At 41.4% G+C, this 72089-nt stretch overlaps 1 protein-coding gene across 1 annotated transcript; it reads right to left on the bottom strand.

Moving 5' to 3' along the window:
• Window positions 1–32893: 32893 nt before the first annotated feature.
• Window positions 32894–58125, bottom strand: LOC147616423 (RNA-binding (RRM/RBD/RNP motifs) family protein). The gene is made up of 8 exons (XM_086777506.1): window positions 57965–58125; window positions 57683–57857; window positions 56991–57046; window positions 33923–33970; window positions 33742–33839; window positions 33555–33624; window positions 33355–33465; window positions 32894–33153 (listed from the first exon to the last, which is right to left on the bottom strand). The coding sequence occupies exons 1-8, from the start codon at window positions 57986–57988 to the stop codon at window positions 33094–33096; spliced, it is 642 nt and encodes a 213-aa protein (XP_086633632.1). The 5' UTR covers window positions 57989–58125; the 3' UTR covers window positions 32894–33093.
• Between the last annotated feature and the right edge of the window lie 13964 nt (window positions 58126–72089).

Below are 72089 nucleotides of genomic sequence, written 5' to 3'. Positions count from 1 at the left end.
AGACTATATGGTGCTTTTGGTCATTTAAGCTATGAATCCTCTTTTGGAGAGTAATTAGTGGTAGATATGCTTTCTTTCTGGGCTTTAGTGGTAGCACCTTCACCCCTTAAAAAGGGAGGTCCAAGGTTTCAATCTACCCTTGTGGCATGTTGAATCAATGTTTTCTCTCTCAAAATAGAGGTCCAAGGTTCGAATCTACCCTTGTGGCATGCTTAATTCAATAATCTTTGTTGCATATAAAGACTAAAATTTTAAAAAATAAGTGTTAGATATATATTTTACTCATTTTTCATAATGGTTCTTCAGGTGACTAGAATACCAGCTTGATTAATCACTCCAAACACCACATTACACTCATTTTCCATAATGATTCTTTAGGTAATTGGTAGACCAGCTTGACTGCAAACACCACATTACTCGATAAATAGAAGACCAAATTGTTTAATTAGTTGAACAAAAAGAAACCATTAGGGGTGGTTTTTTTAGTAGTAGATCCTTCTGTAAGTTATTACATGAGCCAACATGAGAATGGTTTAGGAGTCTACCTAAAAGCAGTGTAGGGTGCCTCTAAGGAATGCCAAATGGTGCTTAAACTCGAGACAACCATTGACAAGCTTATTTAATTAGTACAAAAATGAAACCATTAGTAGTTATTTTTTTTTAAATTTTGGGTAGCAGCTTCTTCATTAAGTGAGTACACCAGCTAGCCTAGTGACAGGTAAGAGCTCACCCAAAAGCAATGTGTAAGGGATCACTAAGTGGAGATCAAACTCAGGACCCCCCCCATTGACAGTTGAGCACTTCCATCATTGGGCTACAACACCTTGGGCTACTTATTAGAAGCATGTTATTTTTAGTTAATAATGAGGGTTAATAATGAGGGAGTCTTGATCTGAGAAATGATTAGGGGAAATCTAAATTGGTTGCTCAGTTTAAGCTATAACATGGAGCATGTTTTGCTATCTATTGTGATGAAGAGTACATAGTGTTATCTTTTGCTATGTATTGTGATGAAACATAGTGCTACCTTTTGCTATGTATTGTGATGAAGAGTACATAGTGCTATGTTTTGCTATGTATTGTGATGAAGAGTACTTAGTGTTATATTTTGCTATGTATTGTGATGAAGAGTACTTAGAGTTATATTTTGCTATGCTTAGTGTTATGTTTTGCTATGTATTGTGAGATGAAGAGTACTTAGTGTTATGTTTTCTTATGTACTATGATGTAAGAGTACTTAGTGTTATATTTTGCTATGTATTGTGATGAAGAGTACTTAGTGTTATATTTTCCTAGGTACTATGATGTAAGAGTACTTAGTGTTATATTTTTCTATGTATTGTTATGAAGAGTACTTAGTGTTATGTTTTGCTATGTATTATGATGACGAAGAGTACCTAGTGTTATGTTTGCATTAAACTTTCGCTAGTTTAAAAGAAAAATAGGTGTTATGTTATGAACAAAGAAAAATATGAATTATGACGAAAAGTACCTAGTGTTATGTTTGCATTAAACTTTCTCCAATTTGTTAAAAGGAAAATAGGTGGTTTTCTACTTTAAAGAATGGTGTCATCAGGTTAAACATGGTAGAAACCATAAGCCTTTGTATTCATATGAACTTTTCACTTTTAAACAAATAGGTATTTCTTATAAGTACTTTATGGTGGAAGACTTTTGTTGCCAAAGTATACATGCCATTTAACTTGCAATGTTAACAAGTCACCCTTCAAAGTCTAGGGCTACATTACACATTAAGCTTGATTTTTCATGGCTTTTTACACATTTTTATTATTTCATGTCCATTTTATTATTTAGTAACCACCATTAACAAACATAATTTTTTTTTGATGGATGAGGGTCTAGCAAAAATAACACCTATTATGTTACATTTAACCTTATTTCTTAATAGCTCTCGAGAACCATTGCTATATTTAAACCCAAAAATGGCTATACAACATGTTTCTATTAATTTACATGCATCACAAAACCCTAGCAGTACATAATGCAGATCATCACCTTGTTTGAAGACCTTCATTCACACATGGAGTCCCTTTTTATGAGTCACTACTTTTAGGGACTTCACACACATGAATGTGCTCATGCTATTGTCACTCCCAACTTCATGTGTGAAACAAGACTTTAATTGAGATCAATTCAAGTGATGTCATTATGTGTGTGTGTGTGTGTGTGTGTGTGTGTGAGAGAGAGAGAGAGAGAGAGAGAGAGAGAGAGAGAGAGAGAGAGAGAGAGAGAGAGAGAGAGAGAGAGAGAGAGAGAGATTATAGAAGCTAATACCATTCTAGATTTTACAATGATTTTACATATTTATTTTAGAGGGATGTATACTTGTGGGTGCAACAATAGTGGGCAACGGTTCATACAAGGTGGTGGTGCCCTCCCTAAAGGGGTGTAGGACCAAATCACGACGCTATGTGAAAAGACCACCTTCTTCATTCTCATTTCATTACGCGTGTTTTTGTTGGGCACCCTCATGTGTCGCAAGTACTTGCCAGGTGGGAACCCGCTCCTAAGTGTTGTCCAAGCATTCGTTTGTGTGCCATAAGCATATTTTTCAACCAACCAAAATAAGTTAAACACTTAAGGATTTTGTTTCCAAATGCAGGGTTTATAACTAAAATATATGAAAAATCATCCTTTAAAATAAGGGGTACTTAAATATGCAAGAAAAATCTTTTTTGCATTTAATTAAATAAAAACACAGCACAAGATGTTACCAATTCTAAGGTTTTTTTGTGTAATTTTTAATGAGTTTGAGAGAGGATAAGCATGATGATGTTGGCTGCCCATGCCCTTCTAATTTTGGGAAATTCGAGAGGATAAGCATAAAGATTCTTCTTTGTTGCAGTGCACAGAGAGAGAGAGAGAGAGAGAGAGAGAGAGAGAGAGAGAGAGAGAGAGAGAGAGAGAGAGAGAGAGAGAGAGAGAGAGAGAGAGAGAGAGAGAGAGAGAGAGAACATTAGTTATTCCCATTAATTAATGCCCGCTAGTGTATTAATTATTGGGGATACATGGGGTACTTAATATCTCAGTTGGATATCTCAATTGGTTTTTCTTAATTTTGGCCAGTACAAATACACTAAAATGCCTTTTTTTTAAAAGCACTCTCCTTTAGTCGTTGAGAAAGTGTCCTACTGTGCCATAAACATGTTGAGAAGCATTATCTCCCCTATAGAAGTTGAGAAAGTTGCCTACCCTCCCAAACATCGAATCGCCCATTGCCCCACATCTTATATGTACACACATCTAGCTATAAAAAGTGCTATTGTCTCTCAATCTAACACAAAGGGATGTTTTGATATATAAAATGTCTACATAAGTCATGTGGGTGGTTCGATATTTATCACAACCTCTCACATGATGCAAGGCTCTTTTTTCTTTTCTTTTGTCCTTACATACACATACACACACACACACACACACTCTCTAAAGGCATTTTTATGTGGTGGTGTTGTATGTGGCTAGACAGAGCTAGAGAAAACCAATCCATGGTTACTATGCATAGTAATACAAGTAGAGGAAGTGAAATGCATCATAAGAATAATAAGCTTCTTGATAGCAGGGGTCCTTTTTAACACAATCATAGCTTTTGATATAACATCATATGATCTATTATTCTTATGAACAAAGATCTATTTGTTCTTTGTAGGGTGTTATTATTTATAGGGTGCATAGATCTATGAGTATACACAGAGCTCTTGCAGGAGATCTTACATGCATGGAGATCTACAAATTCATCCATAGTCTTGTATTAATGCATAAACTTGGCACCACAACCTATGCTCCTAGTGCCAAAGCAACCACCACTAGCCCTATCGTCCATACCAAATACTTCTTAACTCACGCATAATCCAACACCCATTCATCAGAAATGTGAGGTCCCCCGCCCGCTCTGGGGCTCTTGCCGGCGACGGCCTCCCACGCGAGGTGGGGTCCACACACTCGGGGCCTTGCCTGCGGATGTCTGCGGATGAGAGGCTCCTGTCGACGGCGGCCTCCCGCGCAGGGCGGGGTCCACACACTCGAGGCCTTGCCTGTGGATGTCCGCGGACAAGAGGCTAGCTCGAGCGGCCCGAGATCGGGCCTGGAAGACTCCTCGCTCGGAAGGCACGGGCGATTCTGCCAATTGGGAAAAATCTTCTAACGGGGAAATTACTCTAACAAGTCAAGTCTTAACTAGAAAAATTGATCTGACCAAACCTGAAGTCACATGGTCAGATCAAGAAGAGATTTGCACTTGGTCCATGGAATCACCGCTTTTTTCCTCATTTACGAGGCACAGTCGATGATCCCCTCCCACAGAACAAGGTCATCTCAGGATTTAAAACTAAATAACGTAACTAATTGTATCTAGTTGTTTCTCAGGAATCCTCCGATCCAGCCTAACCCTATCCGGTGCATGGGTTAGCCAACCACCCGACCACTGAATTGGTGGGATTTCTTTATAAAGATTTGGTTGGGTTTTTGCCCGGGTACCGAGGAAAAGAGTTCCCAAGCCCCCTAGCCGGCGATGCATGCAAAAATCAAGGTAGGAAAACCACGTACACACCCAATATGAACTTGCCATTTATAACATATTCGACTGGCTTTAAAAACAATCCTTCAATAGAAATCATAATATTTCTGATCATCATCATTTTCCAAAATTTCGAGTCCATTGTATTACAAAAATGTATCCTCTGAACTCTCCGTTGAAGACTAGCTGGCCAACCAACGAGATCCAGTATCAAAATTTGGTTCTCAAAAATCTTTCCTTTTTGTCCATCCGAAATCTTCCTTGATGTATGCATGGGTGTCCTAGCAACCGCGAGCCCATGCATCGCATAGTCAGAATCCTCTAGGATCCTCCTTAGGTGTCCTAGCACTTCACTCAGGGACTGCTTCGTCAGTCCTTGCCCATCGCACCGAAAGCGCACCATTTTAACCGTTACCGAGGCTGGTCAAGACCTCGGCATGTTTTGCCGTGAGCAACGTCCCTTGACGACTCCCCGCCAGCTGTTCCAATGAACCTCCTCTTAGAAAAACAAAATCCAAATGCTTCCTCTAGCATTTTGGCATAAAACAGTCCTTTGAATGAAAAAAAACAGAGGTTCCAATGCAAGTAAAATTCCAGCTTGAGATTGGTTCCGAAAACCCTTTTTCCATAATTTTCAGTTTCAATAATGAGGATCCTTGATCTCTCATGAGGGTAATCTACCCATCATTTTGTCCATTTGTCCAACTAGATTCTTGGTGAGTTTGGTCAAGGAAAAACTAGATTAATTTCGGTAGTCCATTCTTTGGATTTAGTAAAATTGGAATCGGTCACGAAGTTTTTGTCTGATTTAGATCGAGAGAAGGACAATTAGGTTTACTATCCGTCCCTCAAGTAGTCTAACCAAATTCATTCGGTTTAGTTCTACAAGAATTCCCTTCAAATAAACATCTAGTTTTGGGTAAATATACATTTAGTGATTTTACCAATTAAAATATCCAAAGATATTCTTTATGCCACATAATTTCTCAGCCTTAATTCATTAGGTAGAATTATGGTGGAAATTCATCTTTTGACACTAAAATTTAATTCAAATCCATCTTTTCTTAAATATCATAAAAATTCTTCTTTTAACTAAAATATCAATACCTATTTTTTTAATAAACTTGAAATCCTTCTTTTTCTCATTTCAAGGAGTGCAATCTAATTATCGTGGGAATTCCTCTTTTACCATAAATTAAGTCTACTTAAAATTCTTCTTAAAAATTACATAAAATATCCATTAATTCCATTAAGCTAAAAATTCCACTTTTCTCATTTAAACATTTGAATTCCAATATGGTGGGAATTCCTCTTTCATCATTTAAACTTATCTATACAAAAAGATAAATTTAACTAAAATCCTTCTTTAAATTTTAAATAAAATATACATTATTTTAGCATCACAATTTTTCTCTTACTTCATTTGAATACATGGATTTTCATTGTCATGGGAATTACTCTTTTAACATAAAAATGGATTACTAGAAATTCCTCTTTTTTCTAATTAACTATTTGTGCATAAACATAAAAATTAAATTTTCATGATTATAATGAGAATCATTCAATTAATCTAGGATGATTAATCCTAGAATATGGTAGGAAGTCCTCTTTTCATAATATAAATGAAAATAATTTATGTGTTTATTTTTCAAAAATTTTACTGTAGCTCCACTGCTATTACTGATAATTCTCAATAAATTTGAAAGAATAAAGTTTAGTATTATTCATATGATTAGAACAACCACTAATTGGATCATTATCCAATTATGGATTGATTCCTAATTTTACCATAAGTTAAATAACATGAAAGTATTAAAAAGCCATTATTTTGGCCTCCAATTAGACAAGCATAGAAATTATTTTTAGATTAGAGAAATGCTTCATGAGAAGCTTCATTCGAATTGAGAATAGGTCATAGGAATGACCATTCTTTGGAGGAGAGAGAGAAATGCTTAAAAACCATTATAAATTAAGCATAAATAAAAATTTATGTATTTCTTCATTACAATACATTAAAGAACTTCAATAGTATTCAAAAGCCATTCAAATTAATGCTTCAAAATCTTGAGAGGGGTTGAGAAGAGAAACATTTGGAGATTTAAGAAAAAGAAGACAATAATCCACACTTTACCTTGTAAAAAATTACTTGATTCTTTGATCACAGTAGAGGCCCCCAACCAATCAATTGGTTTGGTATGTTGTTGGAGTCTCCAAGGAAGATTGAAGAGAGAGAGAAGCTCCAATCTCTTCAATTTGTAGAGGGTTTTTAGAGGATAATAGAAAATAAGCTTAACTTAGAGTAATACTGGCATAGTTTAGTTCACAGATGAGAATACAAAGGAATGAGGGTCTATTTATAAGTGAGGGAGGCCACTAACTGAGTCCAACTGAGTTCTAGAATTTTCCAGCTTCAGTTTGGCTGAATTTGGACAAGATTTGGATCAGTTTGGCTCCCTTTTTTATTTGGTTTGATCCAGGAGAGAGGAGAGATAAAAATATCCTATTATTTTTTAGTCAAAAACTCATCCACACATGCGAAATAGGCACCTCCTTGAAGGGCCCCCTTTTCCTTACCCATGTGTCAAAAATGAATGATTACTCCAAAATATCTCATTTTTTTATTAATACTTCATAATTTTTAACTAATAAACCTAGTCCTTAGTCAACTCTTCATCTTATGTGAGCATTTACTCAGTTTTGGGTATTTTCTTTTATTCTTTGAATTTATCTTGTTTCCCTTTATTGACTTCTTAAAATTTTCCAAACTAATGGAAACATAAAAATACAAATAGACACCAATATTAGAGCAATATCACCAATCACACATAGGTACAGTGAATTTTAAGTAGTCGATAAAGGGAAGAAGGTATTCACTGTAGCCTTTTCTCACCATTAAATTAAGTGAGAAAAGGCTACAGTGAATACCTTCTTCCCTTTATCGACTACTTAAAATTTGCCAAACTTTGGCAAGAATAATCTTAACATATGTGGTGGTGACAAAACCAATCCACAACATGAATAAAATAAATAAGGTTACAAATAGTCTCGTATTAGTTGCCTTCTCACTCTCATTTTATGAATGCATGATAGGATAACACAAAAAGTAGAGTCCAACCCAAAAACCAATACAAAGATAATAAAATTCTCTATCATCTGACACATAATAAAGTCAAATAGAGTGACAAAAATAAGTAGATAAAAATCCCCATGTAGAACCATCATTATTGACCTACACATAAATTGGCTCATAAGTTAAGGAACCACACAATTTACTTCTCTTTATTTCACTAACAAAATTGATGTGGCAAACCTTTAAAACAATCTTCAGGCAACCAGATTATCTCTCCTTGGAAGCCTATACTCCTTGCCTCCATCTATCCAAAAAATATTTATAAGATAATAACATTAGCTATTGTTGCAAGAAACATTTTTCTTAGAAAACAAATGCAGCAATGATAGAAACTTACAAAACTCATTTGGTGGATCAATTTTTGAGAAGAATGGCATTGAATAGGCTTGTAAACAACAAATCAAAAAATTATGTATTGTCCGGCACCTATGTACCAAAAATCTAACTTATCAAGATTTTCATAGTTTACAAACATTACATGTACATGTACATGAAGTTGATCCGCAAGCATTCGTAATCTTAGATTGTGAATTCCAAGGAGCCCAAAACTCTCACTATAAGTATATGGACCATGCAATCCTAGCAATAATCTAGGTTTAAAAAAATAAAAATATTCCCTGTTTGAAAAATATATATATATCAATTTGTAATTAAACATAATAAATACATAAAAAGTAAGTTTTTATACAGTTATACACGTACACTCTAACAATTTGATAATTAGGGATGCGGTTGCCTGTCCTTCGTAAGATAGAGAGTCTACAATTAAGCAATGAAGATTAAATAGATTATGGTTAACAATGATGACCATATTATAGAAAACATTGAGACAAATATCTTTGATATTATAGCATATTATGGTAAACATTGAGACAAATACCTTTGATATTATAGCATATTATAGCAAACATTGAGATAAATACCTTTGATATTATACCATATTATAGCAAACATTGAGACAAATACCTTTGATATCTTGTCCATCGTCATAAATAAATGTAAATGATATCCTTGCCACAGACATCCTAAGCAATGTAATCCGTTACATCAAATATAGTACTACACTTCTCTAATCAATTACGCAAGATTTGGAGGTCTCTCTCTCTCTCTCTCTCTCTCTCTCTCTCTCTCTCTCTCTCTCTCTCTCTCTCTCTCTCTCTCTCTCTCTCTCTCTCTCTCTCTCTCTCTCTCTCTCTCTCTCTCTCTCTCTCTCTCTCTCGACGTTGAGTATTTCAAAATGAAAACAAAATAATAATGACACTCTAAATCAATCAAGTAAAACGTAAAACATTTGCTTATCCTAAAATTAATAAATTTACATTTCCTTTGGAGAATAAATATTACCCCGTACATAACAACACTAAACCCATCAAATATCATTCATCTTTAGATGTATTATCGCTCCTTGAGGTGTTTACTGGAACACTAAACAATTTGTATGCACACGATATCTTCACACTTTTCATCGAACTACATTATTACTCACCATTCAAAAAAAAACATATCATGACTCGGGTAAATGGAATAATAAAGCCTCATAATAGCTTCTATTTTGTAATGACAAAAAAGCTAATGTACCGTTTCATTTTTTGACATTACTTCTCAACAACGATGGCCTTGTAGTTTTAAGAAGGTAAATCGAATATACTCATAAACTCCACGGCCCACCACCACTTGCCATCCAAGAGGAGAGAGACCTAAGTACGTCACATGAAAATGAAATTATTGTTGTCATCTATGAATCCTCATAGAATTAATCAAATAATACCCAAGGCAATTAAGTAGCGGGTCGTCGTCATCGATTCTAGGCTCAAAGAGAGCCACAGTAAAAACTAAATAATTATTTCAATGTTATAAAGACAGTTGAACTCACCATGCCCCTAAATTCATCTCAAGAATTAGAACCACCCCTTCTTGAGCAGGAACTGGGGCACTCCATACTTGTGGATCTACATGGTGATTTTACCTCAATGTCAACCATGTTATCCGCACAATTTAAGAACATTTATATATATATCGATTCAATATTGCGGGTCATAGAAACGAAAACACATAAATTGTGCGAAAAGTTGCTTCGGTTAAAATTCCACCACCCACGATAGGCTTTGCTCCCTCTAGGGGCCGGTCCTCACTTGCTAGTGGTTATGAATGCTTTGCTAATCAATCTACAGTTTGATTTAGTGGCAAGAACAAAGTGTGGGAGTTAAATTGAAAGAAGTTTTCCATCTGAGTCTTGTTTAACTTCATCTCTTCACATCACCACAACATAATAGTTATTCTAAAAGAAGTTTTCCATCTGAGCCTTATTTAACTTCATCTCTTCACATCACCATAACATAATAGTTATTCTAAAATAAGCATCAATCAACTTAAAAGCATGCACAACTTACTCAAAGACCACATAGATTGCACGTCACATCTTTGTAAACGTTCTTCTTCTAAATGCTTACTTGATTAATACAAAGATATCTATGAATCTATTGCATTTGTAGGTTGTTGTATCAATAGCTTGTTCTCTATCTTTTGGGCATAGTTTATATTTACATTCATCTAGATGCCATTTGCAATACCTCTTTGTAGACAACATTGGTTATGTAAACTTTGTTTGTACTTTCAATGCTACTTTCATGGTCCATAATATCTTTTACACACACTTTTCACTGCATCTAATGATCTAACACATGACATAGCAACATACAATTATCCCCAACACACTCAATGTTTTCCTTGGGACTTATTTATTGACATACCAAAAGCTAGCCTCAAAGAAAATTATCTCCTTCTCATGTTAAAAGGAAATTGAAGCAAAGATAGTATGAATGTTATCCTAAGAATAAAGGTCGTGTCTCCAATGTTTGTACCTGTAATAATTTATGTGTCTATGACTTTTGAGAGAAATTGCTCGCATATTAGCCTGGTACCATCACAAAGTCCCTACCAAGGGCCCAAATTGTGGAGCAAAATGATAGGAGTATTCATAGAAGCAAGCAATGAGGAGGGTAACCCCCACCTAAGTTCAAACTATTTAAGTACTCAATTTCATACAATATACTGTCATGTGCAAAAGAAACAACAAATCTACATTGAGGTATTCCTTTTTTGGAGACCAAGTAATGTAGTCAAGGCTAGTTCATTGATCTCATCGACCTCTTGATTTCCTAGTACAAGAACACCACGGTCTTTGAAGAAGCATGCATTAGTCCTCCACTCTTTGAAGATCTTTGTACACCCATTCTACCAAACTCTATAGAGAGTTCCCATGGATGAACATTTGCTCTTGAATTACCACTTTACCTTCATTATTTGGAATTTCTATAGAGCCATCTCCAATTTATAAAAGATCAATAGAGTCTCTGGTGGCATTACTAAATGTAGGATAGTTCTACTATCTACATATACTAGGGGGGCCTCAATATATGCATCAATTGCATCAGGATTCAATGGCAATCTTCAAGAAGATGGATAAACCTGACCTCTTTATTACCTTTACTTGCAATCTTAAGTGGGATGAAATAAGTAATGCTTTACTACCTGGTTAGGTTGCCCCCCAAGATCGACCCAACTTGACTACACAGGCCTTTGATAACAAACATAGGATATGCTGCACTTATTGGTGAAAAAAACGTTATTTGGGAGGGTAGTGAGATTTGTTTCCATTATTAAATTTCAAAAAAGAGGTTTCCACATGCATATATATTATTGATATTGAAAAATGGATGTAAACCAACTGAGATTGCTCACTAATGATAAGTTGGTATGTGCTAAACTTATTGATAAGGTGATGTTTCCTGAGTTGCACAACATAATCAGTCATTATAATGTCCATAGACCATGTGGGACTCTAAATATGCACTCTTCTTGCATGTTTAATGGGAGTTACAAACTTCATTAACCTTAAAATTTTTCTCAAGACCCTATCTCGTTGATGACAGCGGGTATCCAACTTACATGTGGTGAGACAACAATAGTTTCATACAAGTAAAGGATCATAGGGTGGATAGTTGATAGGTTGTTCCATATAACCATTTTATCTCTATAAGATACAAAGCTCATATTAACATAGAAGTATGCTCTACCATTACAGCTATGAAATATTTGTATAAGTATGTATACAAAGGAAATGATAGAGCTACTATAGAGTTGCAAGTATAGAGTTGCAAGATACAAATGGCATTATTGATGAGGTTAGTCAATATCTAGATGCACGATATGTGTCTGCATCAAAGGCATGTGGCACTTATACCAATATGATTTTCATGATAAAAGGCTAGATATACAAAGGTTGCATGTTCATCTTCCGATGCAAAATCATGTTATCTTCAATGACCATGATGATTTGTGTGATGTAATTAGTCCGAAAGGTCTACTCTCACTGAATGTTTAGAGCTAATCAATTGCATGCGGATGCAAATAGCTAGCTATATGTTGATTTCCCTTGCAAGTGGGTGTGGACTAAAAGAAAAAGATGAAAATATTATTAGATGTATGTATAGTGTTAGCCCGACTATAGGTGATAAGCAATACTACTTACGCATGTTACTCACAGTGTGCAAAGGCTACAAATCTTTTAAAGATGTACGAATAGTGAATGGACATTTGTATCCCTATTTAAGTTTGCATGTAAAGTTAGAGGAATGCTGGAGAGTGATGATGAGTGGTATATGTATCTCCAAGAAGTTGCATTTCAAAAAACTACATTAACTTTTTTCATTATTCTGATTTTTTGTGAGCCTATATCTCCCGGATAGCTGTGGAGTAAATTATCTACCAAAGTTTCAGATGATTTTTTTCATGGCTTGCAAAGAGAAGGTGTGGTGACACTGGTGTTTGTCATTCTATAGCTAAGAATCAAGCTTTGTTACACATGCACACATGATTTTGAAGGGTTGTGTTTCCTAATAGATCAAGTGTTTGCTACAGTTAACAATGGTTTGTTGTGTTGATAGAAGAGATGATGTTTGATTCTCTTCACAATAGACTGATTTAGTACTTTCAATGAAAAGGAGACTTAATAGTTGTCAATCAAGAGAATTTGGTACCATCCTCGAGGCCGTTTATTTGTACAGTGGTGGTGTTTTTTCCTTGATGGACCAGGTAGATCAAGTAAAACACATCTTTATAATGCCTTGTTATCTTAATTACGTGGAGAGAATCAAGTTTCTTTGGCATGTGCATCTTCTGGAATAGCTACATTGTTACCTTCAAATGTACGTACCGCACACTCACGTTTTGAAACCCCATTCGTTCTCAATGGTTCTAGCACATGCAGTATTAAAGCGAATAGCCCATTAGCCGAGGTGTTGAAGCTTGCAAGATTGGTCATTTGGGATGAGGCTCCAATGATGCATCGGTATGCATATGAATCATTAAATAGGACATTAAAAGTCATCATGCAAAGTGATAGAGTGTTTGGAGAAAAAATTATGCTCTGGTGGTGGTGACTTTAGGTAAATCTTACTTATTGTGGCAATCATGTGAGGATATTGTTGATACAACGTTGTGCCAGTCATATATGTGAATATTTTAAAGCTTACCCAAAACATGCGGGTCATTCAAAGTGGTTATGATGGTGGTACATAACACAAATTTAGTAACCATATCCGTAAGTCCTTGATATACTTTTGCACACAACGCTTTTTGATTATTATGTATCCATAGTAATGTTGATTCTTCCATGCTGTTATACGCATCAGCAATGTACTATTGTAAAAGTCAGCCATCACATAGAAGACATGCATTTGTATTTCCCTTATTTGTAATCTATATGCATGATATTGCTATTGAGTTACTGTCTTTGTCTCCTCATTTGAACCTTGTCTATTTTTACCATGGAGAGGAATTCCAACATGCCAACCATCCTCTTCTCGAGGAAACAAAAAAACATATAGTAGAGACATATATGAATGATGAAATTTAGATATTCTTTTTATAGTGCCTGTGAGAGACATCATCTGGATATCTCTATGACCAACATGAGAATCATCCCCTTGACCCAACATGATAGCAGCTACCTCACTTACCATCGTATAGGAACCAAGTATTGTCTTGATGTTGTCAGTGATAACCATTCTCAAATTTGCATGTGGATTGGATTGTAACATTTCTCTCATTGTATGAAATGCACATGCATATGGATTGTGTTCATACATCATTTCTTGTACCCTTTTAAGCACATTGGGATTTGAAGAAGGCATCCCCTAAAGTCTATTCTCCAATTCATGCTTCATATCATTACACATATAAAATGGCAAATTGAGGAGCCGTATCTTGTGTTCCATCAGGTATTACTAACATGATGATATGATGTACCATGTATTCAAAAACTAAATACATCTCCCTAGTGAACTGATTATCTAAATGAGCACCTAATGAAACGAATGCTAAAGTAGTATTATATGAGCATATTCTTCCCATATTCCTTACTTGCGTTATCATCACTAAGTAACAAGTCAACCAATGTTGGAGGAGGATTTTCCAAAGGCAATAAAGAGATGTTTCCAAAGGGAGGACTATTGCCTCGCAATTATAGTGGATGGTTGTGAAGCTACTAGGGGTATACTCAATGTGGAAAATGAACATAAAGAGGGAGTTTCTAAAGTTGGACATTGAGGTGACATATAACTTCATTGAAGCCCCTAGAGCCATATCATTGTGCTTTGACAAAGCCAAGGAGACTAAATCTTCTCTTCCCACAAAGCTAGAATTTCATAGTCTTTAACAGGAGTTGGGAATTATTGAAATGGGAAGAGAGCCCTTGCCTGCCCTTGATCAAGGAAATGAAGAAGGCTCCATCAACCTTTGGGATGCATCCAAGTTGGAAGAGGATGTGAACCAGAAGGTAATTTATTTTTTCTTGAGTGAGTTTATGGTATTGACTGAATTTATGTGAAAGCCAAATTCTTTGTTTAATGCAGATTGAGCTTGATGATGCCGATGGTTTCCTTGGACGTGGAGGTGCTGCCCATGTAAGAGTTAGCCAAGATGCTGCTCTTTCACACTACATCCCATCTATTGACAAAGAAATATTTATCGTCTACCACAGCAAATATTCTAGTGATGCTGAAATTTCACTTCTCACAATCAAGGCACTATCTAGATATACAGGCTATTCTTTTATCCCTTACAATACACATAAAGTCATGCTTATAGAGAAGTGTGCAACTATCCGTATCTTTGGATACAGTACAGGATTTTGGCCTTCCAAAATTGGATACTTCCTCTGTTATGCTAGCTATGCACTAGGTGCCGGACTAGAAGATGTAAATGCACTCAAGGGTTATAATCACAAGAAGTTTTTGTGTTATAGAGGAAAAATGCCTAGTGTGAAGAGGAAGAGCAAGTAGAGAAGAGACTCGAGAGCAATTAATTATATTGTCATTGTAAATATTTTGTTATATCTTTTATGTAATGAAATGATGCCATTGAGTTTTAATTACAAGTCTGTATTAAGCAAAAATGTTTACAACGCTCTTCAAAATGTTGTAAATTTTATATACAAAATTTTGTTACACTAAATCCAAATTCTTCCTTCTTCTCGTCTTCTTAATGATCACCATGCCGCATGAGGTGTTGGTCTTGTGCCAGCTTTCCACTTCAATGATCTTCTCATTTTGGCTTCATTTCATGCTGCCTTTGCTAAATCACTCGTACGGGCCTTTTCCATTGATAGTTTTTGCTCAAAAATATATCTGTAGAAACCAATTGAACATTTCTTTGAGGTAATTTGTACAAGTCTTTCCTCCTCCATGCGGGTGTTTTTGAAATATACTCCTCTAGCTCGATAGTGAGATTTTTCCATCCCTTGGATGCTCCACATGTCAAGAAAACCATATTCATTCATGAACTATGCACCATGAGCATACAAAATGTGATGCAAAAGAAAACAAGACCAATTCAGAAGCTATTATTCATAATCATTTCAAATTGATGAGTAGAAAGAAACTCGTGTTTACCATGTAATGCATATTGTTGGTATCACCCCATGTATCGACCATAGATTTTATAAAATTTTGATGCTCTTCTTGAAATTTTTGGTACTCCTCTACAGTCATCTTGCTTTTAGTCATTCATTAATTTAACCTATTGAAGTCTGACCGAACCTTCTCATGTAGAGCTACAAGGCTTGGATTGGTGCAGTCAAACGTTGTACATTTACACAAATCCTTCCACAAGTTTGAGAACTTTGAGTTCTTTACTTTTTCTGGCCTCTCTAGAAAATGTGTTGCCTTATATCCACTCATAACACCTATTAGGCCACTTCACGATCTATGCCAGAGGTCTTCTTGTTTTAACAGTAATCTGCACATTACCACCTTGGCACCTAATTGAGTTGAGTCGCTCCTCTACTTTTTGAAGAGCTTCATGTTGTCTTTCCTTGCCTTGCATAGTAAATGCGTAATCAACGTGACACTTGAGCAAACGATCAAACACATGCATGAATGCATGCAAAGTACAAAAGTGGACATTCTTGAGTTCGAATGGAATAACAGGATTTCATTCGGGGTCTCTCAAATGTCTGTTTGGCTCAGCCTAGCATGTTAGCAGACAAGACACCACCAACCCAATTGCCAGCATTATCATCCACTATGTCAGTCTCATCATCTTGATTCTCTAGCTTCCTCTTCCTTCCTGCCTTCTTTTGTTTCTTTTCTCTCACCATTCTCATGCACATGTTAGCAGACAAGACACCAACCCAATTGCCAACATTATCATCCACTATGTCATTCTCATCATCTTGATTCTCTAGCTTCCTCTTCCTTCCTGCCTTCTTCTGTTTCTTTTCTCTTACCATTCTCATGCACCATGGACAAGGATTTGGGGTGTAAACACCTGGTGGACACCCAAAGAAGGTACTTTATTGTCTTCAAGTCACCTCCTAAATGCCAGTCTATTGTATAAAAGCCCTTACCCTCTACTTCCAATTTTTTTCCCTGAATCTCTGCTTTAACGACATTGGTTATCTATGGTATTCTATCAAACATCCAAGCCAGCACTTCACGTGTCTCCTTCGGTACTTTAAATGCCCCAAGCCACCATATCTCTCTCTCAAATTATTGGACACTAAAAGAGGGAAAACTTGACTTGCAAACCCTCCCGCTATTGCTCATCAGATTGTCTGGGTTTTCATTAGAACCTTCCAAAGGTAACTCAATCTCCTCAGTCATGTTGATCTCACTCTTTGCATATGTATATGCCATTGCCTCATTCATAAGTGTGATAGTCATTCGTTCTAACCTCTTACCTTTCACAATCTGACACTCATCCACTTTCAACACAAAACTTACCTTGTCACCTTGCATGACAAACAAAAGTAGATAAGTTTTAGTACTTAAAAGATTTTTCTATTAGCTCACAAAAAGAATGTAAAAAATTACTTACATTGTTTAGGCAGTCCATAGAATAAGATCATAGCTCTTTGAAGATGTAGATCAACAAATATATTGTTGAACTCATTGTAGGAATACATTATCTTACCATTTTTGCCTCGCTTTCTTTCCCAAGCTCCAATGGTTAATGTATCATTGATGCAATAGTACTCTCCAATTTTGTATTGCACATCATCATTGCATGTCCTCTTTGCAAATCTTATCTTTCTGGGGACAAGAAAAATATTCCTTATGATGCCTTGTTTGCAGAGTGTATCTTTTAGCAGTTGATGGAGGACTTGATATCCTTTTGTGCTAATGCCCCACCTCATCACATGCAATTTGAACCTTATCAAATGCTTAGAATATTGGTAATGTTATCCATTACCTCCTTTGGGAGTACCTAACATATCTTCTTGTGGTGTGGATCTTGAATGATGGAATGTCACACCTCCTCCAAAATCTTAAGGACCATTATCACCACATGCTTCTTTCAAAAAGTTCCTATCACAAACCAATAAAGATTACCAAAAACACCTTAATCTATTACTTATAATAACCACAACAACCAAAAATACCTTAATCAAAATTACTTGCAAATAATAGACAAAGAACAAAAAACAAACCTTGCTGCATGGATTCTTTGCTTGGCGAGCACCACCACCAACGAGTTTTTGAATGTTATTTATTGTCCTCTTTTTCTCTCTTGCTCCCACAAGGGTCCTCTTCATGCGAGAGATTGTGTCTTGTAGCTTCATAACGCGAGCCTCTTTCTCTTTGTCTCTTTTCTCTAGCTTTACAATATTATTTTGTGCATTTTGTAATGCACGTTGCACACTACTCAAAGTGATTTTTAAGCTGTGTTGTTTGTGAGTGGAGGAATTGGACTCTCCATGCATCGCTCATGCTTAACCTTCTGTAGTACCCAAGTAGTAGCGCATTCTCACCCTCTCCAACAAACTGAATAAATGAAGGGAGATCAGTGAAGGGTAGAGGACAATGCGAAGAAGGATCATTAGGATATAAATATCCATCAACCCAAAGATCCACATTAGTCCAAAATTGTTGTCTTCTTTCATGCTTCTCTTGTGCATTCAAATGTTCTTTCTTGATTGGTGCATATTCATTCAATTTGCGAATATACAAGTCCACCTTCTGTGCTCTTGTTGAATCTGAAATTTTTGCCATATTCAAAAAATGGAAGAGACTATTCTGAAGGGACTCAAGGCTATCCTATTGTATGCACAATAGGGCTATTTTATTGTGAAGAGGGAGAGAGAGAGAGAGAGAGAGGGAGATAGACCTATTGTATTTGCAATAGGAGAAGAGAGCTTGGGAAAAAGAGAGAGAGAGAGAGAGAGAGAGAGAGAGAGAGAGAGAGAGAGAGAATCTTATTGCAGAGGTTGGTAGAAAACATGATGAATAATAGTAATGATTGAAAGAAACGAAATGTGGGGGAAATTTCAAATACGATTATTAAAGTGGAGTAAATAAGATTGAAAGCGTAGATATCAATGATCCTAGTAGGGGGCTTTAATAGCTAGAAAGAGAATCCTAGAGAGAAAATTAGAGAGATCCCCTACTTTTAGGCCCAAAAGTAGGTGTGCCATTTTGAGCTTTGTCTTCTTAAGCCTCAATAAAAATTAGTCTTAATTCCTTAAAATTAAGGATCCTTACAGGGTACTTTTTATGCTCAAATGCCTCCTAGTGAATGTAAGAGTTAATTTTAAACTTCTTGTACTTAAGTCCATATAAAAGGAAAGAAAGGTGGAAATCTTGAACATGTAAATGATTCTTTTTACTTTTTTCTTTCTTTCTTAATATGTATAATCTATTTTTTTTATTTAATAATGTAACATACACACCTTTCAATGGCTTAGATTTTTGTCACAATGATATTTCTTTCTAGGATGATAGTTGGAAAAATGTATCCTCTCTTGAATAAAGATTTAATAATTTTTGATAGCTTAATACACATACTCCCTGCAAGTTTAAATTAACTCTCTTTAATTTACTTATTAGATTTCATATTATTAGTGATCTTTGTTGAATTTTCAATACCTCCTCTTAAGTTGCACACTCAGACTGTCATGAGTATACCTTTGGTTAAGTTTGACCTACGAAATTCCAATCACAATATTTGAGCTTGTAGGAATGTGTGTAAACATCATTTAATGTACTATTTGAGCATATAGGAAATGTGTATAAACACCATTTAATGTAATATTTGAGCTTATAGGAAATGTGTGCAAACACCATTTAATGCAAGATTTTAGCCCTTTTTTGAATCATAACATGGTATTTGAGCTTCTTATCTTACTTATACTTAATATATAAAGAGAGAAGACATGTTGACTTCTACATCTGCCACGTGTCAAATTATTTTTTTTATATTTTAAAAAAAAAATTTTCCCCCTGAGCCGTGACCTAGAAGGCGATACACCTTACATTAGTAATGCCAAAATGAAGAAATTAATCACAGAGCCGCCACCGCCGCCGTCTCCATATGTAGACTTGCAGATGCAGAGCCACACTCACTCCCTGCATACATGCAGACAGAATTCAAATTTCTCTCCCTCTCTCTCTCTCTCTCTCTCTTTTGCTATTCTGATATTATTCTTTGTGTTTGTGTAGGCCTATTGTACATAGGAAGCAGGCTGCTGGTATGGGTGAGCCCTCTCTCTCTCTCTCTCTCTCTCTGTCTCTCTGTTTGTTTGCATCCTCTTCGTTGCGCCATGATTAATCATGGAGTAGAATCTCACATCTCGAGAGAGAGATAAATCACATCTAATTCTTGTAATTCCGGATGAACGGGAGGGGGAGAGAGAGAGAGAGAGAGAGAGAGAGAGAAGATGACGCAAGTCTTAAAGACCTTGAAGAGTAGAATCTAGATCTATAATTTTTGACAAATTTAGAGTTAAATTTTTTAAGATATATTCAAAATTAAATGGAGTGATTGATTCCTAAAATATGAGATTTTTTCCAAATTATCTAATATTGACTTAGATTCTGATAAAGTTAAATGATAATGTCTGACTTACAAGAACGATAGTGGTACAAATTTTTTTGGTATAAACCTTAGTGTATCCTCATTAATTTAGTGCTTGCTTATACGAGCACTAATTAATGGATATGGGCATCAGCCTGAATATATCACAATGCTCTTAGATTGCATATAAAATATAAAAACAAGTGAAGAGCTCACCACAAGCCTCCTTTTCCTATAGAGAGAATGTCAAACAGGACATGTGTGTGTGTGTGTGTGTGTGTGTGTGTACGCGCGTGCGTGCATGCGTGTGCAGGTGTGCGTGTGCGTGTGCGTGTGCGTGTGCGTGCGTGCGTGTGTGTGTGTGTGTGTGTGTGTGAGAGAGAGAGAGAGAGAGAGAGAGAGAGAGAAGAGATTCTAACCTAGGAGAATAACATTTGTAAGGAAAAAATAAATAAATATTACATTTATAACAAAGAAAAACTTGGGCATTGACACCATTGGATTAAAAAAAATTTTGACTAACCTCACAACTCAATGGGCTATTGCAAATTGAGCTACCTTGATGTGTAGTTTATTGCTTGACATGCAAAAGATGAGAAAAATAGATAATAGGAGAGAATAGTCTTTATACTGCACAATTACACCAAGGTAATTAGAGGTGATTTCTCATAGCAAGCATTTCATCCACTTTCATGTGACTCGTGAATTGGGTCTTATCTTACACCTACACTAGAACATCTATATTTACAATATATATATGTCCTCTAATAAATGGGGCTAATATTGTTACATACTATATATGAACCTACCCATGCGTCATTGCTTTACAACCATTAGGGCAAGAAGTCTTCCAAGCTTAGAATGGGAGTGTAAAAGCCATTGTGCCTTTATAATGGTCCAAGTAGCTTGAAGTTTTGAGTTGTTTGTTGAGAAAGCTATGGTAGTTCTAGTGTTGGGTTTTAGGCATGCCAGTCTCCCCCACCTCTATCATGGTCATTTGAGCCATAGTTTTTGATATGTGTATGTTTGACGATGCAAACATTTGTAAATGTATGTGTATGTTCACGTATGCATACTCCACCTTAAAAAAAGTGGGGTTCGTTCAGGGGCGTTGTTGTTTTGTTGTATAGCCAAAACTGCATTGTTTTTTAACTTTTTTTTTGACCCCCCTTTTTACCATTTTTTATTGCTGTTGTGATTTATGGCATCGCACCCACCTTCTTTTTCCATCATCAAGCTCCAAGCCTTCCAACAAGCTTAAAGTACTCATAGCCTCATTACTCACGCAAATACTCTATCTTTTTCCCTCTCAAACTCTCCCTTCCCTAAGCCCTTCTGAAAGTTTGAGAATATATTATTTTTTTAATGTGTTTTCTTTAATCATACAAACTTTAAAAAGTTCGAAACATCTCAAAGAAAAAAATAGAATCACCGGTATGCATACCTAGAATGCGTGGATCCAAAATGTCATCTAAGTACTTAACAATGATGTTTTGTTGTAGCCAAAACTATAGAGTCATCGTGTAAGCTACTAAGGGGCTCAAATCTTTCTAACTTGGTATAGGCATGTGCAGTTTGTTGAGTCCTTTACAACAGTGAGTAAGCTACTAATAAGCGAGGGCTCAAAGCTCTCAGACTGTTTTGAGACACATATGGTAGTCTTAGTGAGAGGGATTCAAGCATAACAATCTCCTACACCTTTTGTGGGGTGTCCTTTGGAGCTGCTTTATTATAGCCACAATTTGCCCCACCAACCACTCTCATGAAAAATCTTCTAAGCTTCTGTAAAGGCCGTTGCGTCCTTTATAATGGTCCAAGTAGCTTGAATTTTGGAGTTGTTTAAGTTAAGAAAGCTGAAAGCTGTTTGAGAAAGCTATGGTTGGGTTTTTGACATGCCAGCCTCCACCACCTCCGTCAGGGTCGTTTGAGCCATAGTTTTTTGACATACATATGTTTGACCATGTAAACATTTGCAAATGCATGTGTATGTTCACGTATGCATACTCCACCTCGAAAACATCCGTAGGTTCACGTATGCATACTCCACCTCAAAAAAATGGACGGCTGAAATTTAGGTGGCCAAAAAATATGGAAAAAGTTTTGAAGGGCTAGGTGAAAATATGTCTTAACCATTGATACAGTTCTAACTTCTACCTCATATTTTTATATATCTCTCCTTGAAAATTGCCTTAGAGAATTAGGGTTATGTATATTTCAGGCCATGGAAAAATACCATACTTTCATACCCATACCCATATCTGTATGTTATATGTTTACCATATGAAAAAACTATGTCATGTGTGTGTGTGTTTATGTTTAGATTTACATATGTTAAAAGCAATATTGCATGTATGTAGTATTTTTATACACACACACACACACATGTGATTCAAATATCTTTTTAATATACATAGATTATAAATTTCACAGATGAAAGAGGTGAATTGAGTGTATTTTCAACATGTGAGGAACACTCTTTCTCACGCGAGGAAAAGGTGGAATTAACTAGAGAGTACGAGTACCGCTTCTTTGATAATCGTGCTAATCGATACGTCCAACCAGCAAGTGGATGGGATGATAAATATCCAAAAATTACTATAGAGCTAGGGTTCGAAAGATTAGATGAAATATAGTTCTTATGTATATCAAAGAAAATCTAGGGTTAATAGATTACTATGAAGTCAATTATGAGTGCTATAGAAAAAAGATCAAGTAAGACGTGTGTCCGACGAAGTGATAAAATGTATTCCAAATGACAAATTCCTTAGAAATTAAAGAGGATGCTAAATAGCTTGATGTATTAGAATTATTGTTAGTTGATATTTAATAATGTCTTATTTTCATGAAGAATAGTATGGCTAAGTTCTGTTAAGGTTTCTATCATTTTGTCTCTGTATGTCTTTCGTTTTCATGAATCGTATGGCTGAGTTCTTTTAAGGTTTCTATCCTTTTGTCTTTGTTGTTTTAGTTTGTGTGTGTGATTGCATAAAGGCAAGGCACAAGGATGATAGCCAATGAGTTGGTGTTTTGGGATAGCATTCTCTCTTACAGCTTCAAGTTTAGCTTCATCTGTAGCCCTTTCTCTCTCTCTATCTATTTGTGTGTTTACAAGTTAATATGTGTGTGCCCATGTCCAAAGAGTTAATTTTTAGTAAGATATGCATGAGAGAGAGAGAGAGAGAGAGAGAGAGAGAGAGAGAGAGAGAGAGAGAGAGAGTGAGTGAGAATAGAACCTCCTCACATATTCTTTCTCTAAGAATATAAATAAATTATGTAGGCTGATAATCGTTTATTTGTATTGTATTTTGTGTGTGCCCAGATCAAGAGAGTTATTTATAGTGATATGTAAGATTAGCTAAGAGAGAGAGAGAGAGAGAGAGAGAGAGAGAGAGAGAGTAAAACGCATATCTTGGTTTGGGTGGATGACTTCTACATCCTTGTCTTGCAAGTTATCTACTAGGTCAAATGCCTTGCGGGGCACAATAGCACAACATCAAAGATATAGTGCCTAAACCTATAGAGACGGTCATGTAGCCTCTTGCTCTTAAGACTGATCATAAATCAATCGATTAAGCAATGTCATCCAATCATTCGGAGGTGTTACATCTCATGTGGAGATACTTGGTTCTAACAATATAGTCAAGTATTGTTTCGCCCTACTCCTGCTTGAGGTTATATATATTTGCAATAGGGCTTCATCTGACTCCACACTCGGCAAGAATCCTCCCTACCTGAGAGATGGTTTGCCATGATTTTTGATAGTTTTTATGATTTTTTTATTGTTTTTAGATGGTTCTGCTCACTTCTACTCTACAATGCATGAACAAACTATTTAAAAAATATGGAATGCATGAACAAAAATTGACAATTTCACTCTAATCTAACCTAATGGAGCTCAATGCTCATGTTTTTAAAGTAGATTCCACTCCAAATCACAATTGCTAAGTTAATTCTTGGATCTAAAATCTAAGACTCTTGGGTTCTAATTTCATGCAAATCACCAAAAAAGGAGAGTTTTCCCTACCAATAGATGAAATAGAAGAACATAATACAAAATAAACTCCAAAATAAAATCAAACACAACAAACAAACACATTCAAGACTCCAAAACCATATGTTTTTCAAAGAGTTTTCTTCTAATCAACACCGGGTAATATTTGGTGATCCCAATAGCTTGGAATGAACATAAAAATTGAGTTAAGCCCTAGGCTAGTCCCCAACAGCGGTGCCAAATATGTTCAAGTCAAGAGCCTACCTTAACCATGCTGAAGCATATGTCATTGGGTCTTGCCTCTTTAGAGTTGCAATATGCAACTTCGCGTGTGGGTGTGCTAGCTCGTCTATTGCATCCTCACTCCGTTGTCACACGTCGGAATGCCCCTTGCAAAAGGCGTGAAGGGAGGGCTCTTAACGCCTAGATGGAGGCAAGAAGAGATGATCCTTCGTGATGGTTCTCCCTCACAAAATGCGAGGGAGGAAGAAGATACTCGAAGAGGGAAGCTTTTAATCAAACCTATTCAAGCATACATCCATCTAACAAGCATGAATTCAAAAGCATACAAGTAAACAAGAAGAGGAAAGAAGGAGAGCTCACAAGTAAACTATTACAAGAGGGAATGATTATATATTATTTACTGTAAAAAATGACACATATACAAGTGACTAGTTTTCACGCTAGGCCAGCCAAACATAAAAATGGTCTAGTCTCTATTACTAGTCTTAAGCAACTATATACACTAAGTCCGTAGATTTTCTTTGTTTAACATTAAGCTCATGGTAATGCTGCTTTATATGTTCCAGTGGCATCTTATAACATATAAGTACACATTTGCACGGACAAGATGACAAAGCACCTTACGATAGGTCAGGCAAGCAAAACCATGTTAACCAGTGGAGTGGTTAACACCACACAATGGAAATATTCAAAGCCATAATCGAATAGCATGACAAGGATGTACCAGAACATATCATTTAGGCCCCATATTCAAACATTCTACACACATTAATCTATTAACGAGTAATTAACCTTATAAAACTAGGAAATTAATTAAAAACCCATATTTTTTAACATTTGAATGTTATCGCTCTCAACGTTACTGCGCATAGCTCTCTCTCTCTCTCTCTCTCTCTCTCTCTCTCTCTCTCTCTCTCTCTCTCTCTCTCTCTCTCTCTCTCTCTCTCCTTACAAATGCCAAGCAACGGCTTATATAGGCTTCATCGATGAACACTCTATAAGATCAAAATCTCCAAAAAAACGAGGCTAGAAAGCTTTGCGACACCAATATATATTTTTTAACCTACTTAAGATTTTGAATTAATGCATTTCTAAGGTATTGTGTACTACATTAATTAATTAATGCAAAACTATTTACTACCCCATATTGGGTCGAATAAGAAGATCTAAGCTATTTGTTATGGCTAAACTCTTATTATGGATTTAAGATCCCATATTGGGTCGAATAAGAAGATCTAAGCTATTTGCTATGGCTAAACTCTTATTATGGATTTAAGATCCCTCAAAGTATGAATACTCCACTACTGAGGCTGTGTAGCTTGCCAAGAAAGTATCAATTAAAATTCTTACTTCCAATTAGTGTTTTTCCGTGTCCTCCTCTTAATTATCTCAAAATTACAATTCGCCTTCTTCAACTTATGAATCTAAATTGAGTAGTTTTGATGAAATATCATTTTAATTTTTCATCACGTTAAGCTTTCTCTATAGCTTCATCATGTTGATCAATTTCCTCTCACAATTGTTTGATTTTTGTCCTCTCTTTGACTTACTTCCTACTAGATCCCTATTTCAGTTTTAGTTTTTGAAGTTGTGATTGCAACCCTTTATTTTCCTTAGAAAAATTGGTAGTAGAGAACCACCAATATTCTTGGTTAACATAATAAATCTTACTTAATAAAATTAGCAACTTGCTACTATTCATCATGTGCCTTTGACTCTAGAGATAGCACTTTGGAATGAAAATAAACAATGGGCTCTAACCTTAACAAATTTTGGTTATCTTTGTTCTTGCTTCAATTGCTTAGATTAAAGGCCTTACAAACTTGGAGAAAACAACCCGTCTCTTACATCCTTTGGGAAATATAAAAACTATACCAAGCACTCCTAGGGCATGTGGCCCTTTTTCAAGACCTAGCATGAATTATTTATGTAAACTCATAGCCTAAAATAGAAACGATTGATAGTGAAAATCACGTCTTAAGTGACTACCAGAAGATGCTTGTTGCTTAAGCAGCATGCCCATCGTCATTCAAGGTATAAAAAAAATTATACTTAATTCATTGTCTCAAAAAAACACCTAATACATTGTAAAGCAAACATTTATCTTAAGTAATCAGGGTTTTTTACAAGATACCCTACACGTATGTAAAATTTGATTGCATCAATGTACACATCATCATTCAAGGAGCCAAAGTTATTAACCATAAGCATTGAGCCTAGGTGCCTTAAGTTCTTAGAGCAATCAATCCTTTCCTTAAAACATTTGAGTAAGCATGTGCTTTTACTCAAATCCACAAGTTATCAAGATATTTTATGGTTTTCTATGGCCAAACTACGAAGCCTTTATGCAAGCTCCTAGCTTATTTCAGAGAAAACAAGAGATAAAAAAGGAAAAGTAAAGAAAGATATACTGTAAGTCATTAGGGTAAGATGAAAGTTCATTAAGCACCTTGATTTTACATTTGAAACCTTCATATATATCAACATAAAAGGAAGATAGAGAGATTTCACAATCCTTAGGGTATAGAGATATGTTGAGATATCAAGCAACACTAGTACTACGGTGGACATTGATGACCGCCTGGATGATAGCTTCTACACTTATGTAACTAACAAGGTTGGTGAGATTATGGTTGATATGCCGCTAGTGGATGACAGGCTGTGTGAGTTATAAAATAGTTATAGTGCCAGCTCATATAGTCAGGTTCACACTATGGACCGACCATTTTGTATGTTATTGTAGGAGAGTACTTTTCGTTTATGTATGTACTCTTATCTTTTAGTTATATGGTTGTAGAGAAGAGAAGAGGTAGAAAAAAATTCGGTCATCCATCTCTTTCTTATGTCTTGCACTCTCTTTTGTGTGTGTGTGTGTGTGTGTGTGTGTGTGTGTGTGTGTGTGTGTGTTCGCTTACAAGGAACTCAAGCTCTCCCTCTCTCCTACATTCTCTTTATGGTATCAGAGCTCCGATTCGTGTGAGAGCTAAGGAGGCAAGCAAGAGATAAGAACAAGTAAGGAAGAAAGCGGTACTCGAGTAAGAGCATCATCATCTCTTCCCCTTCTTGTTTAGGTACAATACCCCTTGGTAGCTTCAGAAGCTGCATATCTCCGATTGAGGAGTTATCTTTGTAGGCTTGGAGGTGCCTATGTGGTACACGTTCCGGGTGCGTTTCGATCTCCGTCCAATCACTGTAAGGTGTTTTTGACAGTTTCGAGAAGTTCTGGTAGTGAACTGTCTCTACTCAAAATCTGGTTATTGCAATGCAAACAGTGCATTTTGAGAGTGTAGACACTGTTAACACATGTATTGTTGATATTAGGTGTACATATTCTCTGTTCAATGACATACAGATTATGCTGAAGTACCACTCTACAACAGTCTAAATTGTATGTTTACTGGTTTTTGATTGTTGTAGAAAAACATGTTTGTTAACGGGACTCAATCAGATTGTTAGTGAGAAGCTGGACAAGAAAAACTTTCATGCTTATAAGTTCAGAATAACCAATTTCTTGATGATAAATAAAAGATTTTGAAACTATGTCGATGGAGACAAGGAGAAACCTCCAAAGTTGTCTGAAGAGAATGCCACCCCAACAAATATAAAAGCATTTAAGGAATCGAATCGGGATGCAAGAAAAGTCATGCATTAACTTTCCATCAGTGTCACAGACACAATGATAACACATACATAATGCCAACACTCTAGCAGTTGCATGAAAGAATCTGGTACACATATTCCAGACTAACACAAAGGCAAGAAAATTATAGCTAAAACAAGAGCTGTATATTGTGGAAAAGAAAAGCACGTCTATCAATGAGTATGTTTTAAAGATCAAGAGCATTGTTGAATCTCTCGAGTCCATCAATGTATCGGTGCAGGAGGATGATTTGGTGAGTGTCGATTTGAATGAGCTTGGTAAAGAAGAGTACAAGCCATTCAAGATCTCCATTGCAATAATCAGAGAGAATGTTCTCAACTTTCGAGACTTGGGATCTATACTGATCATACAAGAAAAGTCTCTAGATGAGGACTCTTCTTCACAAAGCAAGAATACATCAGAACAGACCTTCTCCTCTAACTCCGGTAGAGACAGAGGTAAAGGTCGTGGTTAAGATCAAGGTAGTGGTCAACAAGGAAACCAAAATTCAGGACAACAATGATTGGCAGTAACAATCATGCACAAGCGAAAGAGGCCAAGGTATTGAACAAAGAAATCATAGTGTAAATAGCATAGAGTACTATTATTGTGGCAAACCAAGACACATGGCGGCAGAAGACTGTTATAAAAAGAAGAATGATATTAAAAGTGAAAAGCTACAGCAAGACAACTATGCATATCTAGTAAACATGGTGGTGATGACAGAAGTGAGCAGCTGTTTGTGATGCAACACATACTCAGTTTCACAACAGGAGATATGTCAGGATCTTAAGATTTATGATAAGTGGATTCTGGTAACTCTAATCACATAACCAATCAATAGTGAGTGGTTTAAAGACATGCAAAAAATAAAAAAACTAGATTATGTAAAAACAGGTGATAATACTGCGCATCCCATTGCGCATGTTGGTAAAGTGTCATTGTCTATGCAGGATGGCAAAATGAAGTGCTTAACAGATATACTTCATATTTTAAATATTACAAAGAACCTAGTTTCTGTTGGACAAATGGTTGAGCAAGGTTTACAAGTGAAGTTTAATCCTCAAGGATGTTTTATGGAAGACTTTAAAAATCAACGTCGCTTGGTTACAAAGGATAAGAAAAATGACAGGATGTTTACTTTGGATGATGTGAACATGTCTGAGAGGTAAAGGCAACCATGTTTGCACATGGAACATGTGTCATTACAGATATTAACATATGACACAAGAACATTGGTTATGTGAATATACAGCAGCGTCTGGGTCTATGCAGGCCCAAAATATTGTTGCAGGTTTGTCAAAGTTTAAGATTGATGGTATGCAAAAAGTATGTGAAGCAAGTCATGCTTTCTTGCATGAAAGCATGTTAATGCAAGGTCATTAGATGTTTTACATTCAAATATGTGGGAACCGACCAAGACTGCAATAATTACAAGTTGCAAGTATTATATTACATTCATTGATGACCACACTAGAAAAGTGTGGATTTACTTCATGAAAGAGAAAAGTGAGGTGTTTGTCACTTTCAAAGATTTACAGCCTTGGTCGAGAAGGAGAAAAGCATGCAAAGAAAATGCCTGAGATTAGATCGTAAAGGAGAGTATTTCTCCAATGAGTTCAGTAATTTCTCGAGAAAGTAGAGAATCAAGAGAGTTTACATGGAGGTACACTCTGCACAACAGAAAAAAAGACACATTGCAGAAGCGACACGTGTCTTGATGCTACATTATTTTTGGACAGAAACAATAACTGCTGTGTACATTATGAACAGGATACCCATTGCAGTTGTTCATGATATAACGTGTGAACAGAAGTTCATAAGCGTAAGACTGGATGTGTTTTACGTGAGTATTTGAGTGTTGCATATGTGCATATTCTTGATTAAGTAAGAACAAAGTTAGATCCAGACAAAGAAATGTATCTTTATTGGATATGTTATGAAGCAAAAAAGTTATAGATTTGCGAGTAAGCAGAGATGTTGTCTTTGACGAGATGAGTAGCTGATATACACCAACGATGAATGTAATAGAAGATGCAGATGTAAGAAGTAATGATGTTGCACATGTAGAGCAGAAATCATAGGTGCTTAGTGGACCTAGAGAGCCCTCTTTAATACTGGATCAAATGTTAGTCCAATGATCAGACAGGTTAAGGACAAATGTAAGTACACATATATTACGCAAAGGGAAGGAAAAGGTAGACCAACCTTTTGTGCCTAATGTGTCAACAGATCACTTATATGTGGATGGTGACTCTAGCAACTTTGTGCAAAGTCTTAATGAGGAGCTTGGCATTCCGTCTATGGTTACTCTTGGTGTAAAGAGAACCATGACTATTTTGAGAGCACTATTAATCCAAGCGTACGCAGCTTTACGCGAGTTAGGTATCATGTTGACATGTTGGATATGATAAATATACAACCCATTATTATCCTTACATGGTTATAGGAATACAAGAGTTGGAGCTTCACTTGTTTTGAGCAGATACTTGAAAATAAGAAATAAAAAGACACCATGAATGAGAAGATGGCAACATTGGATGCAAATGCAACATGGAATTAGTGCCTTTGCCTAAGAAAAAGAAGGCAATTGTTGCCAAGGACTATACGCAAACTTATAGCATTGACTATGAAAAAACATTTAGCCCACTAACAAGAATAACAACTGTGAGAGTCAACATTGCTATGGCTGCCATAGAAAATGGTTGGTCTTTACATCAAATGGTTGTAAAGAATCCTTTCTTACATGGTGATTTTGCAAGAAAAAGTATACATGATGCAATCACCAAGTTATAAGAGTAATACACACCTAATTTTGTGTGCATTTTACACAAAGCCTTGTATGGCTTAAAGCAAGTATCCAAAGCATAGTCAAACTAGATCAAGAGTATCTTATTAACATTGGATTTCAAATATTTAATGTAAAATTTTTACTTAATGTGAAAAAGATAAATAGAAAAATCATGGTATTAATCATCTATGTGGATGACTTGATTATCACTAGTAATAAAAGGCTTTTGAAACAGAAGTTTAAGATAAAATATTTGAGTGAGTTGCAGTATTTCTTGGACATACAAGTGATAAAATCACCTCGTTGCATTTTGTTATTGCAAAGGCAGTATGACTTGGACATGTTGTCCAAGTATATGGTATAACACACTATAAGACGATTTCAGTACCATTGAAACAGAACACAAAGCGTTTCACAAATATATGAGAGCTTTTGAAGGAACCCACTATGTACGGATATATAGTAGATAGCTTGATCTACATGACTATTACTAAGCCAGACTTGAGCTATGTTGTTGAACTTATGAGTCAGTTTATGCAAGCTCCTAAAAAGCCATGGCTAGACAAATTCTCAAATACATAAGGTCCACACTTGATTATGGACTTTTCTACGATTAGTACAAAGATACAACTACATGTATACACAAATGCTAAATGGACTGATAATGTTGCAGGCATGAGATCCACCAGTGGTTTTATGCTTTCATTTAAGAGTTGAGCTGAAGCAGTAAGAAGCAACCAATAATTGTTTTGTCAAGTACAAAGACAAAGTACAAGGATACAACTATAACAGCTATTTCAAAAGCTACTTGGTGATATGGGTGAGTTCGAGGATAAGATAGTTGTCACTTACTGTGACAACATGAGTAGCGTATAGTTGGCTAGTAACTCAATATACCATACTAGAACAATGCACATTGAGATGCATTATCACTTTATGACAAAGAAGGTTCTAGTAGGTGATGTAGATCTAGTATATATCAACACAGAGGATCAAGTGACTTAACACCTTTACGAAAGCATTGAGCACGAAAAACTCAACAAGTTTAGAAGCTTACTTGGAGTACAGTGTGTGGAGTGAAGCTCAAGAAAGAGTGTTCAGATATCGAGCTCAACTAGTGTTACAACAAAAATGATGACCCGCCTAGATGATAGTTTCCACACTTAAACCACTGACATAGTTAATAAAATCATGGTTGATGTGCCGCCACGCTATATAACATAGTTATAACGCTAGCTCATATAACTGAGTTCACGCTATGAACCGACCATTTTGTACGTTATTATAAGAGAATACTTTAACTTTATGTATGTACTTTTATATTTTTGTTATATGGTTATAAAGAAGAGAAGAGGATAGAAAAAAAAATTAACTATCATCTCTCTTGTATCTTGCACTCTCTTGTACGCGTGTATATGCTTGCAAGGAACTCAAGCTCTCGCATTCTCTTTTGGGACCTAAGGCTAAGGTTTCATCAAACAATGTAGTCATCCGATGAAAATGAGGTTCATTACTTTACATAACTTGTTTCACTTAAAAATGAGGTTCATTACTTTAAATAACTTGTTTCACTTAAAAATGAAGAAGTTTCAAATGACAAACATATTTTTACTTCACAAGCTCAATTGCTAAGATAATTCATTGATGTTTGTATCATGTCGGCAATTCAACAACAAGATTCTATGTAAAATCCATGACAAAAGCAAGTGCTGATAATGAAAACCAAAATAAAACTTCTTATGATGGTAACAATGGTCATAATTACTCCTAATAACAGTGATAATCCCCTCGTGAACTGGTGTATAATCTGACACACTTGTTCTGCCATGGATGTTACCAGTAGATACCTCTGTATTTTGAAGCCATATGTTCATGTAGAAAAGTGCTGATAAAAAATGGTGTTTTCTTGATAAACTCGATGGAAATGGTTCGTGAGCACCTTAAAGTAAACAACCTCAAAGTATAGACGGCACGCTGGTTAACTAACCTCAAAGCATGGACACTGGCATATTCTATATGGGCTTATGGCACACTGGTTCTGCAGCACATTCTCTTGTCCAGGTGAAGCCCAGTAGTAGCTAGGCTTCATCCTCACAAAGGTGCTACACTCCAACAAAAATAGGTCTGCTTTACCCTTCTCGTTTCAAGTTTTTAGACACAGCATGCAGTCACAAAACACAAACAGAAAGCATAACACAGACTACGTACAAGTGTGGAAAATCTAAATCTTAAAGCTGTGGTGGTGGAGAGTGCATTAGTGTGTACACCTTGAATCCCACAAACATACCACCGAGTCCTTCCACCATTGCACATTTGAAGATATACAACCCCTGCATTACTTTCCAAGACTTTGATAAAAAAAAATGCTGTCATGAATAGCAAGTGTGTCACTTCTGTGCTTCTTTTCTTCTCAATCACCAGCATTCTCTGAGAACTTGATTTTCTTTGGAGCTGCTGGTAGAGATGTCCTCTGCAAATCCCCACAAACACTATTTTTAGCGCAAATTTAAAATAATTCACTTCACGTTCATTATATAAAAGCTGATAATGCCTAGGTATTCAAACATTCCTGGTTGTCAGAGAATCTGATGATGGATGGGGGCAGGTCGGGCAATCGAAGACCTTGCCTGCCCATCCGTATATGATTTGTAAGGCCCCTTAAGTAGCATACCAAATCCGGATACTCATACTCGATTCCTGCAGCTTTGATCTTCTTCCTTCGCTTACTCTCCCTTCTAAGCATTGCCTTCAACATGTGCCGCTGCTCCTCTGGTTCTTTTTCCTGCTTACATCATTAACAGTTCTAACCATCGCAATGAATGCATCAAAAGGGGAAAACTGATTATTAGAATTGTGGAGTTAAAAAAATACCCTATTTTGCTTTATGCTTTCCAACCGCTTCCAATTTGGAGGTTTATAAACACGACCAGAGCCAACCCACCTGTTCCAAAGAAACACACAGTTATCAATTCCAAGTCTTGAGCCAAATGAGCACTTCATGAATTCTTGTTGGCATCTCTGACATAAGTATGGAAAGAGGAAGGCCGACTTGGCTTACATTCTATTGTGAACCCTCTCAAGAGGAACCAACTTGACTTGCAACAAGTTCTCATACAGGAGATAATTGTGCATAGAATCTGCCACTATCTCTGCCACCTGATCCACATGCAAAATTGTATCAGAATCTTCCTCGCAGTTGAAAAATATCCCTTGGAGTCCAGAAAGAAACATGACCCTACCTCAGGTGACTCAAACTGGATGAAGGCGTAATGCTTTGACTTGCCCGTCTGCACCAAGAAAAACAAATGTGTTAAGTAAATTAATTATCCAGCAACTGATGGCAAAATCACACAAAGTGTTACCCTATGCTATATTATGTGACCACTCTCCTTTATGATATTTGCCTTTTACAGTTCTCCAAACCTTCATTTTTACCTTCTACAGTTTTTTTGTGAACTGCATTATTTCCTCTAATCTAAAACACTGCCAGGGTACCCCTTAAGATAAGTTGAACACAGGTTTCCCAGAAAAATATTTCCATTTAATTTTTTTTGGGGGTGGGTTTTGTGTTGGTGGTTTTTTCTTTTTCTGTTTAATCTGGCTGGGGAGTCTACAAGATGCCAAAATAGCCAATCCTTGCCTTCTTACATTGTGACATACCTACAAAAGCAAGGCGCACACAGCAGCTGTGGGGGCAACAGCGTGTGCTGCCGGATTTTATCGCCATTTGAGCGCCCAAATAGTGACACTGAATGACCTCCATGGGCCTTTGAGCTCTGGACTCCAGCCCTAGGGCTCTCGTACGAGTGGCGCCTGTTTGTGGCTAAGACTTAGGTCTTGGGCCTGATGCTGGTAACTCCAACCGCGACTCCTCGCTAGATCCTGGGCACAACATACCAGTAGGCCCAGGGACTCACACCAGCTTCACCAGCATCCATTTCCATCATAATGTTGACCACATCAATGAGGACCACCTCTCCCGCCACATTTCATCCCTCAACTTATCCCCTCCCCATCTCCACCATCACATTCCAACTCTCCTGCATCATCCATGACTCTGCCCACGCCAGCTTTCCCTATACCAAATGCTCCTTAGCAAGTTTCCCATAACCCCAAATTTCAAAATGGGTGGTATGATGAAGAGTGCAAAACCACCAAGCTCCACCTCTTATGCAAAAGGAAACACTGATTTTGAGCCCTTGAGATCTTCCATAGACTCACTCGTCTCGAAAGAAGCATGCGTTTCTCGCCAAACGAGAACATGCATTATACCGGCTGTTTTTGAGTGACGATGACTCGAGCTTGGTGCATTCTTGAGGAAAAGAGAACCCCACACCTATCACAGACCCTAGCCTCTGGAAAGCCTATGCACGACAATTGTAGGATGTGCCAGACCAGCCTATACCACAACTGACACATTCCTCAACGCACATCATCTTACCTCTTTGATGCTCTACTAGGGCTCTTAAAAAGCTGCATAATGGGAGAAAAAAGATCATGAGGATCTACACACGGAACACTTTGCCCACGGACACCATGTACTAGCTCCCATTCTTGGCAAGTCTTTAACAGAGCACTTTGTGAATGCTTCCCCCCCCCCCTTGGACCACCAACACCATCGTCCCCATCCACAAAGCAAGAGACACCTGTTAGAAGTCATCTCCTGTCTATTTGTATACACCAGGGCCTTTGTTGTGGGTGTGCCCGCCCTTATGAGGTGTTTTATCATTTTTCCACACTCCCCGTATTTTTTTCCCTATTTTTTCCCATTTTTCCTAGTGGTGGGAGGGCTGCCAGATGATGCCAGGAGCACCCCAGTGCTGGCCGACTGGATCTTCATCAGTCGTGGGCTTCAGGGCTGCTGGCCGACTGGGTTTTCATCAGTCGTGGGCATCTGTATGCTGGCCGACTGCATTTATGCAGTCGTGGGGTTATTTTCTTCAGTCGTGGGCACTCTTACTGCTGGCCGACTGCCCTCTATGAGATGTATATATAGCCCCTCAGCCCCCACCACTTTCTCATTCAGTTTTTCCGGGATCTTGTGTATAGAGAAGAGTTTACACACCTATCTCTCTGTGTTTCTTGTGCTGTTTATTTTCTGCAGTCTACTTGCTCTTGTCTACCCAAGTTTGGTTATCATTTCCGCTGCATATTCTGACATGGTATCAGAGCCCTAGGCTCTAGGAGATCTTGGGCGTTTTCTGAGCAAGAGGGGGAGCAACAGGTTGCTGATTGGTGGACTGTTTCGGGCTGAACGGGAAGAGAAGGTGCAAGAGGAAGGCGGGCAAAGGTGCTGGACAGCCACTTGCAGATTTTCAGATTTTTTTTTTCCCACCCACCCACCCACCCTTTCAGGTTACTCTCCGCGATGGCAGATTTACTAGAGATGGCTGAGAAGCACGTGAAGATTCCGACTCTCCCCACGTTCCCAGTGGATCGTCAGCCGGACGGGTCCAATTACGGCATCTGGAAGGTCATGATGGAGTCGGTTCTGGAGTCATATGACCTTGCTGATTTTATTATCATAGGGGTGCCACGGCTGGAAGCTGACGAAGGGGAGTTGTTATCGACGAGGAAGGACCGCGAGGCACAGGCACACATGTGGGATCGTGTCAACGCTAGGGTCCGGTCGTTTATTTTCCTCAATTGCACACCACAAGTGATCAACCATGTGAAGCACATGACGCTGGCGAGAGGCATATGGGAGCACTTGGCTTCTTTGTATAACAGGGTGTCACCCATGAAACGGATATCCTTGGAAGTGCAGATGCGGGTTATGAACCCTACAAAATCTTCGACGATGCGGGAACACATCAACAAGCTGCAGGCCCTTCAGCAGGAAGTCCTTCAAGCTGGGAAAGAGATATCATCCGAAGATATGGCCATCACTTTACTTTCCCACTTGCCTGGTCAGTAGTCTGCTTTCTATTCCTCGTAAATCACGAGTGGCAGGCTCCGCACCATTACTTGGGAGGAGCTTGTGCCAATGGTGGACCAGGAGGAACATTTCACGAACCCTCCTCACGGCGGAGATTCGGAGGCCTTAACTGGCCAACGGTCGAAAGGCCGGAATTCCAACAAGGGCAAAGGGAAGGCTTCACCGGAGAAGTCTTCTGAGAAGAAGCCTGATCCAGAACGAGAGAAGCTAAAGGCCGAAAGATCTTGTAATGATTGTGGCGAGAAAGGCCACTACTGGAGGAAGTGCCCTAAGCGGACAGGGAAGAGTACTGATTCCTCAGCCTCAACTGCGAAGACTCCGGCATTTGTGCACTTAGAGATGGTGGACTCCGATGCTTCATCATCTTCGTGCGAGGAGGCAGTTGGCTTCACCGCGAAGGATACCCGGGAATGGATTCTCGACAGTGGTGCTTCCAGGCACATGACTCCATCCCGTGACTTCTTTCTGGATCTGAAACGGCAATCAGGTCGTATCTTTATTGGCGATAACTCCACTATTCCGATACATAGTGAGGGCCGGATGGAGATTATTCCCGACGGCAAGGGAGGCAAGCATGCTTCCCGTGTTCTTTATGTCCCTGCTCTAGGTTTTCATCTTCTGTCAGTGCATGAGGTATGCAAGACTGGCTTTCGGGTGGAATTTGAGGAGCATTCAGTTGCTCTAAGGGACCGTGAGACAGGCAAAGTTGTTTGGGAAGGCGGTGTGGAGAATGGCATCTACAAGCTCTCTGCACTCTCCTCATTGACAGGCTCTTAGGTCAGAGACTTGTGGCACTTTCGTTTTGGCCACTTAAATGTGGATGCTTTGCGGCGCGCCTTCCGGGACCAGATGGTGATTGGCTTGCCAGATGTTGGTAGTAGGCAAGGACGCTGCAGTTCTTGCATACGTGGTAAGCAGCACAGGGAATCCTTTCCGAAGCAGGCTTTCAGGCGGGCTTCGAAACCATTGGAGTTGATTCACACTGACTTGTGTGGACCACAGCAGATACCATCCTTGGGAGGATCTCTCTACTTCATGCTGCTTGTTGATGATTGTACCAGATCCACGTGGGTCTACTTTCTTTCCCAGAAGGATCAGGCTTTTGCTCGGTTCAAGGATTGGCACGTGATGGTGGAGAAAGAGTCTGGATATCAAGTTAAGACTCTCAGGGCTAATAAAGGAGGTGAATTCTCCTCGACTGTATTTTTCAGGTTTTATGCAGATCATGGCATCAAAAGGGAATTGGCCAATACCGGATTGCCTTCGGAGAATGGAGTTGTTGAACGTAAGAACAGGACTGTGGTGGAGATGGCGAGGACCATGCTGGAGCATCGTGATCTTCCTCGTCCACTTTGGGGTGAGGCTGTGGCAACGGCTGTCCATACCATTAACCGCTCTCCAACGACTTCTGTACCCCATATGACTCCATTTGAGGCATGTTTTGGCAGGAAACCCGATGTCTCGCACTTCCGTGTCTTTGGGAGTCACGCGTATGTACATATTCCGAAGAAGCAGAGGGGAAAGCTTGACTCCAAGTCCCGCAAGCTGGTATTTGTGGGGTATAACTCTCTTTCCAAGGGATACAGGTTGTATGATCCAGAGAGGAATGAGATTGTTGTCAGCCGGGATGTGGTCTTTGACGAGCATGTTCCAGCATCCACTGTCGAGGAGCCGCCACTTCTTCGAGATCCAGAGGAGTCTGATGATGATTCCCAGTCTACTACTCCAGTTGATCCACCTCAGTCATCACAGGAGGTTGAGCCCGCAGCTGGAGTTGAGCCCCTGCGACCACAGGAGGCTCCACGATCTGTTCGAGTACCTAGGTGGTTGTTAGACATCCTTTGGGAGTCAGGTGTCACGGAGCTACCGTCCGAGTGGACCACAAAGGACGGCCCTCGAAGATCACATCGAGTCCGAGATAAAAGCAACACGGCGGAGCTTCTTCAGGTGAACTATGCTTTGATGTCTCGTATCATGCGGGATAAAGAGCCCACTTCCGTAAAGGAAGCCCTTTCACAGGATACTTGGAGGAAAGCCATGCAGGTGGAACTTGATGCCATCGAGAAGAACAACACTTGGGAGTTGGTACCGAGGCCGTCGAAGCGGTCAGTCATTGGTGTCAAATGGGTCTTTAAGACCAAATACGCGTCTGATGGGTCGGTGGACAAACACAAAGCCAAGCTTGTGGCTAAAGGTTATGCTCAGCGGCCAAGCATCGACTACAAGGATACGTTTGTACCGACAGCGCGGATGTCCACGATTCGGACCGTTCTTGCCCTTGCTTCTTCTCAAAGGTGGCCCGTGTACCAGATGGATGTAAAATCTGCGTTCCTTAATGGTGACCTGCAGGAGGAGGTGTACGTTGAGCAGCCTCCAAGCTTTACTGTTCCAAGATCGGAAGGGATGGTTTACAGGTTACGTAAGGCCTTGTATGGTCTTAAGCAAGCTCCCAGGGCTTGGAATCAGAAGATTGATTCCTTCTTTATTCGGACTGGATTTCAGAGATCGGTTGCAGATCCAAACCTGTATCTCTTTCGGGAACGCGGCATGGTCACACTTATCATCCTTTATGTGGATGATCTCATTCTCACCGGCGGTCATGTGGAGCACATTGGAGTGACAAAGGCTGTCTTGTCAAAAGAGTTTGAGATGACCGACTTAGGCTTACTCCACTTCTTCTTGGGATTGGAGATCTGGCAGACCCAGAGGGGGTTTTTCGTCTCTCAGCAACGGTATGTTCATGAGTTGCTTGAGGCCTTTGGGATGGAGAACTGCAAGCCTATTACTTCGCCGATGGACCCGAACACAAAGTTAACTGTTACAGATCCTTGTGAGCCAGTTGATGCCTCGCAGTACCGGAAGTTGGTTGGTTCATTGATCTGGTTGCTGAACACTAGATTGGACTTGAGCTTCTCCGTAGGGCTGTTGAGCTCTTTTATGCAGACGCCATTGAAGTCTCATTGGGACGCAGGATTGCGGATCTTGCGGTATCTGCAGAGTACGAAGGATCTGGGACTCTTTTACACAGGAGGGAATGGAGTCAAGCTCCAAGGTTGGAGTGACTCAGATTGGGGAGGAGATCCAGACACGAGGAGATCTACTTCAGGATACAGTTTTACCCTCAGCTCAGGAGCAGTTTCTTGGAGCACCAAGAGGCAGTCAACTATTGCCCTTTCTTCGACAGAGGCAGAGTATCGGGCTGCTTGTGGTGCTGCTTGTGAGGTTGTATGGCTGCGGAGGCTGCTAGGCAAGATTGGGTTTCCACAAAGGGAGCCCACAGTCATCCAGTGCCATAACCAGAGTTGTATAGCTATTGCTCGGAACCCGGTTTTCCATGCCCGGACCAAGCATATAGAGATACAGTATCACTTTGTACGTGAGAAGATCTTGGCGGGTGACATCTTGCTACTTTATTGTTCGACGGAGGACAATGCGGCGGACCTCTTCACGAAGTCTCTACCTCAGGCTACGCTCAGGCGGCACTCCAGCTCCCTTGGGTTGGTTTCACAGCCAGGAGCTGAGAGGGGGTGTTAGAAGTCATCTCCTGTCTATTTGTATACACCAGGGTCTTTGTTGTGGGTGTGCCCGCCCTTATGAGGTGTTTTATCATTTTTCCACACTCCCCGTATTTTTTTCCCTATTTTTTCCCATTTTTCCTAGTGGTGGGAGGGCTGCCAGATGATGCCAGGAGCACCCCAGTGCTGGCCGACTGGATCTTCATCAGTTGTGGGCTTCAGGGCTGCTGGCCGACTGGTTTTCATCAGTCGTGGGCATCTGTATGCTGGCCGACTGAGTCGTGGGATTTTTTTCTTTAGTCGTGGGCACTCTTACTGCTGGCCGACTGCCCTCTATGAGATGTATATATAGCCCCTCAGCCCTCACCACTTTCTCATTCAGTTTTTCCGGGATCTTGTGTATAGAGAAGAGTTTACACACCTATCTCTCTGTGTTTCTTGTGCTGTTTATTTTCTGCAATCTACTTGCTCTTGTCTACCCAAGTTTGGTTATCATTTCCGCTGCATATTCTGACAACACCATGGGCCTCGGTAATTACTGAAAGAGTGCACAGAGTGGAAGCAAAGGAGCACTAGAGTGTGCTGAATAGAGAGTGCAAGAGAGAGAGAGAGAGAGAGAGAGAGAGAGAGAGATGGAGCAACTATGCTGAATATACTGAAGCAAAACAATCCCAAGCAAGAGACACAAGTAGTCTCATAAGTGAGGGAGCAAAATATGTACAAGACTGAATGAAAAGTGAGAGTCTTTGCTACTTCATCCTACTTTTTGTGACATTGGGGCGATTTATGACCCTTCTTGCCACAATAATGACACTCAATGTCCTTGTTCTTAGAAGATTTGCTGTTGTCTTTATCCTTGTCGGAATCCTTGGAGTTCTTGTCAAAACCCCCTTTCCCTTTCTTTTGTTGATTCTTCCCTTTATCTCGCACTGCCAAAGCTCCATCAGGGCCACCAAAGGTGCCAGTCCGCTCCTGAAAACGAGACTCGATCTGCATAACGGAGGGGAGAACTTCCTCCCAAGTAACTGGAACAGGAAGAGGAGAAGAAACAAGAGACTGAAAATATGCATCAAACCTCTCTGGAAGCTTGGAGAGAAGCCGAATAGCCATGTCCTCTGTAGAGATGTCCTTGCCACAAACAGCAAGCTCGTCCCACAGATCTTTCATCTTCGAGATGAAAGCAAATAAAGATGGAAAGGCAAAAACTGAGAAGTTCATAAGTTGCTTTTCCAACGCCAAAATCCGACCCGGAGACTTAATCTCGTAGAGATCCGCAAAAGCCTTCCAAACGTCATGTGCAGCATCTGCTGTACGCACATGAGAGAGAACAGAATCCTGACAGTTCAACATCAGAAAGGAGAAAATGCGAAGATCATTCGCCTGCCAAATATCAATCTATGCCTGAGTCACACCACCGGAAGCACGGGTGGGAGGGGTGGCATTGGCCGGTGTAACAAGCCAATCCCAAAGATCCATGCCACGCAAGGCCGATTTCACCTTCACCTTCCACAAGGTGTAGTTGGAACCATCCAACTTTGCAGACTCAGAGAACATATGAAGAGAAGTCGAAGCAGCCATCACAAAATCTTGGGCTCAATCTCAAAAATATACACAATCTCAGAAGAAGTGTCCTCCACAGGTACCAAGGGTGCCACCAAAGCCCGTACCACCACAATCCCCCTCTGCACAAGGGAATGACCCACGGAGAGAAAAACGCAGCAAGAGAAGGGCTACTGTCCTGAAAAACGCAGCAAGAGAAGGGCTATATCCAAACTCCACGTGGAATGAAACACTGATCAAAAAATTACCTGATGGCTGCAAGCGGTGAAGCCAATCTGAAGAGGTAGTGATCAGCAGATGCTGTTCAGAAAACACACCAACCAAGAGGCTGCAAATCAGAGAAAAAAAGCAGAGGAGGGGTACTATAGATAGGGCTAAATCCGGGGCAGCAGAGGAGTCGCTGAACCAGGAGTGATGATACCATGAAAGAGTGCACAAGCGGAAGCAAAGGAGCACTAGAGTGTGCTGAATAGAGAGTGCAAGAGAGAGAGAGAGAGAGATATGGAGCAACTATGCTGAATATAGTAGTCTCATAAGTGAGGGAAAAAAATATGTACAAGACTGAATGAAAAGTGAGAGGCTAGCCCCACCGATTTATAGGTGGGTAGTGCTGGCCGACTGGAGCTGATAAGCTGGCCGACTAGGAAAATACCAAACGGGCAAGGAAAAATCCCAGAAAAATATGTAAAATAGGGGTGGCCAGCCCACAATCAAGGTCCATGCAAAAGGGATCAAAAGGACACCAGAAATGGGTAGAAACTAGGGATGAATGTGCTAACAATTACAGGACTATCATGATTGTCCACACAATGGCCAAGATCTATGCCTATACGCATAAGTCTCATGTTTCCCCCCTCTCTCAAAATCCACATACATCTACCTAGCAGTAACCCTAGAAAGCATGCATCTGACAAGAGAAAATCAACTGTGGTGCTAAGAGAAACACATGGGAAGTATGACACAAGATAAACCATGAAAGACACGTAAACCTTTGTAGACTCCGTGTTTAGGTCACTCTGACATCAAGTGCAAGAGACCGCCCAGGCCTGTCTAACCAAGACAGTCCCACACAAGATTAGAGGAAACCAAATAAATGGGGTGCAGGCAAGCGCATCACCCAACTACAGGATCAATACTTTGATCCACCCCCGAGCCAAGGGCTAAGGTTCCACTCCATGCCAGTCAGCAATGGCATCCCATACCACTAGTGCCTACCCACATGGGCCTTCGACAAGACTATCTACAATCTGCCATGTCCACGGAAGGAGTAGAAACTATGGTCCAGCCCACAAATCCATCACAAGTGCACCGCACAACTGACTACCAAATAATAGCCCAATTGCCACTATAAATAGCCATTAGCCTAGTTTTATTAATGTTGAACCTTAGCCTTTTGCATCTGCTTGCTATCTCCTAATCCCAAGCTCCCTAACCCTATTGGATTAGGCCCACTAATCCAAGGATTAATTCCATGTACATAACACTTAAATCATGCTTGGGTAGTACAAGGGGAAAGGCACGGGAGGAAAGCAATAATTTCTTGTGTGGATGCTTATGATTGTCATGATTCTCATGGTTTTCATGATTGAAATAGTGATTCCTCTTACACATTTAGATTCAAGGACAACACCAATTACTCCTCGATAGATTGTTCGTGATCGTGTTGGATATCAATCTAAAACTATCGAGGAAGGAATTTCGCCAAAGTTGTTACTTCAATCACAATTACGATTTGCAATCATAACTGACTGTTGATGACTTGTGGCAGTGACTTCGTAGTTGTTGTTACTTTCTTGTATAATCATTAAACTTGATTCCCACTTATCACTTATTAGCTATTTTTAAAGGGGACACCTTTTCACTCTATGCAACCCTCGACACTCTTAAGCTATCAATTATAGCCTTGGTTCAACAATCTCGTTCCAACGATCTTGTCTATTCTATAAATGGATCATGGAGGTAATTGGACACATTTTTGTTGTAGTGCACGATACTCTTGAAGGTGTATTCTTTGACCATTGTCTGATGGAGTTTATAGCTTTACGATGAGGATTTAGTGGGCTCCATGTTGCATGGTAGTTTTTATTGCTCACATGAGTCCAAGCCACACGGAGCATAAGTCTTGACTGAGGTGATTCGATACACTGATGTGGTTTCTCTATGGTCACATGAGATAGCTTTACACTTAATGACATGTGGAGGATGGGCACTCCGACCAGTTGATTTTCCTTGAGGTGCACTAGCTTTACTAGTACTTCATTGGTAGTTCTGAAGCGTGCAAGTTGACGTTCTACCTAATAATCATCCCTTTCCGCGATCGGATGACCGTGGATGAACCATGTAAAGGTTGATCTAAAAAATATACTAGCTGTCGTCCAATTGAGGGGGATAATGTCTTTAAGATAGTGTGAAAAACATCGAGTGACCACTACCGGATTCCCAAAATAGCTTTGGCTCACATATATGATTTAGCCTAGCTTTACAACAATTGTATTCTTCCAAGGTTACATCGTTTGAGTGCCGCATGTTGTTGGGGAATTGCATGCAACTTTATTAAACCTCCAATATGTTGTTGTGGAATTGCATGCAACTTTATTATACCTTGACTAAACATTTGGGAGTCCGCAAATTGTTATGTGATGGATTTGTAGAACATATATGGGACATATCCTCGAGATATGGGACACTAGGATCTACCACGTGTTGTTTTATTGGCCCTTGATGAGACAAATGTTTTAGCATCTGATGTGGCAGATGTTTAGGTTTGGTAATGTGTTGATTGGTGTCGGTTATACTACTTCTACCCAAGCTCAATAGAGCACAAGGTGCAATTTCGCATCATGATTACCTTGACATAGTGTTTGAGAGGAGCTTGAAGTTTTTTGGACACTTCACTTAGTAAGTGATTGAGTTCAATTCCTACTCATGATGATTGTCCTCTGGCTGACAAGCAAAAGAGAGGATATATCAAATTTTAGTGGAATGTTATATGCATTCTGCACCAAGATTTTGGTAGAATATTGCATGCATTCGGCATCAGAAGATCATTTGATCGGTCAGTTTCCCCTATGATTACGCTGAGCAACCTACGAGTATGTAGAACAGAGCCAGACATCAGAGGGCAGCCAACGAGCAAAGTCGACAGTGCCAGTGACATGTGGCACTGCCACATGGTAGTGATGGCGTGGTAGTGGTGACATGGCAATCGGGTATTGTTGGCCAACAGCTTTCTAACTGGCCAACTAGGAGCATTGATGCATGTATATACGTGGGTAGCCAAATCGTCATATTCATATGCTTTCCTCAGTGTCGGACTTCTCAGAGCATTTCTTTGTAGGCGAAGTGCTAGCTATGAGTGTAAGTCCACATACAGGTACATCCCAAACAGGTACACACGGAGCTCGGTTCACAGCAAGCGCATCTGGTGCAGCAAGTACTACTGTAAGCACAGCAGGTACAGTAGGGTTTCAAGCAAGTACAACCGGTACAGTGGACTGTACAACAAGTTCAGTAGGGTTTCCAACAAGTACAACTAGTACAGTGGACTGCAACCGGTACAGTAGGGTTTTCAGCAAAGTACAGCCGTTAAGTACAGTAACAGTGCAATTGGTTTAAATGAATACTTACCACTTGTTCACATGCCACAAACCATGTTGAAATACAAGGCACTCGCACGGTTCACGGGTGGGTGTCCCCTAGCCGTGAATTAGACACCTCATAGCAAACAAGTCAAGCAAAATCAGTTTCAAGCAAGCAGAGCTGCGTGCACATGCTTTCTGCAGCAGATATATCTCCCGTTCTTGGAACCTTTAAATAGTAGGTCTTCCCGAGCACGGAACTGGCTCAATGGGCATCCCTGACAGTGGGTTCCAGGTCCTGGCCACACTATGGGTGACACAAGGCATGGCCTTCTGTAGGTGACACGAGTCTTGGCCTCAGTGCCTGAGGCAACACAAAGATCCCTGGCCTCACGTACTTTGCCACGAAATAGGGAGAGAAACTTGGGCGGCCAAATGGTGACATCTCCCCTAGCTTCAAAACCATCATCCTCAACTGAAAAGCCTCCAAATACGCCTGAAGAAGTTTGGGTAATCTCTGAAGTAGTCTTCATTGTTAGAATTTGTGCATCTCAGTGTTTTGGGGATCTACCATTTATTTGGTATTTATCTATTTTCTCCTATATATTTTGTCCAGGGCCAGTCGGCGGCCGGCCAGGTCCCTACTGCACTATATAAGGAGTTCCCAATTATTCACTCATTCATCCACTTCCCTTGCACATAGTTCAACATTCAGTTTTGCTGGCCATTGCCATTGTAAAGCTTTACTGATGTTATAAAAGGTGATCTTGTCCAACTCTCTCAATCTCCTTTGCACTCTCTCATATGTTTATTGTTTATGCTTCCGCCTGTGCTATCTCCTTCACAGTATCATACGATTAGGTCCAGGCTGCTCCAGACTCTGCAAATCTGCCCATCTTGCTGTACGTTTTGCTTCCATCACATCTCCGGCTGCAGATCAGTCCATACAGTACCTGCAGTTTCAGTACCCTGCTGCGTTTCTGGTCCAGCCCTCTTCTGGTTGCTGTCGGCCAGCCCTACAGGCAGTGTTTTGCTCTTCAGAGGCAGATTTTTAAGTGGTGCGTTTCTTGCTCGTGGTGCTGCCAGACAAGTGGCTCTTCACTGTCTTCTTCCTCCACGAGTCCCTGCCCTTCCGGTAGGCGGTTCCCAGTGGATCTTGGACTGTTTTGCTGCTATCCCACCTCCTTCTCTCTACGGTTTCAGAGGGGGCTGATTGTTCCTGGTGCCTCGCTTCGTTGGAAAGCACTTGAGAGAAGTGTTTTGAGAGCTGAGATTTGTTCTTTGCTGCTGTGGATATGGCTCCTCCCCTGTACGAACAAAGATGACAAGTTGAAAGGACCCAACTACGCTCATTGGAAGCTTCAGATGCAGATCTGGTTCATCCACAAGGGTTTGTGGGACATTGTTTAGGGCACTGAAAGGAAACCCGAGCGGTGGACTCAAGATCAGGAGGATGAATTTGCTGTGGAATTACAAGACTGGGAGAATCGAGACTCGAAGGCGCATTCTGTGCTTGTACGGACCATCACAGAGGAGGTCTCACTAGCAGTGCAAACTCTCACCAGTGCTCATCAGGTATGGTCAAAATTGGAGGATCTCTTTGCACGAGATTATCGATGAGAGCAGTTACCTTGCAGGGGCAGCTCTACGGCTTGTTATTTCCTAAAGGCAATTCAATGCAATCTTTTCCCATAAAGGCCAAGGTTATCCATGACCAGTTACTGGCTATGGGTGCTGCTTTGTCCTCTTCTTAGCTGGCTGCTCTTATCCTCACCAAGCTTCCTCGGACTCTGATGTTATTTCTCGATCTTTGCGGTGCCAGGTCACATCCACTCAGTTGGATTTTGATGATCTTAGCTCCCTACTTTTGGAGGAGTCGCCCGTTCTCATCTCACAGGGTAAGTTGAAGGTGTCAGTCAACAGTTCTGACAAGGCACTTTCCTCAATTCAGAAGAAAGGTTGGAGTCGTTTCTCTTGCAGGAAAAGAGGACATCTGTCCAAGGATTGTTTGTCCAAGAAGAAGGACAAGACCAAGGGCATGGCTTCATCTCAGAGAACAAGCAAAGACACGACACAGGATAGTGATACAGATTCTAGTACCACTTCTAGGGCTCCCAGGGCACTTCCGGCTCAGGAGACCCCAGATGGTGTGCTTCTCTAGTACACATGCAGTTTCCCCCCATGTGCTTCTAGCCAGAAGAGGCTTGTGGGTAGGAGAGGAAATTGATTACAGGTCCAGTTACTGGTGCATGGGGACCGTGATTCGGAGTTCCAAGCATTAGACATCTGGCAAGACATGGTTATCTTTGGTACAGCAAAGATTATGAACTAGATCTGTTCCAAGTTCATTGTTCAACGCTTTTTTGGACGTGATGTGTTCCGTCCACTGCTGGGGATTATGGACGTAGTATGTCCAATAGCCCATCATCTATTTTTGGAGTTCATTGCACACTTGTGTGGGATTTCATGGCCAAGCAAAGTTCCTTGTTGTTCATGGTGGCATCTTGTTTCGAGGAAACAGGTCGGTGGGTGCTCTCTCCAAGGTGATTCTAGTATTCTCGGTGCTGGAGGGTCCATGGTTGCATCTTCCTCGACTTTATCTTCTTCCGACTCTTGCATACTATGAGCTGCAAAGGGGATGTTAAAATTTGTGCATCTCGGTGTTTTGGGGATCTACCATTTAGTTGGTATTTTATCTATTTTCTTCTATTTATTTTGTCCAGGGCCAGTCGGCTAGCCCTAGAGGCAGTCGGCCAAGTTGTTCTTTGCTGCTGTGGATATGGCTCCCCCCTGTACGAACAAAGATGAGAAGTTGAAAGGACCCAACTACGCTCATTGGAAGCTTCAGATGCGGATCTGGTTCATCCACAAGGGTTTGTGGGACATTGTCCAGGGCACTAAATGGAAACCCGAGCGGTGGACTCAGGATCAGGAGGATGAATTGCTATGGAATTACAAGACTGGGAGAATCGGGACTCAAAGACGCATTCTATGCTTGTGCGGACCATCACAGAGGAGGTCTTACCAGCAGTGCAAACTCTCACCAGTGCTCATCAGGTATGGTCAAAATTGGAGGATCTCTTTGCACGAGATTCATCGATGAGGGCAGTTACCTTGCAGGGGCAGCTCTACAGCTTGTTATTTCCTGAAGGCAATTCAATGCAGTCTTTTCTCATGAAGGCCAAGGTTATCCATGACCAATTACTGGCTATGGGTACTGCTTTGTCCTCTTCTTAGTCGGATGCTCTTATCCTCACCAAGCTTCCTCCAGACTATGATGTTATTTCTCGATCTTTGCGGTGCCAGGTCACATCCACTCAGTTAGATTTTGATGATCTTAGCTCTCTACTTTTGGAGGAGGAGTCCGTTCTCATCTCACAGGGTAAGTTGAAGGTGTCAGTCAACAGTTCTGACAAGGCACTTTCCTCAATTCAGAAGAAAGGTCGGAGTCGTTCTTTCTCTTGCGGGAAAAGAGGACATCTGTCCAAGGATTGTTTGTCCAAGAAGAAGGACAAGACCAAGGGCATGGCTTCATCTCAAAGAACAGGCAAAGACACGACACAGGATAGTGATACAGATTCTAGTACCACTTCTAGGTCTCCCAGGGCACTTCCGGCTTAGGAGACCCCAGATGGTGTGCTTCTCTAGTACACATGCAGTTTCCCCCCATAAGCTTCCAGCCAGAAGAGGCTTGTGGGCGGGAGAGGGGACTGATTACAGGTCCACATACTGGTGCATGGGGACCATGATTCGAAGTTCCAAGCATCAGACATCTGGCAGGACATGGTTATCTTTGGTACAATAGAGATTATGAACTGGATCTGTTCCAAGTTCATCATTCGAGGCTTTTTTGCACGTGATGTGTTCCGTCCAGTGTTGGGGATTATGGGCGCGGTATGTCCAGCAGCTCATTATCGGAGTTCATTGCACACTTGTGTGGGAATTCGTGGCCAAGCAAAGTTCCTTGCTGTTCGTGGTGGCATCTTGTTTCGAGGAAACAGGTTGGTGGTTGCTCTCTCCGAGGTGATTCCAGTATTCGCGGTGCTGAAGGGTCCATGGTTGCATCTTCATCAACTTATCTTCTTCCGACTCTTGCACACTATGAGTTGCAGAGGGGGTGTTAGAATTTGTGCATCTCAGTGTTTTAGGGATCTACCATTTATTTGGTATTTTATCTATTTTCTCCTATTTATTTTGTCCAAGGCCAGTCGGCCAGCCCTAGAGACAATCGGCCAGGTCCCTACTGCACTATATAAGGAGTTCCCAATTATTCGCTCATTCATCCATAGTTCAACATTCAGTTGTTGGCTATTGCCATTGTAAAGTTTTACTGCTATTATAAAAGGTGATCTACTCTCGCAGTCTCCTTTGCAGTCTCTCATATGTTTACTGTTTATGCTTCCGCCTGTGCAATCTCCTTCATTCATAAACCCATTTCCCATTGATGGGCTAGTTTTTTAGCTCTCTCTCCTTGTGAAACACCATCTACTCAGGTTGAAGAACTTCCTCTAGCTCATCAACCTCTAGCAGATCTTCTGTGAGAGAAGCTCTTATGGTTCTGGCCCCACATACTTCTGCAACAACAGACTCACATGAAAGGCATTGTGGATCCTCCACTGATCAAGCAATGCAAGCCAAAAAGCAACCTTATGGATCTGATTGATCACCTTAAAAGGTCCATAATACCTAGTAGAGCGCTTACAGCATGCTCCCTCCTTTCCTAGTCTCTTGCGAAGTCTTGCTTTCTCAAATTTCAGCAATACCCAATCATTCTCAACTCTCTTCTATGCTTGTCAGCAGCCCTCTTATGCTTATCCTATGAACGAGCAATGGCCGTCCGCACTTGTGCATCAAGATCTCTGACATACTCATCTGTTGCAAACATCTCATCCTTAGTGTGCAGGATGGTTGGTAATATCACTAACGCCTGGCTCTCCCGATCTCAGCACCTTTGGACCGAGGTTCTCCAATAGCTTGGACTACCTGGCACCGAACAGATGTTGCCGTGGAGAGAGTTCTTTATCAGATTTATCACAAAATACTTTACTTAAATCTGAAATTCACTTACTTGTGGATTGTAGTTGGAAGACCAAAATTCATGGTGTCAATACGCAGTTACTTGAGAGAAACACCATGATGCAGTAGCATGTCGAGAGGAGTAGCTGCCTGAAGAAAAGTATGGCCTCCTCGCTGCAAAAGCACAACTACCAAAAGGAGGAACAACAACTACACATGGAAGGTACAACCGCCTGAGAAGAAGTACATACTGTAGACAGCCGCCTGCTGGAGCACAGCCGGCTGGTGGTGGACAAAAGGCCTAGCTGCAGAAGATAATTTGTTGGAGATGTTCACACAACCTGCTGGTGATGGGCTGCTGTGCAGTGCAGCAACTAGTAGTGCAGCTGGGATATGCCGTCGGTTGGTGATCATGCGCACAACCGCTTGGGGGAGCAATTCAGAAGTCGCCTGGGTGTGCAGTTCAGTAACGCCTGGCTACAGAGTGAACAGCCGCCTTGTAGAAGAACTGGGGCAGTCACCAAAACCAGTACAACCGCAAGGCTGAAGAAGCAGCCAACTGTGGTGTAGCTATAGTCGCTTGGTTGCAGTACACAGCTGCCTAGCTGTAGCCTGGCTGTAGCCTGACGAGAAGATGGCGTGGAGGAGCAGCCGGCTGTAGAAGAGCAAAGAACGTAGCCTTCAGGTGGTGGCAGCCGCTGTGCAGAGGAAGAGACGCTTAGTTGCAGCCTGTTTTGGCCGCCTGCAGAGGTTCACGCAACCTGCTGGGAAATAGGTGCAGTCGCCTAGGAGAAGGCTTACACAGCAACACAGTAGCCGCCTATGCGCAACAGTTCAGTAGGAGATGGCAGCCGTCTGTCAGAAAAATGAACGCCAGAGATGGACGCCTCATTCTTTTTCGATGGAGGTGATGGCTTTCTTTTATTAAGGTTGGAGACGGAGTTAGAACCATAGTGCTAGCTAGCTCCCCACGCTTGCATGTGGGTGGCCAGTCCCAAAGAGGTGTGGTAGGTGACCATGCCCACTCACACACACTTAAGTGTGGCTCCCCACCTTGGCCCCTAAGTGGGTGCCCAAAGTGGGTGCCCACTTTTAAGTGTATGTGAACATACAACCTTATAAATCAAAAGGTTAGAGATTAAAGTATTAAACTAACATGTGCAATATACTTACCACCTCTTCACATGCACCAAAACTTGTCACAAGACAGAGCAAACTTCACGACTCACTGGCACGCGTCCCCGCCCAGTAAGTGACATGTCAATCAGGCAGACACAAAAATACAAGTCATGCGAAAACAGTTTCAAACATGCAAAACATGAGTGCATGTGCAAATAGTATCATGGACATATCTCCCGTTCATGGAACAAGTACAAAATATCTGTCGGCACAAAAATGGCACGACGTAAAACATAAAAACCTGGTCTTCCTATGGAGTGACAGTCCCATAGGTAAGACACTTCCAAGCACGAGCCTCCCTATGGAGTGACAGTCCCATAGGTAAGACACGGCACAAATACTGGCTCTTCTATGGCGTGACAATCCCATGGGTCGAACACAGTCCAGGTCATACACGGGTGGCACCAGTCTGGCTCCCGTCCATACGACACCATCCTGCTAACACATGGGTGGCACCAGTCTGGCTCCCGTCCATGTCAGCAAAAATACTGGCCTCTTCACATGAGACACTCGCCTGGCCTCAAGTGAACGAGACACAAAAACTAGAGATGGACCAAATGGTCGGCCAATTGGTGACACCTGGCTAGCTACCGACAACTGTAAGACAACCTGGCTGGCTGCCTACAGGTCATCCAGACCCCCATGCTAATGCTTATGCTGCTGATGGTGACCTTGATGCTACTAATGATGATGATGGTGATTTTGATAATGATGTGGCTGCTGATGAGATGAGGATGATGCTATGCTGTCCTAACTGATACTTAAACAAGGATTAAGACTATTCATGCAGAGGATTAGCCATGGCAAGAGCGTGCAAGTGACATTCCCTTCTACTAAACTTGATGACGGGGCGAACACTGTCATCCTTCCTCCCTGGGCTGCTACTGACTTTGAACTACTATTGACTCTGATCTTCTACTTTAACTAACTTCTGACCTTAGTTGATATTTTTGTCGAAGCACCTTCACTCATTATCTCCACTTTCAAGTCTTGCTGAAGAACTGAGCATCTGTTCAGCTGTTGTCCCAATGCCTTCTTTTCCCTTACCCTTACCACATCGGTGGGTCACCTGCCGGAATTGATCATGCCTGTTGCTAGGCCTTTGAAACTAATCTGAGAGCGTTCTGCGTACATACCCTCAGGGAATGCTTCCTCTAGCTTTGCTTGTTGCAGACCACTCCATCTGCTATCCTGTTGCATCCTTTCAACTGGAACTGTGCACCTTCCTTGGGTCTATGCTTAGTCCCTTTACAAGATAACTACTAATGACTTCTATGATTTGATGATGAATGAACTTGATGATATGTTGAATTATGTCTGATCCTTATATATTTGCTTGAGGTGCTGATCGGTCAATAGAGGCTGCTATCGACCAGCACAGGACAAGGAATATTCACTTCATGCTACATTTAATGTAGCACTTCACTTCACTTCACTTCACTGCCTTGCCCACCTGTTGTCCTTTAGCATGTTGCTTGGCCGCCTCTTGCCTGGTAGCTGCCGACGGCTGTAAGACAACCTAGATGGCTACCGACAGGTCATCCAGACCCCCATGCTAATGCTTATGCTGTTGATGGTGACCCTAATGATGATGATGATGATGATGATGGTTATTCTAATAATGATGTGGTTGCTGATGATGAGGATGATATTGTAGATGATGATGCTATTGTTGAAATATTGCATCCTTCTCTATTTATGCTGTCATGGAGCTGTCGGCCTGTTTCCTACAACCGACTGCTTCATGCACAAGTATATAAGAGTTGCTCCCTTTATTCATTCTATTATCTTCAATTGCCCTATTTGGTGGCTCTTGTACTCTATAACCTCAAGCTAATAAAGCTCAGTTCCTGCTTGCAATCTTTCTCTCTCATGTTTATTTGCTTCCGCTTGTGCACATTCTTTCATGGTATCATTCGCCTAGGCTCTCGCTGCTGCACAATATGCTTCTCTCCGTTTTCTGCTTCCCTAGACTCTCCAGGCTGTAGATCCTTCGAACAGTGGCTGCGTTTCTTCTTTCTTAGCTGCGGTTTTTGCTCTACAAGCTCTCCAACTGCTTTCGGCCGCCCCTACGCTGCGTTTTCTTCTACAGAGGCAAGTGGAGGAGTTCTAGCTGCAAATTCAGTACGTGCATCACACAAGTGGCACATCAGCTCTTCTCCCTTCAAGATCCCCTCCCTCTTGCGGTAGGTGGTTCCCGGTGGTGTGTTTTTGCGTTTCTTTTGCTGCTGTCCAGCCTGCATCTTCAGAGGAGGCTATTAGTCCCTAGTTGGATCCTGTGGAAAGGTGCTTGAGAAAGCACGTGGATTGCTTAGCTACAGAGGTTGTTTGAGACATAGCTTCTTTGAGGCAGACATGGGTCCCCCTTGCACGAACAAGGAGGACAAGCTCAGTGGTTCAAACTATGATCACTGGAAGCTACAGATGAAGGTCTGGTTCACACACAAGGCACTCTGGGAGATTGTTCAGGGCCAAGAACGAAAGCTCGAACGCCCTACCAACTCTAGGAAGTGGACTCAGGACCAAGAGGATGCCTTTCTCGCAGAACTTTCAGCTTGGGAGAATCAAGACTCAAAAGCTCACTCTGCACTTGTACGAGCCATCTCACCAGAGGTCTCCCCCGCCGTGCAAACATTGGATTGTGCTGCCTCTGTTTGGAGAAAGATGACAGATCTATATGCACGGGACTCTACAATGCGGTCTCTCAACCTATTGGGTCAGCTCTTTTCCCTGGAGTTTAAAGCAGGGACTTCCATGCAGTCATTTGTGATGAAGGTTAAGGTAATTCATGATCAATTAGTGGCAATGGGTACTGCCCTGACCTCTTCTCAGTTAGCTGCTCTCCTCCTCATCAAGCTTCTTGTAGATTATGACATGGTTTTCCGAGCTTTGCGGGTTCAGATCACAACCCGTTCCCTCGAGTTTGATGATCTATGTACTCTCCTCTTGGAAGAGGAATCCATCCTAGTTTCTATGGGGAAATTAAAAGTTTCATCGTCTATTGGACCTGATCAGGCACTCTCGACGGTGCAGAAGAAAGTTCGGAGTCGGTGTTACAAGTGTGGGAAGAAAGGCCACCTGTCAAAGAATTGTCAGTCAAAGGACAAAGGCGAAGCCAAGGACAAGGGCAAGTCTTCAAAGAAGGGCAAAGATAAGTCACATGACACTGACACTGACTCGTCTAGTGACAACCCCAACTCTCCCAAGACCTTACAAACTGGAGAGAACATGACCGATGTCCTACTCTGATCTTAAGGGCATCCCCCCCTGTGCTATCTTCTAGAAACGGCTTGTGGGCGGGAGAGGGGGCTTTCAAAAGCTCTTATATTAAATCTGGAGCATGGGACCCGTGTGTCGGAGTTCCAAGTATAAAGACAAGCAAGTTCACCTGATGGTCCGGATGAGTTCCAGGATCAACCAAGTTTCCTTCATGGTTCAGATGAGTTCCAGTACTATTGGTTAGCAGAGACTATGGACAGGATGTGTTCCAAGTTCATTTGTTCGAGGTTATTGGATGTGATGTGTTCACAGTTCTACTTTGAGTTTGGAGCCAAGCAGATTTTCTTTTACTCTTTATAGTGGCATTATGTTTTCTATAGACAACAAGTTGACATGTGCATTTTCCGAGGTGTACTCAGTACTGGCCATGCTGAGGTGTCCATGGTCGCACCTTCGTCATCAGTTTTCTTCTGACTTTTTTGCACACTTCAAGATGCAGAGGGGGTGTTAAAATATTGCATCTTTCTTTATTTATGCTGTCGTGGAGCTGTCAGCCTGTTTCCTACAGCCGACTGCTTCATGCACAAGTATATAAGAGTTGCTCCCTTTATTCATTCTATTATCTTCAATTGCCCTAATTGCTGACTCTTGTACTCTGTAACCTCAAGCTAATAAAGCTCAATTCCTGCTTGCAATCTTTCTCTCATGTTTATTTGCTTCCGCTTGTGCACATTCTTTCAGCTATGTTGTCCTAATCCATACTTAAATAGGGATTAAGACTGTTCATGCAGAGCATTAGCCATTGCACGGGCGTGCACGTAACACATAGTCTTGGGATCTCTATCCCCCACAATGGACTTAGGCATACCATCGTGTTTAAACACTTATGCCACAAATATCTTGACTATATGCTCAAGCTTAACGGTCTTTCTGACCAGCACGAAGTGTACATGCTTGCTAAACCTGTCAACCATGGTCCAAATAGCATCATTGCCTTGCTGGGTACAAGATAAATCCATTATAAAGTCCATTGCAATACTTTCCCATGGCTGCAAGGGAATAGGCAACGGCTGAAGCAAACCTAGGCCCTTTTGCCTGTCAAACTTGACCTTTTGGCATGTAATACATGCGTGTATATATGCCTCAATATCCTTGTGCATACTAGGCCAAAAGAAATAGCGTGCGGAGGAGCATGGCACTCATCAATGACCTTTTGCCTCATGTTTGACACAACACATACGCAATTATCCTTCATGAGATACCCTTCTTTGATCACATAAGAGGCATGTGCATGTCCAGCCACCAAATCAGTCCATATATGCCCAAAATCAACATCCGTATGGTACAATTTACACATGGAAGATAAGTCTCTGTTAGCATTCATCTCCTGTCTGTACCATATTGAGTGAGGACTTGTGATGTGGGTGTGCCCGCCCGTGGGGGGACTTCTTGATCATGTCCATGTTCTAGTTTTGCTATAGCCATGGGGGGCTGTTTTTTTCCAGTGTCAGCTTGTAGGAGTCGATTGGCAAGAGGGGCCTCCAGGCCATGCTAGTCATGGAGCCCATTTTGGGGATTGTCGGCCTATATCTAGTGGCCGACTGCATGCCCCTTGCCCATATAGGGCACCCTCCCCCACACACAATTGTACCAGTTATAGGTGTATATAGCAGAGTTTATACCGTACTTCTCCTCTCTTGCATTTTTGAATTTTTTGCTCTCAGTATTGTGTCTCATTTCCGCTGCACATTCCAACAATCTCGATGTGAGGCAACTGACTCTACAACCACGTACGCATTTTCCACCACATTCTTCTTTCCTAGAGTGTGCATAATTTGAAAATGAAACATAGACAAGAAGTTTGCCATTCTCATATGCTTTTCGAAAAGATTTGTTTGCGCCAAGAAGTACCTCAAGTATTGTTTCCAAATAATCAAGGCATGAATTATAGCCAACAACTCCTTCTCATAGATGCCCAAAGAAAGCTCCGCATCTGTCACATGCAGAAGCTCTGGGAGTCTTGTTTTTCTTTTGGTAGCTTGATTTTCTTTCTCATGTTGTAGAGAGAGAAAACCAACCAAGACACTACTCCTTCCAGAAAAATTCCCATGTTTCAATGTTGGTTGAATGAAGAAAGACCTTTCCCAAGGACTTAGAACAAATGACAGACATTCAACATTGTGTTTTTCTTTTGATGACATCAATGATCACCTTTCTTTTTCTTTTTCTTTTTGTTTGTGTGTGTGTGGTAATTGTTTTTCACAGGGGTTAGTAGAAATCTAACATAAGGTGCACCACATACCTTCCTGTTCCGAGAGATCCGTAAGCGCTTGATGCTCCCAAATTGGCCAAAAAAACCTGGAGCAAAAGTAAAAAGGGTGAACTTGGTGTTGAAAAGCCTTAAAGAAACCACAAAATACAGCTTATGAGAAAAGGAAAAGAAAACCAGGTGGATTCAGTACTAAGATAGCCTGAGAATCGACTGCCAAGGAACCCTGAAGTTTAAGATAACCAGCATGTGGGACACCCTAAACAAAAAAATTGGCTAAGAAACACTTAGCAATCATGGGCTAGCAAGCACAGGAGCCCCTAAAGTTCGGCTCTTGTAAAGGCTAAGAAGCTTCAAAGTCCAGTTTTTGTAGAGGGTACGGTAAACTTAGAGCTAAAGGCTAATAAGTCCCCCCAAAATTAATGGCTAAGGAGCTCTGAAAATGGAAGGTAAGAAAAACTAGGGTGGAGAAACCTAAAATATAATGGCTAAGAAACCGTAATACTCAATGATTAAGAAATCTCAAAATGCATGACAAAGAAACCCCGAAACTCCCTTGCTGAGAAACCCTAAACCTACATACAAGCTGAGAATCTCTAGAAATTTACGACTAGGAACCTTACAAAGCTATGGATGCGCTAAGATACCTTAAAAATCTATAACTAAAAACCCTATAAATCCATAGCTCACGTACCCTATGAATCCATGGCTGAGAACCTACATACCTCGCATCTGCTCCTCGTAGAAGCCATGGGGTATGCGACCGACGTAGACTACGTTTGTTTTGTTCTCAAGTGGAGGTCCTGTCAATGTGAGGCTCCTGCCCTGCTGCTTCTGCCTGCGCGTCTTCTTCGTCTTCTTCTTCACTCCTAGGGTTACGTCTTCCTCTGTGTCGAGGGGCTGCCAAAGAAAAAGGGGGGGGGAGGGGGGAGACCATACTCACTTTAACTGTCTCGCAACAGAATCCATAAATGCTGCAGAAGAAAAACTGAAGATGGCCTTCTTACCATGAACTCTCGCATCATTGCCATGGTTTCGCCCCCGAGAGAGAGAAAGAAAGAGAAAGAGAAAGAGAAAGAGAGATAGAAAAGACTTAGAGAAGGCTATTAAAGAGAGAGAGGGAGAGAGAGAGGTATTAACGTGCAACAGGAGGGCTATTAGAGAGAGAGAGAATAATAATGCTCTCTAAAAAAATCAGCTCTTTCATTATTTGTTTTAATATGCAAAGGTTTAGTGCATCAAGCACAAATATGGGTGCCCAATTCCCTTTTTTTTACCAAAATATATATATTCATATACCAAAAAGCTTTTACATATTTATCCCTAGCTTAACATCCTTCAAACCCCATTCAACAAGTTACAAATCAAAGTCCATCTCTCATCTTCAAAGACAAAAGAGGAATTTTCCCATGAGATTTGATATCCCAGCTGGATACAGGCTTCAATCAAGACCTCTGAAGTACATCCTTTTGGTGACTGTTGCCCCAAAATACCCCCCTTTTTTTACCACACTTTAACAACTGGTCTAGTACCAACTGGGTTCTCAATAAAGGCCACAAAGGTATGATCCTCTTACTTAACTTTCTTGTACCATCTTTTAGTCCTTCGACCAAATTTCATAAGTCTAACCCTTGGCTTGAACTCTATCAAAACCTAAATATAAAACAACATATTGGTTAGGCAGAGCCTAGTATGCCTAAATGTATCCCCCTCCAAAGAGAGAATCAAGATATGGCTGTCTGCAATGCCTGAATCATCTGCACTATCCCATCCTTATTCAGTTTATTAACCAAATGAATAGACTAGCACATATGAACACATTTGTACATCAATCATGTAACATCCAGCCCTGTATCAACTGAGTTTTGAAATAGAATGCAGTTTTTGGTATTCTAAATTTCCCAAAGACAACAAAATCTAATTATATTGAAAATAGAATCAGCATACTTCTCATTGGTTATCCATTTACCTGGCAGCCAGTCCTCCCATTGTCCATGCATACCAGTGCAACTATATACCCATCTGCCAATTCTACCAAGTGCTTCTGATAGCTGGACAGTCCCAAGAAGCATGCTTTCCATCTTCAAAGGCAATTTTGCATCTCGGACAGTACCCATTAGTGAAGTTTCTCTATAGCAGTTTGCTCCCTAAAGGAAGAGCACCCATGCATACCCTCCAGAAAAAGACTTGAGACTTAGTTAGGGATTTCCAGTTCCCAGATAGTCTTCCATCTTTTTCTCCAACTATTGGGCCCCCAACTAGTCCTCCAAAGCATATTGCAATATGTCACATTCTGCTCAGTTCTTCTTAACTCCCTATACAAATCTTTAGTAGTCCCTCTGTCCAACTTGACCCCATTATACCAAACCCAATCATTTATCCAACAAGATACATCATAGGCAGTAGAGAACCAATCTTTTTGCACCTCTTCTAGCATAAACCTAACCAGGTGTCCCTCCCTAAAGTTCAGACTAAGCTCCGTGTCCAATTGCTCAGGATCCTTCCATCCCACCAAAGCCCTGTTCCAAACAATCAAATAGATTCTTAAGACCTTTATTGTTCAACTTTTTAGCAGTTTTAGGATCCTAACAGGCCAAGGGAAGATTGAATTTATGTGACCACTAGATCCCTAGGCATAACAAGGAATTTCATGAGGCTCTAGAGCAACCCTCCCACACTATCAGCCCCAAAGTTTCTTTCCAATTACAACACAACATTCTGGCAAGAGAAGAACTTGTAATCTTAAGGGGGACATAAGAGAATATCTTATCCTTTCAATCTAGATCTTGCCATCTGCCTTCAAAATATACATAAGAGCCTTTAACCAATTCCTTCAGCATCTTTGTCCAGATCTCCTCCTGTTGAAAACACTTAGGGAGTAGAAATGCCATTCTAGCCTTTGTGTGAGAAGGAAGATGCAAGATACCAATGCCCCCCTCTTCCTTGGGGAGAGACAATCTATCCCATGCCAGCCAGGCTAAGGTCTTTTTATTAGAGCTATCATTCCTCCATAGGCACTCTCTTATGGGCTTAACAATTCTCTGCCAGTGGCCTTTCCCAAATTCTACCACAAGGCATAAAAACATAATGTAAGCTTTTAACATTGTGTTGCATAAAGACACCCTATCATGAAATGGAACTCTAATACCTTCCCACTTTTTCAATTTCAAGTAGAACCTGTCCAGGGCCCAGTTAATAAGTTATTTATTAGTCACATCCACTCCAAAAGGGAGCCCTAAGTGTCTGACCATCTCTTTTAATTACCTCACAGCCCCATCTCTCAAGATCAAAGTCATTGTTCTCAGAAAGACTTATAATTTTTGACTTGTGTATATTACATTTAGACCCTGATGCATTAGCAAAATCCTGAATAATACCTAAAGCCATTCTCACATTATCATTATCAGCTTTCAAGAAAAGAAGAGAATCATCAGCAAAACATTGTATTACCAGCTGCTCCCCATTGCCCAACTTCAATCCAATAACTTTCCCTTCAACAGAAGCATCTTCCAATGTTAATCAGTGGATGGGAGGCAATAGCAAACACCAAAGGAGCAAGGGGGCATCCCTATCTAACTAACCTGTTCACATCAAATCCCCCAACAACTTTGCCATTCAATAACAGTTTAGAATGGCTTCCAAATGTAAGAGTATATATGCAAGTAGCCATCCTTATGCCAAACCCCAATTTTCCATTACCCTAGCCATCCACAAAAGACCAGTGTATTCTCTCATAAGCTTTCTCCACGTCCAGCTGTATAAGAATACACTTCTAGTCCCCAGGGCTAGATCTCTGCCCAACATTGTAGCATAGATATTATCATATATGGATCTGCCCTTGATAAAGCCATATTGTCTTTTGGAGATAACCTCTTGCAAAATAGGAGTAATCCTAATAGCAATGACTTTGGCCAGGACTTTGTAAATGACAGTGAACTATGTAATGGGTCTCCAGTGATCAACCTCTCACAAGCAGCTTGCTTAGGAATGAGCTTCACTAGCCCCTCTTTTAGATCCTTGTCCAAGTTGTCTATCTTGAAAGCCTCTCTGTAGATTTTCCCAACTATATCCTTTAAAGAAGGCCAAAAAGGCTATAAAAATTTCTACAAAAAGACCATCCCACCCTGGTGATTTTTCCTTTCCTAGCTTATAAAGGGCATCCCAGCATTCATCTACATCTATATCTCTTTCTAACCATTTAGCTTTATCACCATCTACTGACTAATTCAAGCAACTTATTCTCAGCTTGATACCTTTTGGCTAACCAATCCTCTTTGTAAATCCAAGAAATTCACCCATTTCTCATCAATTAAGCCTATACCCTCAATCTCTTACCCATTCTAATCCAATACTCTCCCCATCACCTCTGTACAACCCTTAACCTCAGTTAGCTTAAACAAGTGTCTATCAGGATTCCTCTTGTTTATTGAACATTTTTCGTTTGTATCTCTTATCCCCTCTCTTGGAGCAATTCACATCTTCACTCTTTAACCCTTTTTGGAATTTAATATACCAATTAATCTCATCTTCAGATAGCTTCCTAGTCTATCTTTTTTTTTATAGATGATTTAGAAGTTCACTCCGCCTCCCTCTCTCCTATCTCTTTTCCTTAGCCCACCAACCTGCCATTTAAACTTCTAAATTGAGAAAGTTTCATTCCTCTCCTCTCCCAATGGACTAAAAGGATTAGAATACAAGTTTGGGCTCAGGCTCCCTAATTGTTTGCTTCCTAAATTATCCTTAATGGTCTCATTAATTGAAAACCTTCTTGCTTCCTCTTTAGCCTATCTCACACTAGTTTTACCTTTGACTTTTTTCCACCCTGCTTGCCTAGAGGGTTCGATTTTATTCAACACAGCCCCATTTCCTTTGTTCTCCTCACTGCCCTCCTTGCCCACCTCCTCTCCTTACCTTTCCCCATTTCCTTTGTTCTCCTCACTGCCCTCCTTGCCCACCTCCTCTCCTTACCTTTCCCCTCCTTCTCCTTTTCATCATCATGGTTTATCCAAAGCCCCTCCCATACAATTCCTAGCAATATGACCAAAGCCTCCGCACTTAAAGAGCAGGCTCCCCGGGAAAGGACCGAACCTAAGGCTTAATTCTAGTTTGCCTATCCCCCCCAAATCCACTTCTATAGTTTTAGGGATTTCATTCAACATATTCCAAGATATACAGACATTGTTAGCTTGATGGCCAAAAGCATCATCATTAGACAAATACAACACTGAGCCAATAGCACTAGCTATTTCCCTCGGCGCAAGTCTCAACCAAGGAGGAAGACCCACAATTTCTACCCAAACAAGACATGACTCCACCAGGCTCCTATTTCCATAAAAAAGGGATTAAAAGGCATGGCATGCACTAATTTATGAACAATGGAGTTCTAGCAAACAAATTAGAGACTACTTGACCTTTGATAAAGAGAACATTAAAAAAGCCTTTTCCTAGGTAAAAGACCTGCAATACAACTCTGTCACGAAAGATTTCTTCCTACAACCATTTACTGACATCCACTTTTGAAAGGAGGCTTACCATGATAGAATAAAATGGTGTTGCAAAGCGAAAACAAGCCAACTTGACGCTTGACCAGTTTAGAGGAGACCTTTAGGCATACCTTACTACCCCTCATTTGTGGCCTTCGAGCATAACCACAGGCCCTCTTAGCTATCCAATTCGGCACTACCTTCTTCCGCTCCCTCTCCTCCTCCTCTTACTCATGTGATTGCTTCATCTGCGCAACATTTTCCTCCCCCTAGTCCCCCCATCCTCCCTCTTGATCTGGTGAGCTCGAAGCCCAGGTCCCTTCCATGCATGTAAACCGTCAACCTGTTCACCGTACTGAGGCATGTGTCTCACACGTCAGGTACCCATGTCGCAGCCCCCTTAAAGACTAATGATGTTATTCGCTAACGTCACCAACCTCTCGCTCCTCCTTACTAAACTATGGGTGCCCAATTCTAATTCATATTAATTAATTCGTTGTAGAGAGGCCACCTTAGAGCATTTGAAGATAAACCTTATGTACATGGAGGTTTGCTCTTTTGGACCTTATGTACATGGAGGTTTGCTCTTTTGGACCTTATGTACATGGAGGTTTGCTCTTTTGGACATGTGGAGGATTTTGGGTGCTGTCATTTCTGTGAGGATTCAAGGTGGTGTCATTTTTCCTTGTTCACGGGTCTACTGGGGTCTCTTTATCTCTGGTCTTTGTGGGTGTGAGCCGCGAAGGTTGGGTGAGGTGTGGGGAGAGGAGGGAGGCGTGATGAGGGCGCCATGTCTGAGGTCAGACACGAGGGAGGGAGAGAAGCCCACACGAAGTAGAGCTGATGAGGGAGCCACGTTCGCAACAAGCAAGAGAGAGCATGGGAGAGAGAGGGCATGTGTGTTGTCTATGAGGATAGGAGGCAGAGAGCCTTTCTATCTACGAACGATAGAGAGAGGGTTGTTGTTAATGGATTAACATGCTACCTCACAAGCACAAGAGATGAGAACAAGAGAGTGCATGCAAGGGTCGAATCCGGTGATTTGTGCTTAGCCAACCCTAGTAGGGTTAACTCCCCGATGTGAGGCCGCTAGGGGCTTATTCTACACTCTCTTTGTGTCACCCCCAAAGAGAGATCCAAGCAAGCTAGGTAGGAGCAAGAGGGAAGGAGCTATGGAGAGCTCAACCTCTACCTCATGACAATCATATGCAAACAAGACAAGGTGGAGAGCAATGAGAAGGGAGTGAAGGAGAGAAGGGAGAGCAACACCATTCCCATTCACATAGGGGCGCGTTACAGTAGATGTCCTAGATGAAAGGTTTGATGAGGAAGGGCCGTCACTAGGACAGCTGCTCGCCCATGAGATCGAACGTTATGGGACAAGCAGCAGCAGCTGGTGTGGCCGGTGGTGTTCACTTGCAGGTTATGGTGGGTAGGTGATCATGCCACCAGTAGGTGATGTGCTTGGTGTCAAGGTATGGGCGCAGAACATTGAGGTCGAGGCGGTCGGTGATGGTGTGATGTTGGAGTTGTCGATGGCCTACTCGAACTTCGTGAGGTCCAGAGGATCATGCCAATTCAAAGGGTTTGGTAGAGGGTCGCGCTCGGACGGTGGCGATGGCAGGATCTCCCCTTCTTTGAGTGGTGGGTCGGTGGGTGGCGGAGCCGACGACGGGGGTGGAGGGGGTGTTAATGATGAAGGTCGGGTGGTGAGGCTCGCATCGAGAAAAGGTGGGGGTCTGGCGGAGCTGGAGGTGATATCTCAGAATGCTGCATGCATTTCTAAGTTGAGGGATATTGAAATTGGTGAGGGGGGTGTGGGTGATGGGGGTGGAGTGGGAAAGTGAAGGGGGGAAGAAGAAGGTGGGGCACCAAAAAGCGGAAGAGTGGAGGTGCTTGTTGAGGGGGTGGTGGGGGTTGTGTGTGAGGAGATGCAGACGAGGAGCTTGATGGTGAAGGAGGGGGTGGTGGTGAAGAAGAGCTTGGGGCTGGAGGAGGCAAGCTGCCTTGCCCCTCAGTGCCATCATTGTTGTTGTCTAGGCCAGGGCCAGTTGTAGCGGCAGCCTGAGGATCATGAGCATAGAAGAAATGGACTCGGTGAACAGCCTCGGCTTCGTTGTACTCCCATGGAAAGGAGATGTGGGTGTCGTCAAACTGGCATATGCTAGTGGCCTCCATGACTTTGATCTGGATGAAGTAGCAGAGGTAGAGAATGAGTAAGCTGGGTGCTGAGTATGGTGGTAGAGGATCATTGAGAAGGGAGAGGTAGGCGTCATGGTGGACGACATGCCAGCCAGCGGTGCAGAGGTACTACAGCGCCTGGCTTGAGAGGAGGGGGAGATAAGGGTAGGTGCAGAGGTACTACAATGCCTGGCTTGAGAGGAGGGGGAGATAAGGGTAGGGGCAGATGCCATCTGGTAAAGATAAATCCATGAGATCTAATTGGGCTCTGGCAAGGGAAGCCATATCGAAGTACTAAGCTCCAGGCTGTGAGGGTGGCTTGAAGAGGGTGGAAGGGGAGTTCAAAGAGATCATGAGGGTGTTGGAAGGTGAGCAGCCCCCTGGAAGAAAAAATGGGGTATGAGAGTTAGGCTATCGATGGGGAGCTTGGATAGAGCATAGGTATATTGTTTGGTGGGAGAGGGACTCTTATATATAGATATCGTGTTGGAGAAGGTTAAGGCAGATGGCTCGGAACTATAGATTAAGGAGCTAATAAGGGGTTTGAGGGGGGAATGCCAAAATGGGGAGCTCGGTGGCAGTCTCCACCATGAGTGCATCCACCTTGTGGTCGACCAAGCTGGACGAAGGAGTCGATGGAGTGGATGGTGGTTGGGTGGTCGAGGCCTCAGCATCTCCAAGCTGCTCATGCAAGCGCTGGATGGTGGCCTCTGTTAAATCGCGATGCTTTGCAAAATCCATGGTGGTGCAGGTTACAGTATCTTTTGTTGTCTGAGCCCGGCTCATGGCCTCTTGATGTAGTCCAATCCAAGCTGCTCCAATTTATGTACCACAGCTGGGTCAGCTGCGATAGCTCCATAGCAACAAGGACTGGTGTAGTAAAGGAGCTTGTGCTCAACTTTACGGTGATTCTTCATCAGGGAATGGGCAGTGTGTCCATTGACCTGCTTCATCAGAGCTTTGCCCAGTGGGAGAGCTGGGTGGGGTGCCTTACGTGCTCCTCGAAGCGGCCACTAATAGGCCTCTTCCTCCTTAGGGAAGTATGGTGGAGCACCTCCAGGGAGGAGTCGAAAGCTTATGACATCCTGAATGCTAGCTGTGAGAGTAAGGGCTTGGGAAAAAAATTGGCAAGATTTTGGTTAGGCTGAGAGTGAAAAGTGAGGAAATGGAAGGAGGGGGCCCATATTTATAACCCTGTGAAGAAGACATGGCCGTGGCAAGTTCAGGGAACGGGTGTTCGACTATAAGTGAATGGGCATGGCAACATAGACTGTGAGCGAACGGGCATGACAACTGAGACTGTGAGCGAACGGGCGTGGCAAGAGGATCGAACGACTGTGGGGTGACAAGTTGAGCAAACGGCCGTGGGCTTGTGGGGCTGGTTGGAACGACCGGGGGCTTTTGAATAGGGAGTTGGCAGCACGGTCATGGGGGCAATGTGCACGAGAGGGAATGATTGAGCGTTCCAAGCTAGGAACATCCGTGGTGGTGGCAAGCCAGACTTTGACAAGGGAACGACCGTGTGAAACTCGGAACAGCCCTGCGGGCTTTAGTGTTGAGGAAGGAACGTTTGGTATTTTCAAATTTTTGGGTAACCTATGCACCCTATTAAAACAGATTTTGTACACATAGGCTATGCCACCACAGCACCCCATTGGTTTTGTATTGACTGCGTGCCCCGTTCGCCAAAGAAAGTAGTTTATGCCAATTAGGTAATGGCGAAGTAGGGGGTGGCACTTCTTGAAGAGATTTCGATGTGGGTGGCAAGGGAGTAGCTGGGGAAAAGGGAGTTTTGTGGTCTTGTCGAGCCTTTGAATGATAGGCAGAGGAATTGCTGATGTTGAAGGTATATTTGTAAGGAATTTCGTTAGCGGTAGCTTGGGGGTGACTGTGTTATATAGGACTTTTTGCTTCCCTTTGTCTTGAGGAATCTTGACTCTGCAGATGTTGCCTTGGGTACATACTAAAGGGTAGGTGATTGTGGTGTGACACAAGGTAGGTTGGAGAGGTTTGGGGATCCATAGTGTATGATTGCCTTCATAGTAATGTTGGGCGTAGAGAAGAGATTTTGGGATCCATCAAAGGGTTGAGTGCATGGGTTTAGGGTTAGGTCGAGGGTCAGAATGCTTGAGAGCGCATAGGTTTGTGTCAATCATGTACCCTGTAGGCTTGAGGTTGGCAAATGGGGGGGCTACACTAGGGACGAGAAACTTTGGATGGCTGTTGGTGAGGGGGATGGTGGGACCTTTTGGGAATCCACAATGGAGATGCTCCCTCATAGTAGCCTTGTCCTGCAAGAAGTTGCTTGGGCACCCAGTGGGGGTGGTGAGATATCAAACCCTATGAAGATTTGTTAGTATGGTTAGCAGTGTTAGTTTGGTTAGTGTGATGTGGTATGGCAGCTACTTGTGATTTGGCCATGTGAGAGTGCGCTGCCACCACTGTGCGTGGTGGTGGTGTGGGTGTGAGAGGCGTTGGTGTGGATGGCATGTTGAGCGGCCTCTTTTTTGGGGGAACAGAGTGATAAGGGTGAGGTGTTGGGGTACTTGTGGTGGGTGGTGGAAGTGGGATTTCTTGGCATGGGGAAGCAAAGGGAACTAGCTCTTTATCTATTATTAGAAAACGGTAACATGGCTAGAAGCCAATTGTAGGGTGGCCATGCGTGCATCCCAGTTGATGTTGCATCTGTTATGGCCCATCTATCTCCTTCCGAGGAGGATCTCTTCACGCATAGTTCTTGTAGGCATCACATAAAACTTCCCTTCCAAGGGATTATTTCTAATGTGGAACAAAAGTGCGATTGTGCCAATGCAATGAATATGTTGTGAGGCAACTGTGGTGACAACAACAGTAGGTGTTTCGTTCAATGTGGATTCCCCAAGGGAACACCATGTTTCATACGACAGTAAATTGTAACTAGCCCCTGTATCAACAAGAGCTAATTTTTGGGCAAGGCTATTTGGTGTGGTCATTCCTAAAACCAACCGAGCTAGTCATTCCTAAAACCAACCGAGCTGGCTTCACCGCTTAGTCTTCTTCTTCTAAGTCAACTACTTGGGTCATGTTGACCATGATATGCTTTTGCTTTAGCTTGGCTTGCCTCACTTTGCCCTCTTCTTGCACAATTTTTTTCATATCCTTATCGTCTTGTTTTCGTTGTTTTTTTTATCATGGATGGATTTCAAGGTGGCCTCGGTGAGAGGGCCATAGTAGTGCTTAAGTTTGCTACCCATTGAAGTAACCAGCCATCTCAAAACCATCAAGTGTTTTAATGTGCACAACACCCTGTGGTGTGATCTCAGAGACTAGGAAAGGTCCTAAGCCCATGAGCTTGAGCTTTTTCTTGTGTGTTTTGGTGCTGAATAAGAGGACCATGTCACCTTTAATCTGTTTGTCCTTGAGCTGATCATCAAACCATTGTTTACGCCGCCTAAGCTTCTCTACAATCATGCTGTAGATTGCAAAGAGGCGGGTTTCATCAAGCTTTTCAAGTTCGAATAGGCGACAACTTAAGGCATTTTTGGTGAGTTTTTCGTGCACCACGACACGTAGGTTTGGGACTAAGAACTCCATGGGCATGACTGCTTTAGTACCGTAGGTTAAACTGAAAGTGGTAACATTGGTTGCGGCTTTGTGCGAAGTTCTATAGGCCCAAAGTGCAGCTGGCAACTTTTGTTCCCAATCGTTTGCGGCTGGCTTCCACTGTTTTGGTGAGAATCACATGGTTTTGTTTGTGCTTTCGACTTGCTTGAAGATAGTAAGGGGAGGACTTCCTGTGGGGGTGACAAGGAACTCTTGCAAGAGGAATTTGATTACCTTGTTGATGAAATGCGTTCCATTGTCATTAACAAGCTCGAGAGGAGGACAACCGAAGCATGTGATTATAGACTCATAGAGAAATTTAGCTGTCGATCGAGCATCAACTTTGCGGGTTGCATGAGCTTCTACCCACTTGGTGCAGTAGTGTGTGGCAGTAATTATATATATGGCTTGAGTGTATTTGGTGGCCGGACTGATGGGTCCTACGAAGTCTATGCCCCATTTTTAAAATGGTTGTAAGGACACAATGGGGTTTAGGGGCATGTGATCCTTGAAACGAGGGATTGCTACATGCTAACATTCATCACATCATTTGACATACTCAGTAGCGTCCGCCATTAAGGTGGGCCACCATAACCCAGTTGTGAGAACCTTACGAGTAGTGATATCTTCTCTGCAAAGTGCCCCCACTAGTACAAGCAGATTGAGCTTGTTCAAGGAGGATGTCCTTGCCCTGCTTGTAAAGTTGACCTGCGCGATAAGTTGGTAAGGGGTCGCCTTTTTTATTAAACAACGAGTACGGTCCTTATTGAGGAGAGGATCAACTAGGAAGCCATTGGCTAAGAAGTGAGCCACTTCTTTACCCCATTCAAGAATTAAGTAAAGTTGGAACAGGGCAACGTCTGGTAAATCGTCTACTTCCACTGGCTGTTAGCCATTGGGGATCCTTGACATGTGGTATGCAAGAACATGCTGAGAGCCTTTCCTCACCGTAATGGTGGTGAAATCAAACTCAAGCAAGATAAGTAGCCACCTGGTGTTCTTTTGTCCACTCAAAAACTATAAGGAGTCCATAAAGGGGTCTAGCAATATCAGCGTACATAAAAATGAATCGTCGATAATAGTCGACGTGTCCCATGAAGCATTGGACACCCTTGAAGTTGGTAGGTGGGGGCAACTCGAGAATGAGTCGCACCTTGTTGTTGTCAGTCAATATTCCTTGTCTAGAGACAATGTGTCCCATGATCACTATGTGTTGAACCTAGAATTGGCATTTAAGAGGGTTTAACGCAGTATAGTCTGCATCACTCTAGCACCTTATGCAAACATGCGAGGTGCTCCTTCCTGGAAGAATTGACACATAGGTTATCCATGAAGACTTCCATGAGTTTCTAGAGATATTCCTTGTAAGCTGTACACATTAAGCATTGGAAGGTTCTGGGGGCATTGGTGAACCTAAAGGGCATGACTATATATGCGTATGTACCCCATTTAGTAGGGAAAGTAGTTTTGTGCTGGTCCTTGGGATCAATCATCACCTGGTTGTATCCTGAGAATCCATCTAGGAAGCTGTAAGCTTCGCAGACCATCTTGAAATATTTGGGGTTCATTGGGTAAGCTCGTTGTTTGACTGGCCTAGCTCCATCAACCATGGGAATGGTGTGCTGGATCACTTCTGGGGGTACACCCTTCATATTCGTGTACTTCCAAGCAAAGCAGTCCTGAAATTTAGTCAAGAGAGCAATCAGCTCAGCTTCTTCTTCCTTTGAAAGGTCTTCTGCAAACGAATATGGGCCTTGGGTCTTCACCCGGGCCTGCCAAGTTCACTTCCTTAACCGGCTTCTTCTTCCATCTAAGAAGCTATAAGCTTCCTTTCCCGCTACTCTCTCTAGCACATGTTCAGTGAATGGTAAAGGATAGTGATCCCTTATGGTGGCGGCATTGACCTTTTTGAGGTCAACGCACACCCTGACTTTTTCGATTTTCTTGTGCATTATCTCATGATTGGTGATACCCACTCTGTATGTTCAATTTCATAGATGAATCCAGCGTCGATAAGTCTTTCAATCTCTTCGCAAACCATCTTGGAATATTTGGGGTTCATTGGGTAAGCTCGTTGTTTGATTGGACTAGCTCCATCAACCATGGGAATGGTGTGTTGGACCACTTTTGGGGGTACACCCTTCATATTCATGTACTTCCAAGCAAAGAAGTCATGGAATTCAGTCATCAAGAGAGCAATGAGCTCGGCTTCTTCTTCATTTGAAAGGTCTTCTGCAACGAATATGGGCCTCGGGTCTTCACCCGGGCCTGCCAAGTTCACTTCCTTAACCTTGGCTCTGGGACCGTCATATGAGGTCTGAGGTTGCCCACTATTAGACCTTTAAGTCGAATCGTATGAACAAAGCGGTTGGCCATTTGAAAGATCTTAAAGTTCTTGGACACTTGTGTTTCTTCGGCTTTAGCACTTTCCTTGTCAATTAGCCTTTTGGCTTCTTTTTTTGCAAGTGCTAACTTTTTATTGCATGCAGAGTGGTAAAACTTTTCAGGGTTTGGTTCTGGTTGAATGGGTTCAACTGGTTGTGGGACAGTAGTGTGGACGAAAAGAGAACTATTCGCAAACTTTTTTTGTCACATTTCATTGAAATGCTCATGTGCTTCCACGCTACCCACATATTTCAACCAATAGGTTTCAAAATTGTTTGGGAAGGTATACCGCTTTGGCCCAGGGAATCCTTCGGGCGTGTGAGTTTTTTGCACTCCTTGATAGCTTGGCTTGAACAACTTGTTCACGCTCTTGCGCAGCTATATTGGGAAGATATGCTAAACTAAGCATATATAATGATGTAAGCTCTTGCCCATTCGCTATGGCAAATCTTGTGTTAGTTTTTCTAGGCAAAATGTCCAGGGTAGCGAGGATATGCATCCAGTTCTCAGATTCTTCTGGCTCTGGAAGTGGTGCGCAATCCTCACTCTCCCTTTCATCTTCCAGCGTTTTATGGCATGTCTGGCATAGATGAACTTCAGTAGTTTATGCAGTTGTGAGACTGAGTCCTCTGCAAATGGTCTGCCACTCATGGGGTATACTTTCCACGTGCGTAGATTGATCTTGAAGGTAAGATCTTTTCTCCAAATGTAGATGTGGTCAGTATCCTAATCATGGTCATCTTGGACTCTCACATAAAGGGTCTGCCAAGGATGCAGTCATATGAAACTGGCTGAAATCCAAAATTCATCACCACAAATGTGTGGCGGTAGGTGGTTCCCAGAATCTTAATTTTAAGATCCCTTAGTAGACCAATGGGTCTAGCAGTGGCTCCATTAGTGAGTTTAACTAACAATCGGGTGTTATTTAGGGCAGATGCTCCCCATTTTTCCCAGCATTGTTTGGTTACAATGCTCACTCCGGCTCCTCCATCCAAGATTGCAATAACTTGGTGGCCGTCTCGCGGCAAGGCCACATTAAGTTCATTGCCTTCAAAGTATTGTGCGAGGTTGTTCACTCAAACAGTAGGAGTCCCTTTTACCTTAAGAGGTATGTGGAATTCTTCTTTCTTAGATTCATCAGAGTTGTTGAGCTCCATGGTTTCGTACATTCGTGCCCTGAGACGTCCCTCTATCTAGTCTTTCATCTCGTTCCATAGGCTTGGGCTACCTTGGAGCAAGGAGCCGATAGAAATTTGGACCTGAGAAGAGAGACCTCTAATGTCTCTTGGTATGGAGGCTGTCCTTTGAGGAAGGTCGAGTCTGCTGCTTTGTCTCAAGCTTTTTGAGGTGTATGGGATGGAACATGGATTTTTGCATTGGTTCCCCTATGATGTTCATCTCCCAGGTCTCTAAGATATTCCACCACCCTGTCTTTCTGTTGGGGGGTAGCTTCTTCTTCTGTTATGAGGTGTATGGGGTGGGAACATGGATTTTTGTATTG

This window comes from Cibotium barometz, chromosome 38, assembly GCF_041138505.1.
Source record: "Cibotium barometz isolate CiBa-2024 chromosome 38, ASM4113850v1, whole genome shotgun sequence".
Classification (NCBI taxonomy): domain Eukaryota; kingdom Viridiplantae; phylum Streptophyta; class Polypodiopsida; order Cyatheales; family Cibotiaceae; genus Cibotium; species Cibotium barometz.
Note: the sequence above shows the minus strand (reverse complement) of the source record. Positions and strands in the feature narration are given on the sequence as shown.

Coding starts and splice junctions, on each gene's coding strand:
- LOC147616423 (XM_086777506.1), bottom strand. CDS start 57,988: ATGGCAATGATGCGAGAGTTCATG. Junction 57,047..57,682: donor CTACGAGGAGCAGATGCGAG/GTATGTAGGTTC, acceptor CTTTTGCTCCAG/GTTTTTTTGGCCAATTTGGG. Junction 33,154..33,354: donor AGTATGAGTATCCGGATTTG/GTATGCTACTTA, acceptor GGGGATTTGCAG/AGGACATCTCTACCAGCAGC.